General features: G+C 45.2%; 1 protein-coding gene and 1 long non-coding RNA gene across 2 annotated transcripts; one reads left to right on the top strand and one right to left on the bottom strand.

The window, feature by feature from the left end:
• The first annotated feature begins 21,650 nt into the window (after nt 1-21,650).
• Nucleotides 21,651-66,842, top strand: LOC132390306 (NACHT, LRR and PYD domains-containing protein 3-like). Its single transcript, XM_059962923.1, has 12 exons — nt 21,651-21,767; nt 32,872-33,036; nt 34,415-34,511; nt 36,967-37,455; nt 39,100-39,266; nt 43,941-44,112; nt 44,221-44,286; nt 56,816-58,553; nt 61,159-61,245; nt 61,401-61,571; nt 63,512-63,679; nt 63,844-66,842. Exons 3-12 carry the CDS (start codon nt 34,502-34,504, stop codon nt 63,929-63,931), a joined length of 3,156 nt encoding a protein of 1,051 aa, XP_059818906.1. The 5' UTR covers nt 21,651-21,767; nt 32,872-33,036; nt 34,415-34,501; the 3' UTR covers nt 63,932-66,842.
• LOC132390307 (uncharacterized) lies at nt 40,834-54,732 on the bottom strand. Its single transcript, XR_009510859.1, has 3 exons — nt 54,678-54,732; nt 43,526-43,680; nt 40,834-41,315 (listed from the first exon to the last, which is right to left on the bottom strand). It is a non-coding gene; the product is annotated as an uncharacterized LOC132390307 (long non-coding RNA).
• Nucleotides 66,843-72,089: the final 5,247 nt, after the last annotated feature.

Genomic DNA, 72,089 nt, shown 5'->3' with positions numbered 1-72,089 from the left:
AGCCAGATGCACATATAAAAAAAGCTTTGAGGAAAGATAAGCAGAATGAAGGCTGTAAAGGTAGATGGGCGAAAGTGCGTGTAGTTCAATGCAAGAAGCATCAGGAACAAAGGTGATGAACCGCGAGCTTGGACACATACATGGAATTATGATGTAGTGGCCATTACGGAGACATGACTGGCACCAGGGCAGTAATGGATTCTCAATATTCCTGGATTTCAGTGTTTTAAAAGGGATCGAGAGGGCGGAAAAAGGGGACGGGGTAGCATTACTGGTCAGGGATAACATTAGAGCTACAGAAAGTGTGGGTATTGTAGCAGAATCCTATTTTGAGCCAGCACGGATAGATCAGGAACAGGAAGGGAGCAGTCACTCTATTTCGAGTATTCTATAGTCCCCCCCGGTAGCAGTAGAGATACAGAGGAGCAGATTGGGTGGCAGAGTTTGGAAAGTTGCAAAAATGAAAGGGTTGTCATCATGGGTGACTTTAACTTCCCTAATATTGATTGGCACCATATTAGTTCAATGGTTTAATTGGGGCAGAGTTTGTTAAGTGTGCCCAGGACGGATTCCTGTCACGGGATGTTGACAGGCCGACTAGGGAGAATGCCATACTGGATCTAGTATTAGGTACCGAACCGGGTCAATCACAGATCTCTAAGTGGGTGAGCATCTGGGGGACAGTGACCGCCGCTCCCCGCCCTTTAACATTATCATGGAAAAGGATGGAATCAGCGAGGACAGGAAAAATTTTAATTGGGGAGGAGCAAATTATGAGGCTATAAGGCAAGAACTTGCGAGTGTGAATTGGGATGATGGTTTTGCAGGGAAATGTACTATGGACATGTGATCGATGTTTATGGATCTCTTGTGGATGTTAGGGATAAATTTGTCCCAGTGAGGAAGATAAACAATGGTAAGGTGAAGGAACTATGGGTGACAGGTGAGGTGGAAAATCTAGTCAGGTGGAAGAAGGCATCATATATGTTCAGGAAGCAAGGATCAGATGGGTCTATTGAATATAGGGCAGCAAGAAAGGAGCTGAAGAAGCCGCTGAGGAGAGCAAGAAGGGGGTATGAGAAAGTCTTGGCGAGTAGGGTAAAGGAAAACCTCAAGGCATTCTTCAATTATGTGAAGAACAAATGGATGACAGGAGGGAAGGTAGGACCGATTAGAGATAAAGATGGGAAGATGTGCCTGGAGGCTGTGGAAATGAGCGAAGTCCTCAATGAATACTTCTCTTCAGTATTCATCAATGAGAGGGAACTTGAAGACGGTGAGGACAATATGAGTGAGGTTAAAGATCTGGAGCATGTTGATATTAAGAGAGAGGAGGTGTTGGAGTTGTTAGGACGGATAAGTCCCCGGGGCCTGATGGAATCTTCCCCAGGCTGCTCCACGAGGCGAGCGAAGAGATTGCTGAGCCTCTGGCTAGGATCTTTATGTCCTCATTGTCCACGGGAATGGTACCGGTGGATTGGAGGGAGGTGAATGTTGTCCCCTTGTTCAAAAAAGTTAGGACGGATAGTCCGGGTAATTATAGACCAGTGAGCCTTACGTTTGTGGTGGGAAAGCTGTTGGAAAAGATTCTTAGAGATAGGATCTATGGGCATTTAGAGAATCATGGTCTGATTAGGGACAGTCAGCATGGCTTTGTGAAGGGCAGATCGTGTCTAACAAGCCTGATAGAGTTTTCTTTCAGGATATGACCAGGCATATTGATGAGGGGAGTACAGTGGATGCGACCTACGTGGATTTTAGTAAGGCATTTGACAAAGTACCACACGGTAAGCTTATTCAGAAAGTCAGAAGGTATTCGATCCAGGGAAGTTTGGCGGGGTGGATTCAGAATTGGCTTGCCTGCAGAAGGCAAAGGGCCGTTGCAGGGAGTACATTCGGATTGGAGGGTTGTGACTTGTCCCACAAGGATCTGTTCTGGGACCTCTACCTTTCGTGATTTTTATTAACGACCTAGATGTAGGGGTAGAAGGGTGAGTTGGCAAATTTGCAGACGACACAAAAGTTGGTGGTGTTGGGAATAGTGTAGAGGATTGTCGAAGATTGCAGAGAGACATTGATAGGATGCAGAAGTGGGCTGAGAAGTGACAGATGGAGTTCAACCCGGAGAAGTGTGAGGTGGTACACTTTGGAAGGACAAACTCCAAGGCGGAGTACAAAGATGTCATGTCCACAGATCCCTGAAAGATGCCTCACAGATAGAGAGGGTAGTTAAGAAAGCTTATGGAGTGTTAGCTTTCATAAGTGGAGGGACAGAGTTTAAGAGTCGTGAGGTAATGATGCAGCCCGATAAAACTCTGGTTAGGCCACACTTGGAGTACTGTGTCCAGTTCAGGTCGCCTCACCATAGGAAGCATGTAGAAATATTGGAAAGGGTACAGAGGAGATTTTCTAGGATGCTGCCTGATTTAGAGAGTATGCATTATGATCAGAGATTAAGGGAGCTAGGGCTTTAGTCTCTAGAGAGAAGGAGGATGACAGTGGACATGATAGAGTTATACAAGTTATTAAGAGGAATAGATAGAGTGGACAGCTAGCGTCTCTTCCTCAGGCCACCACTGCTCATATAAGAGGACATGACTTTCAGGTAATGGGAGGAAAATTCAAGGGGGATATTAGAGGAAGGTTTTTCACTCAGAGTGGTTGGTGCGTGGAATGCACTGCCTGATTCAGTGGTGGAGGCAGAAACACTAGTGAAATTTACGGGTCGACTTGACAGGTATATGAAGGTATTTACGGTAAAGGGTTATATGGGAGGCAGGGCTTAAGGGTCGGCACAACATTGTGGGCCGAAAAGCCTGTACTGTGCTGTATTGTTCTATGTTCTATTACCGAACCTTTCCCACACAAATGAGAAAATTTAGCTCTCTTCTGGTCGGCTGGCACATCATCTGTAGCTGTGACCATTTTATATGTCTCTGCCAGCATTCACGCAGTTTCAATACTAGCGTCCCAAATGCTTCCAGGGAATATGTTGTCAGGCCCTGGAGATTTAACCATCTATACTCACTTCAAGAGAGCAAGCACATGAGGGCCTTGACGGGCAGGATTAAGGAAAGACCCAGGCATGTGAACGACAAGAGGATAACACTTGAGAGAATAGGATCAATCAAGTGTGACAGTGGAATTGCGTGTATGGAACCGGACGAGATAGCAGAGGTACTTAATGAATGCTTTTCTTCAGTATTCACCGCGTATAAGGATCTTGGCGATTGCAAGGGTGATCGCACTGGTCTGAAAAGCTTGAGAATGTAGATATTAAGAAAGGGGATGTGCTGGAGCTTTACAAAGTATCAAGATGGATAAGTCACCGGGACCGGACTGGATATATCCCAGGCTCCTGTGGGAAGCAGGGGAGGAGATTGCTGAGCCTCTGGCAATGATCCTTGCATCATCAATGAGGACGGGAGAGGTTCCGGAGGATTGTAGGATTGCAGATGTTGTTCCCTTTTCAGGGATAGCTCGGGAAATTATAGGCTAGTGAGTCTGACTTCAGTGGTTGGCATGTTGATGGAGAGGATCCTGAGAGGCAGTATTTATGAACATTTGGAGAGGTAAAGTATGATTAGGAATAGTCAGCATGGCTTTGTCAAAAGCAGGTTGTGCCTTTCGCGCCTGATTGAATTTTTTTGAGGATGTGACTAAACATATTGACTAAAATAGAGCCGCAGATGTAGTATGTATGGATTTTAGCAAAACATTTGATAAGGCAAAAATAAGGCATAAATACTGCCTCTCAGGATCCTCTCCATCAACATGCCAACCACTGAAGTCAGACTCACTAGCCTATAATTTCCCGAGCTATCCCTGAAAAGGGAACAACATCTGCAAGACGTAATAAGAAATTAAGATGGCATGGGATCCAAGGGGACATGGCTTTGTGGATCCAGAAGTGGCTTGCCCACAGGAGGCAAAGAGTGGTTGTAGACGGGTCATATTCTACATGGAGGCCGGTGACAGTGGTGTGCCTCAGGGATCTGTTCTGGGACACCTACTCTTTGTGATTTTTGTAAGTGACCTTGGTAAGGAATTATAGGGATAGATTAGCAAATGTGCTGATGACTCAAAGGTTGGGTGTGTTATGGATAGTGTGGAGGGCTGTCAGAGGTTACAACGGGATTTGGATAGGATGCAAAACTGGACGGAGGTCTGGTAGATGGAGTTCAACCCAGATAAGTGCGAGGTGTTTCATTTTAGTAGGTCAAATATGATGGCAGAATTTAGCATTAATAGTAAGACTCTTGGCAGTGTGCCAGATCAGCGGGATCTTGGGATCCGAGGGCACTCAAAGCTGCTACGCAGGTTGACTTTGTGGTTCAGAAGGCCTGCAGTGTATTGGCCTTCATTAATCGTGGAATTGAATTTAGGAGCCGACAGCTAATGTTGCAGCTATGTAGGACCCTGGTCCGACCCACATGGAGCACTGTGCTCAGTTTTGATCGCGTCACTATGGGAAGTACGTGGAAACCACGGAAAGGGTGTAGAGGAGATTTGCAAGGATGATGCTTGGATTGGGGAGCGTGCCTTACGAGAATAGCTTGAGTGAACTCGCCCTTTTCTCCTTGGAGCGAAGGAGGACGAGAGGTGCCCTGATAGACGTGTACAAGATAAAGAGAGGCCTTGATCGTGTGAATAGTAAGAGGATTTTCCCCAGGGCTGAAACGGCTAGAACGAGAGAACATTGTTTTAAGGTGCTTGGAAGTGGGTATAGAAGAGATGTCAGGGGTAAGTTTTTGCACAGTGGTGAGCGCGTGGAATGAGCTGCCGGCAGCGGTGGTGGACGCGGAAACGATACGGTTATTTAAGAGACTCCTGCAGGGGGACATGGAGCTTAGGAAAATAGAGGACTTTTGCTGAATCCTAGGTCGTTCGAAGGTACATGTTGGGCACAGCTTCGTGGGCCGAAGGGCCGGTATTGTGCTGTAACTTTTCTATCTTTCTATGTTTCTATGTGTTGCCTCATCAGGACCATAAATTCTCAACAGCACATCCTTCCTTTTATATTACAATCCTCTTGAATTGGTTGCAAAGATCGCATTTGCCTTCTTCACCGCCGACTCGGCCTGTAAATTAACCTGCAGGAAAACTACACACGCACCCCCACGTATCTTTGCACCTATTTTTAAAAATTACTTTCGGCCCCTCTTGTCCATTACTATTTCAGAGAAATTGCAGGGCAGGTAGACATGTGGTACAGTAATATTGTGAGGTTAAAGTCCTCCTTATCTTGCTGGCCACCGTTCATTTTGCTTATAACAACAGAACGGAAACCGTCCTTAAGCCTGGTTGCAGTGTTTTCCATTTTTTTTAAACTTCTACCCAAGTGGGATGTCAGACTGTCCCGGGATGTGAGGTTATGCTGGGCCTGCTTTACCAATCACACAGGAATTGCAGGCACAGTCCATGGTGGGCAGATTGGTTTCTATGCTGTCCTCAGCTGTCCACAGCTCTCTGCAGTTCCTTGCACTTACGAGTAAAACAGGAGCCGTATGAACGCGTGAAGAATCCTGTTGGGATGCTCTCTATGGTAGGTTGATGAAATTTACTGAGGGGCAGAGGTCACAATTCAAAGTTCCCGTTGTTTCCTCTCTCTCTCTCTCGTTCCATTCGATTTTAATTTAGTATCTGTGCATTCCTGGAGGACCATCTTTGATTGTCATCGATGCTTTCTCCCACATGGTTCCATCAGCTCACTCCATGCCGATTTTGTTCAAAATCTGTCCAGATTGTATCTCTTCAAGTTAATGATACATATCAACTATCTTGCCCAACCTCTGTCCAATCTATTTCCCTCCACATCAATGAAATATATCAACTATCTTTTTCAAACGCTGTCCAGTCTGTATCCTACCACCTCAATATCAGCTATAGCTCTGTGCATTTTATTTGTCTCTGACAGTGTTCGAGCAGTTTCTGCACTGGCCTCCCACAAGGTCCAAAGGAACAACTTGTCAGGCCCCGGGGATTTGTCCATTCTAATTCAGCAAGCACCTGTTCTGTAATCCGCATACAATCTAGAACAAGACTAGCTTTTCCCGATTTCTATAATCTCTGTAACTGTCTCCCAGGTAAATACAGGCATTCAAAAATCATTGAAGATCTACCCCATCCCTTTCGGTTCCTTGACTAGATAGCGCAATGTTCTTTTTCGACAATTAATTGGGCACTACGAAACAGTACATGAGGCTCAATAAATTATTCCCCCGGCAAACTCTCTGTATCCGAGGGAATGTGCTCATTCCAGTTGTTGTTTACAAAGTTCACAAGAGTGATTCTAGATTGAAAAGGTTTTATGTATGAGGAGCATTTGGTGTTTCTGGGCCTGATCTCAATGGAGGGGTGATGACTCTGGGAACAGGAACCTCCATGAAATCCTGAGGTCCGGATGGAGCGGATAGGAACAAGATGTATTCAACAGAAGGGGAGTCTAGTAACTGAGGTTACAATCTCAATATATTCAGCTGTTTCTGCAGACCTTCCCTTCCGTCATTCTGTCCAGTAGCAGGATCTGAATTGAACATGAAACAATGCCTGGAGTTGATCATAGATATAAGCTATTGGTAGACACAAGAACATGATGGAATTTTAGCCACTTAATTGAACAAAGAAGTACACTTTATGGTTATCACCATGTTATATCTTTTGTAAATATCCGATAGTTGCCATTTGAAGCAGATAGGCCGCATCCAACAACGTGTTTTGATTTTGGAACAGCTTCTGCACTGCTGGAAGTTCTGTAGAGATGGAAATGCCAACAGATTTAATGGATACACCTCGCAGCAGGGTTAAAACAACCACTGGAATTTTAGCTTCCCCATTACAAAATGGCTGAGAGGCCAGTATTCATGTTTGTCATAATGAAACTCAGAGCATGTGAGGTCGAGTTCGTTATTTCCTATTTTCCCTTAGATCTGCTCAGCCACTTCCTCCATCACCAGAGTAACAGCCCACCACAGCTGCAAGGAGTATTGAACATTTTTATGGCTCTCTGGTCACTGCCCTTCAGCGGAGAGACAGTGACTTCAGGAGTCAGTGTGGATCTCCCCCAAAGTTTTTCGCTCCATGCGTACATAAGCACGCTGATCTTCAGAAGTTCGTTTGTCCAGTTATTGTGGCAGTAGGGAAACAGCAGGTTTTCTCAAATAAATATACTGCCACCAAATAGTTTGTTACTCGTGGAAATGTGCTCATTACAATAATTGTTTATAATAATGATTTCTGGATTGAAAAGCTTAATGTATTTGAAGCATTTGCTGTCCCTGGGCCTGTTCTCAAATGGATGATGGAGCACGCTAGCGGAGGGAAACTCATTGAAACGGAGCAAATACTGATGACTCCATAGAGTGGACGGATAAAGATATTTTCATCAGGAGAGGTGTCTTGAAACAGAGAAAAAAACCTCACAAACCACTGAGATGTATCTGCAAGCCTTCTCCTCCACCATTCTATCCAGTAGTTGGGTCAGAATGCTGCCTGTATTGTCAACTGTACTTTTACGTTATTCAAAGCTACAAAAATATGTCAGAATTTTTAATCGCTTAACTAAGCAAAGAAGGAAACTTCATGAATATCACCACAATGTGTTGTGTAATGTATTTTGTAAATAACAGATAACAGACGTTTGAAGCAGACTGGCCGTATTTAATGACCAGCCTCAACACTGCTGCAAGTGTTGTGGAGAAGGAGCTAACAGCAGATTTACTGGATACTGGCATTTTGATTTCAACATTACAACATTGCTGAGTGTTCAATATTCATTGTGGTCATAAGGAAACTCAAAAATGTGAGTCTCAGACTGTTACTTCCTTTTTCATTTACTTCTGGTGGGCCTTTTGCTCGGTTAGTAGGGTTCAAGGAGGGTTGAACATTTTATCGCACTGTAATCACTGTGCAGACACAGTAGCCTCAGAAACAGGTGTGGATTCCAGGATGCTTTGAGCACTTACTGTATGGAATATATGATGCCTGTGTTGGAATGAAGAGATGAGTAATGAATGTTGGGATTGCATTTGTGGAAATCATTTTAGGCTGTCACAAACATCTTGCAATCAGTCAATATTTATGCATCGATAGAAAAGGCAAATATGCTCCCTCCACTCAACAATAAAATAATCGACAAGTGTTTTCAGTTTACCTGCTGAAAGGTATCCGCGTCCGCGCTGTGACCCAAGGCCCGGAATTCAACCCCGATCCCCGTCCAGACAAAGCTTCCACCGGCTACTATTCCGTCATGGGTTGGTTCAGGAGTTTTAGTTTGTGAACTGGGCATAGCTGAGACACCGAATTACGTCAGCGGCAGCAAAGAGTCCTGGGCCAAGGTTATCATCCTGGGATGGGGACTCCAGGAATATAGTATTTGTAGTGTTTGGCGTTCGTCTGAGCTTATTGCTACTACAGATGGCACTGGGCGTTCCTCTTTCCCCAATAAAGCAAACGTTTCGGACAGATGGGCATGGGCTGCGGGGAATTTTACGTGAGACGTGCGACGATCTGCGAATCTCTTGGGTCCAGGTTTTGACCCATATAAAATGGACCTGTCGATCAAGCTGCCCGGGCGGATGAAGTGATCAGTTAGTATTAATGTTCTGTGCTCAGCTGTTTAGTTCTGGAGTTCCTTTGGAAGCAAAGAAGAGAACGAGTTACCTCTCCTTCCCTCGCAGTGAGACGCTGTGAGTTAATGGGCTGCTCCGTGTTTGCAGCAGTAAGCATGGACCGGGGTTTAGTGTTCAATCCGTGTTTGGAAAGTCCCTCTCACTGTCCCCCGTCTCTCAGCTAGTGGGAGTCAAACAGAAACTCCAGAAGGAGAAGCTAAAGGCAGAGGTATCAGTATTACAGAAGTACCAGCATTACAGTGGTGTACAGGGAATTACCGAGGCAGGAGAGGGGAATTGGCCAGAATTGATGGGAAACGGTCACTCGCAGGGATGGTAACAGAGCAGCAATTTGTGGGATGCTGGAGGATTGGCAATGTTGTTAAAACAAACAGAAAACAAAAGGCAACAATAAGTCATTAAGAAGGTAAAGGTGAACCACCAAAGAAAACGAACCTATAATAGTAAAGATGTTACTAAACGTTTCTTCAGATACATAAAGTGTAACAGAGAAGCACGGCTGGATATCAGAACGCTGGAAAACGGCACTGGAGAGGTAGTAAATGGGGACAGGAATGGCGGCCGAACTGAATAAGTATTTTTCACCAGCCTTCATGGAGGAAGACACCAGCAGTATGTTGGAAGCTCCAGGTGTCGGGGGCATTAAATGTGTGAAGTTAACATAACTAGGGAGAGGTTTCTTGGGAAACTCAAAGGTCTGAATTTAGATATGTCACCTGGACTAGGTGGCGTGTACACAAGAATTTTAAAAGTGGTGGCTGAAGAGATCGTGAGACATCAATAAAGTTCTTTCAAGAATCACTAGCTTCTGTAATGGTTCTGAGAGACTGGAAAATTGCAAATGTTACTTCACTCTTCAAGAAAGGAATGGGAACGAAGAGAACCCATCTGTCCGTTTGTCTGACCTCAGTGTTTAGGAAGGTATAGGAGCCGATGATTAAGGATGTCGTCTCAGGGTACTTGGAGACCCGTCATAAAATAGGCCGTAGAGGGCATGATTCCTCAAGGGAAAATCATGCCTGACAAATCTTTGAAGAAATAATAAGCCTGATAGACAAAGGTGAATCGGTTGATGCTGTGTATTTGGATTTTCAGAAAGTCTTTGTTACGCTGCCACACATAAGGTTGCTTAACAAGCTACGAGATCATAGTATTACAAGAACGATTCTGACGTGGATAAAGCAGTGGTTGGTTGGAAAGGGGCAAAGCCTGGGAATAAAATAATCATTTTCTGGATTGCTCCCAGTGACCAGTGATACTCCACAGTGTCTGTTTTGGGACCGATTCTTTTACGTCATATGTTAATGATTTGGACAATGGAATTGATGGCTTTGTTGCAATGTTTGCAGATAGCATGAAGATAGTTCGAGGTGCATGAGGTTTCGAGGAATTAGAAAGGCTACAGAAGGTCATTGACAGATTAGGAAAATGGGCAAAGGAATGGAATACAGTTTGGAGAAGTGTATAGTCGTGCAGTTCGGTAGACGAAATGAAAGTCTTAGTTATTTTCTAAATACAAAAGAAAACTGTGGTGCCAATGGACTTGGGGATCATTGTGCAGGATTCCCTGAAGGTGAATTTGCAGGTTGAGTCTGTGATGAGGAAGGCAAATGCGATGTTCGCATTCATCCCAAGAGGAATAGAATATAAAAGCAAGGATGTCATGTTGAAACTTTATGAAGCACTTGGAGTGTTCTGAGTAGGTTTAGGCCTCTTAACTTCAAAAGGAAAGTGCTGAATCTGTAGAGACTTTGCCGCAGATGTAGTATGTATTGATTTTAACAAAACATTTGATAAGGTACCCATGCAAGGCGTAATGAGAAAGTAAGATGGCATGGGATCCAAGGGGACATGGCTTTGTGGATCCAGAAGTGGCTTGCCCACAGGAGGCAAAGAGTGGTTGTAGACGGGTCATATTCTACATGGAGGCCGGTGACAGTGGTGTGCCTCAGGGATCTGTTCTGGGACACCTACTCTTTGTGATTTTTATAAATGACCTTGGTGAGGAATTAGAGGGATAGATTAGCAAATGTGCTGATGACACAAAGGTTGGGTGTGTTATGGATAGTGTGGAGTGCTGTCAGAGGTTACAACGGGATTTGGATAGGATGCAAAACTGGGCTGAGAAGTGGCAGATGGAGTTCAACCCAGAAAAGTGCGAGGTGTTTCATTTTAGTAGGTCAAATATGATGGCAGAATTTAGCATAAATAGTAAGACTCTTGGCAGTGTGATAGATCAGCGGGATCTTGGGATCCGAGTCAAAGGAATGACTGAGTTCCAAGGACACTCAAAGCTGCTACGCAGGTTGACTTTGTGGTTCAGATGGCCTGCAGTGTATTGGCCTTCATTAATCGTGGAATTGAATTTAGGAGCCGACAGCTAATGTTGCAGCTATATAGGACCCTGGTCCGCCCCACATGGAGCACTGTGCTCAGTTTTGATCGCGTCACTATGGGAAGTACGTGGAAACCACAGAAAGGGTGTAGAGGAGATTTGCAAGGATGATGCTTGGATTGGGGAGCGTGCCTTATGAGAATAGCTTAAGTGAACTCGCCCTTTTCTCCTCGGAGCGAAGGAGGACGAGAGGTGCCCTGATAGACGTGTACAAGATAAAGAGAGGCCTTGATCGTGTGAATAGTAAGAGGCTTTTCCCCGGGACTGAAACGGCTAGAACGAGAGAACATAGTTTTAAGGTGCTTGGAAGTGGGTACAGAAGAGATGTCAGGGGTAAGTTTTTGCACAGTGGTGAGTGCGTGGAATGGGCTGCCCGCAGCGGTGGTGGACGCGGAAACGATACGGTTATTTAAGAGACTCCTGCAGGGGGACATGGAGCTTAGGAAAATAGAGGACTTTTGCTGAATCCTAGGTCGTTCGAACGTACATGTTGGGCACAGCTTCGTGGGCCGAAGGGCCTGTATTGTGCAGTAACTTTTCTATCTTTCTATGTTTCTATGTGTTGCCTCATCAGGACTTCATAAATTCTCAACAGCACATCCTTCCTTTTATATTACAATCCTCTTGAATTGGTTGCAAAGATCGCATTTGCCTTCTTCACCGCCGACTCGGCCTGTAAATTAACCTGCAGGAAAACTACACACGCACTCCCACGTCTCTTTGCACCTATTTTTAAAAATTACTTTCGGCCCTTCTTGTCCATTACTATGTCAGAGAAATTGCAGGGCAGGTAGACATGTGGTACAAGTTATATTGTGAGGTTAAAGTCCTCCTTATCTTGCTGGCCACCGTTCATTTTGCTTATAACAACAGAACGGAAACCGTCCTTAAGCCTGGTTGCAGTGTTTTCCATTTTTTTAAACTTCTACCCAACTGGGATGTCAGACTGTCCCGGGATGTGAGGTTATGCTGGGCCTGCTTTACCAATCACACAGGAATTGTAGGCAGAGTCCATGGTGGGCAGATTGGTTTCTATGATGTCCTCAGCTGTCCACAGCTCTCTGCAGTTCCTTGCACTTACGAGTAAAACAGGAGCCGTATGAACGCGTGAAGAATCCTGTTGGGATGCTCTCTATGGTAGGTTGATGAAATTTACTGAGGGATAGAGGTCACAATTCAAAGTTCCCGTTGTTTCTTCTATCTCTATCGTTCCATTCGATTTTAATTTAGTATCTGTGCATTCCTGGAGGACCATCTGTGATTGTCATTGATCCTTACTCCCACATGGTTCCATCAGCTTACCCCAAGCCGATTTTGTTCAAAATCTGTCCAGCTTATCTCTTCAAGTTAATGATACATATCAACCATCTTGTCCAACCTCTGTCCAATCTATTTCCCTCCTCATCAATGAAATATGTCAACCATCTTTTTCAATCTCTGTCCAGTCTGTATCCCACCACCTCAATATCAACAATAACTCTATGCATTTTATTTGTCTCTGACAGTGTTCGAGCAGTTTCTGCACTGTCCTCCCACAAGGTCCAAGGGAACAACTTGTCAGGCCCGGGGGATTTGTCCATTCTAATTCAGCAAGCACCTGTTCTGTAATCCGCATACAATCTAGAACAAGACTAGAACTTTTCCCGATTTCTATAGTCTCTGTATCTGTCCCCCAGGTAAATATAGGCATTCAAAAATCATTGAAGATCTACCCCATCCCTTTCGGTTCCTTGACCAGATAGCACAATGTTCTTTTTCGACAATTAATTGGGCACTACGAAACAGTACATGAGGCTCAATAAATTATTCCCCCGGCAAACTGTCTGTATCCGAGGGAATGTGCTCATTAGTTGTTGTTTACAAAGTTCACAAGAGTGATTCTAGATTGAAAAGGTTTTATGTATGAGGAGCATCTGGTGTTTCTGGGCCTGATCTCAATGGAGGGGTGATGACTCTGGGAACAGGAACCTCGATGAAATCCTGAGGTCCGGATGGAGCGGATAGGAACATGATGTATTCAACAGTAGGGGAGTCTAGTAACTGAGGTTACAATCTCAATATATTCAGCTGTTTCTGCAGACCTTCCCTTCCATCATTCTGTCCAGTAGCAGGATCTGAATTGAACATGAATCAATGCCTGGAGTTGATCATAGATATAAGCTATTGGCAGTCACATGATGGAATTTTAGCCACTTAATTGAACAAAGAAGTACACTTTATGGTTTTCACCTTGTGATATTTTTTGTGAATATCCCATAGTTGCCAATTGAAGCAGATAGGCCGCATCCAACAACGTGTTTTTATTTTGGAACAGCTTCTGCACTGCTGGAAGTTCTGCAGAGATGGAAATACCAACAGATTTAATGGATACACCTCGCAGCAGGGTTAAAACAACCACTGGAATTTTAGCTTCCCCATTACAATATGACTAAGAGGCCAGTATTTATCTTTGTCATAATGAAACTCAGAGCATGTGAGGTCGAGTTCCTTATTTCCTATTTTCCTTTGGTTCTGCTCAGCCGCTTCCTCCGTCTCCAGAGTAACAGCCCACCACAGCTGCAAGGAGTATTGAACATTTTTATGGCTCTCTGGTCACTGCCCTTCAGCAGAGAGACAGTGACTTCAGGGGGCAGTGTGGATGCGAGGATGCCTTCAGCATTCACTGTATGGAAAATATGATGTTTATATTGGAATAAAGAGATAACGAATGAATGTTGGGATTGCATTGATGCAAATCTTTTCAGGACGCCACAAACATCTTGCAGTCAGCCAGTATGTGTGCTGACATATTGCACATATTGCTGACATAAAGGCAAAATCCTGCACTGAGTTTCCAGTGATTTATTTTCAATTTTATATTAAAAGCATTTTCTTACTGTTTCACTACGGGATATCTTACTATCTTTCCTTTCAGTTAGTCCTGACGAAGTGTCTCGGCCCGAAACGTCGACAGCTCTGCTCCCTATAGATGCTGCCCGGCCTGCTGTGTTCCACCAGCATTTTGTGTGTGTTGTTTGAATTTCCAGCATCTGCAGATTTCCTTGTGTTTGCATTTTAATTCTGAATCCCATTCAGATATCTCGATCAATGGCATCCTCTTGTGCCAAGATGAGACCGTCCTCAGGGTGGAGGAGCAACACCTTATATTCCATCTGGGTACCCTCCAACCTGATTGTATGAATATTGAATTCTCCTTCCACTAAACAAATCCCCCCCACACCAAAAACCTTCTCTATTCCCTACTCTGAACTTTCATTTCTGCTCACCAGCTTGTTATTGCTCCCAGGTCCCCTCCATCCCTTTCTCCTATTGACAACTCTCCGATTCTTTCATCTTCAGCCCTTAACCACCTATCACCTTCTAGCTCGCCTCTTACGCCTCACTTACCTATTCATTCAGATATCTTCCCCCTCCCGCATCAGTAATGAAGAAGGCTCTTTGCCCAAAATGACGAACGGTCTACTCTTTTCCTTAGATACAGCCTGTTGTGCTGAATTCCTTCAGCATTTTGCGTGTATTGCTTTGAATTTCCAGTGTCTGCAAGCTTTCTTGTGTTTAAGTGTAGTAATTACCGTAACAATTATTTGGGTTTTGTTGAGATTGTACCTGGAATATGGTGTAAAATCCCGCTCTCCATACTAACACGGGTTATCCAGACCAGAACAAACTGCCGGAGGAACCATGGACGTCCAGTGTAGTTTCTCCTTTGGCTCCTCCCACTTCCGCCAAACCAACGGTGTCGCCATGGGCACCCGCATGGGTTCCAGTTATGCCTGCCTTTTTGTTGGCTTTGTGGAACAGTCCATGTTCCAAGTCTATACGTGTGTCCATCCCCCTCTTTTCCTTTGCTACATCGACGACTGCATTGGGTCTGCCTCCTGCACGCACGCTGAGCTCGTTGAATTCATTAACTTTGCCTCCAACTTTCACCCTGCCCTCAAATTTACCTGATTCATTTCCGACACCTCCGTCCCCTTTCTTGATCTGCTGATATCTACTATAGGCCTACAGACTGTCAAGGCTACATGGACTATTCCTCTTCCCACCCTGTCTCTTGCAAAAATACTATCTCCTTCTCACAATCCTTCCGTCTCCGCCGCATCTGCTCTCAGGATGAGGCTTTTCATTCCAGGATGAAGGAGAGGTCTTCCTTTTTTACACAAAGGGGCTTCCCTTCTTCCACCATCAACTCTGCTCTCAAACGCATCTCTCCCATTTCCCGCACATCAGCTCTCACCCCATCCACCCGCCACCCCACTCGGGATAGGGCTCTCCTCGTCCTCACCTACCACGCCACCAGCCTCCAGGTCCAACGTATAATTCTTCGTAACTTCTGCCACCTCCAACGGGATCCCAGTACCAAACACATCTTTCCTTCCCCCCCCCCCCACTTTCTACTTTTTGCAGGGATTGCTCCCTACGCGACTCCCTTGTCCATTCGTACCCTCATCCCTTCCCGCCGATCTCCCTCCTGGCATTTATCCTTATAAACGGAACAAGTGCTACACCTGCCCTTACACTTCCTCCCTCACCAACATTCAGGGCCCCAGATAGTCCTTCCAGGTGAGGCGACACTTCACCTGTGAGTCGGCTGGTGTGGTATACTGCGTCCGGTGCTCCCGGTGTGGCCTTTTATATATTGGCGAGACCCGACGCAGACTGGGAGACCGTTTCGCAGAACACTTGCGCTCGGTCTGCCAGTGAAAGCAGGATCTCCCAGTGGCCACACATTTTAATTCCACGTCCTATTCCCATTCTGATATGTCTATCCATGGCCTCCTCTACTGTCAAAATGAATCTAAACTCAGGTTGGAAGAACAACACCTTATATACCGGCTGGGTAGCCTCCAATCTGATGGCATGAGCATTGACTTCTCTAACTTCCGGTAATGCCCCTCCTCCCCTTCTTACCCCATCCCTGACATATTTAGATGTTTGCCTGTTCTCCATCTCCCTCTGGTGTTCCCCCCACTCCTTTCTTTCTCACTAGGCCTCCCGAAAACATGATCCTTTCAGCTCGGTATCACTTTCACCAATCACCTTTCCAGCTCTTAGCTTCATCCCACCCCCTCCGGTCTTCTCCTATCATTTCGTAGTTCCCCATCCTCTCCTTTTAAATCTCTTACTATCTTTCATTTCAGTTAGTCCTGACAAAGGGTCTCCGCCCGAAACTTCGACAGTGCTTCTCCTTATAGATGCTGTCTGGCCTGCTGTGTTCCACCAGCATTTTGTGTGTGCTGTTTGAATTTCCAGCATTTGCAGATTTCCTCGTGTTTCCGCAACATGAAAGCCAGGACATCAACAGGATCCGGGACAGCTTCTTCCACCAGGCTATGAGAATGATTAATTCATGCTGACAAGATCGTATTTTAAGTTCTATTGTTGAACATACTATTTATTATAAAGTACTATAAATTGCACATTGCATATTTAGACGGAAACGTAAAGATTTTTACTCATGTATATGAAGGATGTAAGTGTAACTATCTTGGTCAACCATTGTCCAGCCTGTATCCCACCACCTCAAAGATATATATATACACACCATCTTGGTCAACATCTGTCCAGCCTGTATCCCATCAACAATCTCTCTTCTGACGTTGTCTTCATTATGACGTATTTTTGACTCACTGAGTTGATACTGAAATCGGTGTTTGTACCTGGAACTACTGGAGGGTTTATTGAATACAGCACGTAGTAAGTTAAAGACAGCCATTGCGATTTTCGCTTGAAAGTTAAAATGTCTGCTGAATTAATCGTTGTCGGAAGAAGGGTTGGAAGCAGAGAATACAGATTGATAGTGGGGTGGGATGGATGTTGTGAGCATTGACTGCATTATCCCTGTATTGGATTGAAGAGAAAACTAATGAATATTGGTATTACATTTGTGCTAATTTGTTCTGACCGTCACAAATATCGTGTAATCAGTTAATAGTTGTGCATCATTTAAAGTAAAAAGAGAAAATGGTGGAAATCTTCAGCAGATCGGGCAGCGGCTTGGACAGTCCCGGTTCAGATACTGGGTCTTCCACAGTTTCTCTTTCCACACATCCAATCTGATGTATCGAGTTTCCAACACATGACTTTCAATTTTACATTTAACATGTTTTATTCCTATTAGCCTGCAGGAAGTGTGACGGGCAATTGTTCTGGGAAAGATCTCATTTAACAATAGCATAATGATAAAATGTGCTCAGTTTATCTGGAGGAGACAATGTGTAACATTATACCTGCCTGCTGTTGCCCCGCGCCCAGGTTTTCCAGCCCGATCTCTGGCCCGGTCAGAGGTTCATCAGGTCCCCGTTCTGACACAGGCTGATGTCGGAGTGTTGGTGTTTGAAGTCTGAATGGCCGAGACACTGCAGCATATTACTGGCAACAAGGAGTCCTGGGCGAGTTGCTGCTTGAGCTGTAACCCTGGGAGACATTGGGCCCATGTAGCTGTCAGTATCGGGGATTTGACCCAGGTCAATACTTCCACAGATGGGGGCTGGATGTTCCTCCTTTCACAATGAATCAAAAGCCTCGGGGTGCTGGGCATTGGCTATGGGGAAATTTCTGATTACACCACGCAGTGTGAGATGCGGGGACGATGTGTGAGGATTCGGGGGTCGGTGAGTGGCAGATTCAGCTGTGTGACCCTGTGAGGTTAGGTCCTGGGATATCACCGTTTTAGATCCAAGTACAATGGCCCCGGGGTTCAAGCTGCCCGGGTTTATGAGGTGTTGAGCCAGTATTTCTGTTCTGGGCTCAGATGTTTGTTTCGGGAGTTTCTTTGGAAGAAATGACTGCCATACCGAGGAGATGATGAGTTAGCACCCCGTCCCTCACAGTGAGAGGCTGTGAGTAAACGGGCTGTACCGTGTTTACAACAGTAGAAATAGACCCGTGAGTTTGGTGTTCAAACTGTGTTTGGAAATCGCCCCTCATTGTCTCCTGTCTGCCAATCGTTGGAAATGAAGCAGATGTGTTCAGTACAACTGTGGCTCACGTGGTTCACAGGAGTAATCTCAGGAACGAGAGGGTTCCTGTACGAGGGGTGATTGATAAGTCTGTGGCCTGAGGTGGAAGGAGGAGTTATTAACTTCAAACTTTATGTATGATCACTCAAAGATCTGAATCTGATCTGAATGTGCATGTAACGAGAGCTGTATAACTCGTCTCCTTCTACCTTAGGCCATGAACATATCAATCACTCTTACTGTCGACCAACTCTGGAGGTCCAAGTTGTCGACTTCTGCAAAGAAGGGATCCGTTTGCTCCACGACCGCTGGACTGAGCGTGTAAATGTAGGCGGGGACTATGTCGAAAAATGAACGTGCTGGGTTTTCTAAAATGGACTCCTTCTACCTTGGGCCACGAACGTATCAACCACCGCTCGTATGAAAGACATTTGATGACTCTGAGCCTGTACTCTATTGAGTTCAGAAGTACAGAGGTGGACGGGATCTTATTTAAACCCACAGAATACTGAACAGCCTGGAGACAGTGGACACGTGGAGGATGTTTCCATCAGTCAGGGGTCTGAGAGAACAGCCTCGGAATAATCAAGCTTCCCTTTAAAACTGAGAGAAACTTCTCCAGCCAAAGAGTGCTCGATCTGTGGAGTTTGTTGCAACAGATGGTGATTGGGGCTGTCACTGGATATATTTCCGGCAGAGGTTAATATATTATTGATCGCTAACTATTGTCATTTTTTGTTAGGCAGAACTATCAGAGGATTATTGAATACAGCATGTTAAAAGCAGACTTTACAATTTTACATTCTTCATTTCAAAATGGCTGCAGTGTTAACCTTTTTCAAAATTATACTCGCAGCATACGATGTTGAGTTTGTTATTTCCCTTTTCGGTTATTTTCGGTGAGCCACTTCCTCCGTTTCCAGGGTAACGGCCCACCAGAGCTGCAAGAAGAGTTGCACAATGTTTTTATCGCTCTGTGGTCACCGCCTCTCAGCTTAGAGACAGTGGCCTCGGGAGCAAATGTAACAGAGTGATAGTGGGAGGAAAGGATGCTGTGAGCATTGGCTGTTTGGAATGAACTGAGAACATAGAATCAGAGAAACATAGAGAACCCATAGCATAATACACAGGCCCTTCGTCCAACAGTGCTCTCCCAAACATGAACATACGTTAGAGATCTCCTAGGGTTAACCACCAGCCTCTTCTTTTTATCTCCATGTACCTATCCAAAAGTCTCTTTAAAGGCCCTGATGTATCCGCCTCCACCACCGTCGCCGGCAGCCCATTCCACGCACTCACCACTCTCTGCCTAAAGAACTTACCCCTGACATTGCCTCTGTAACTTCTCCCAAGCATCTTAAAACTGTGCCCTCTCGTGTTAGCCATTTCAGCCCTGAGAAAAAGCCTCTGCCTATCCACACGATCTATGCCTCTCATCATCTTATACACCTCTATTAGGTCACCTCTCATCCTCCATCTGTCCAAGAAGAAAAGGCCAAGTTCACGCATCCTGTTCTCATAAGGCATGCTCCGCAATCCAGAGAAATCCTTGTAAATCTCCTCTGCACCTTTTCTATAGCTTCCACAGCCTTCCTGTAGTGAGGCGAACAGAACTGCACTCCAAGCACAGTACTCCAAGTGGGGTCTAACCAGGGTCTTATATAGCAGTAACATTACCTCTTGGCACTTGAACTGAATCACAAGGTTAATGAAGGCCAATACACCGTATGCCTTCTGAACCACACAGTCAGTCTGCGCAAATGAAATCAGACCCCAAGATTCCTCTGATCCTCCACACTGCCAAGAGTTTTACAATTCATACTATATTCTGCCATCGTATTTACCTTCTAAAGTGAACCACCTCACACTTGTCTGGGTCAGACTCCATCTTCCACTTGTCAGCCCAGTTTCGCTTCCAATCGGGGTCCTGCTATAACCTCGACAGCCCTCCACACTATCCACAATACCTCTGACCTTTGTGTCATCAGTAAATGTACTGACCTATCCCTCCACTTCCTTATCCAGGTCCTTTAAAAACTGACGAAGAAAAGTGGTGCCAGAACATATCCCTGAGGAACAGCACTAGTCAGCGACGTCCAGGCAGAATATGACCCATCTACAAACAATTTTGCGTTCTGTGGGCAAAGCCGTTTCTGAATCCACAAAGCAAAGTCCGCTTGGATCCCATGCCTCCTTACTTTCTTAATAAGCCTTGCATGGGGTACCTTATCAAGTGCCTTGCTGAAATCCATATTCACGACATCAACTGCTCTACCTCCATATATGTGTTTAGTCACATCCTCAGAAAATTCAATCAGGCCGGTAAGGCACGAGCTGCCCTTGACAAAGCCAAGCTGACTATTCCTGATCATGTTATGCCTCTCCAAATGTTCATAAATTCATGAAACAGGGCATGTGAAGTTGAATTCCTTACTTCCTATTTTCAGTTAGCTCTGCTGAGCCCGTTCCTCCATCACCTCCAAAAGCCCAGCAGAGCTCCAGAGTGTTGAACATATTTATCGCTCTCTGGTCACCGCCCCTCAGTGACCTCAGGAGCCGGTGTGGGTGCCCGGATGCCTTGAGCATTCACTGTATGGAATATATAACGTTTCTATCGCAGTAAAGAGATAACTAATGAATGTAGGGATTGCATCCATGCAAATCAGTTTAGGAAGTCACAAAACAGGGTTCAACAGGGATCACTCTCTCCACAATTCCCTTGTTCATTCATCCCTCCTCACTAATCTTCTTCCAGATACTTATCCCTGCATAAGCCTTAAGTGCTACACCTGCCGTACCCCTCCTCCCTCACCTCCATTCAGAGACACAAAGCAGTCCTTCCGGATGAGGCAACGCTTCATCTGCGAATCTATTGCTGGGGTCATCTATTGTGTCCCGTGCTCTCGATGCGGCCTCCTTCACACTGGTGAGACCCGCCATAAACTGGGAGACCGTTATTTTTTTACAATCTCTGTATCATCTGCCACAAGGGGGACTTTGCAGTGGCCAAACGTTTTAATTCTGATTCCCAATCCGACGTTTCGATCAGACCGCCCTCAGGGTGGAGGAGCAACACCTTAGTGATCGTTTTCACAAAAAAAAAGGCCGGCAGATGTGTGGAGACGGAAGGGATGGAGGAAATATGGATCGGACAGCAACATGTGGCTGAGATGGGAGAGCAGCCGCCATCTTGTTGATGGTTAGAGGGGCTGAATGGCCTCCTCCTGCTGTTTTTCACTTGATGTTTCAGTGTTCCTGTCCAGTGAGGCTCCGGAGGAATGTGAATAGAAAAAAAAACTGTTTATAAACATAGAAGTGATTTCAATGAAACCTGCACAATTCCTTTCCGGGTGGGAATTGTATGTCGTACCGGGATGGGAATCGAACCCTTAACTCTGAGAACCGGAAGATGGTGCCATGGGGACGGGAAAGATCCAGAGGAAAACACTAAAAATGTAGCTGGTGTAAATATGGAATAATGTGGGGAATGCGGCAGGTAGGTCGGACAGTGTGTGAGGGGCGAGGAGCAGAGTCACCAGTTTCTCGCTCCCATTTCAAACGCAGATCTGCAGCATCTCAGGTTTTCGCTTCCGAGGCCCCGCCCCCGCTCTCACAGTCTCCGGATGGGCGGGGGTTTTCTTTCCGTTCTCTGTTGAAGCTGATCGTCTGTGGGGAGCCGGTGGACGGATCTCGCTGCTCTCCGGACAAATTGATGAAGTTCTCATCGGTCAGTTTTGAGGCCGGTCACTGGGGTTGAACGCAACCGACAATTTCCCATCGGTGAGTACTGAAGTCGATCCCGGGGGCGGGGAACCTCATGTTGGGCAGAGAGTCCCGTTCACTTCCTCGAACTGGCGGCCTCGTCCCGCTTCCTGGATACAACCTGTCGTGGTCGGTCCGGGTTATGGGACCTTCACACCGAACCGCCTGAGATGAGCCGCCGCTCAGCCCCTGGTGTTCTGGTCCCAGGTCCGGGATGAGGTGGTGATGCCGAGACTGAACCCATCCATTAAGATGTACCTGGTGAACTTTACCTCCATCACCCGGCCCGCTATCGGATCCAAACTTCAACTGGATCGACGCTTGGAGACGATAATTGTTTTACATATTTCCAGCACACTGGAAGCGGCCGTTCGACCCGGTGTGTTCTTGCAGACAGAGGGTTAAATTAAGCCATCGCACCCTCGGGACACTGCTCCACGTGTATGAGAAGTTTCATCTTTCCCCGTTCAGACAGGACAGTAAGATCCAGATATATATCAACCTTCTTGTTCAACCTATGTCCAGCCTGTATCCCACTACCTCAATGATATATATCAACCGTCTTGTTCAACCTCTGTCCAGCCTGTATCCCACGACCTCAATGATATATATCAACCATCTTATTCAACCTCTGTCCAGCCTGTATCCCACGACCTCAATGATATATATCAACCATCTTATTCAACCTCTGTCCAGTCTGTATGCCACCAGCACAATGATATATATCAACCTACTTGTTCAACCTCTATCTAGCATGTATCCCTCCACCTCAATAATATATATCAACCATCTTGTTCAACCTCTGTCCAGTCTGTATCCCACTACCTCAATGATATATATCAACCATCTTGTTCAAAATCTGTCCAGCCTGTATCACACCACCACAATGATATATATCAAGCATCTTGTTCAACCTCTGTCCAGTCTGTATCCCACCACCTCAATGATATATATCAACATCTTGTTCAATCTCTGTCCAGCCTGTATCCCACCACCTCAATAATATATATCAACCATCTTGTTCAACGTCTGTCCAGCCTGTATCCCACTACCTCAATATGTATCAACCATCTTGTTCAACCTCTGTCCAGCCTGTATCCCACTACCTCAATGATATATATCAACCATTTTGTTCAACCTCTGTCCAGTCTGTATCCCACTACCTCAATGATATATATCAACCGCCTTCCTCAATGTTTGTCCAGCCTGTATGCCACCAGCACAATGATATATATCAACCTACTTGTTCAACCTCTGTCTAGCATGTATCCCACCACCTCAATAATATATATCAACCTTCTAGTTCAATCTCTGTCCTGCCTGTATGCCACCAGCTCAATGATATATATCAACCTACTTGTTCAACCTCTGTCTAGCATGTATCCCACCACCTCAATAATATATATCAACCTTCTAGTTCAATCTGTCCTGCCTGTATGCCACCAGCTCAATGATATATATATCAACCTGCTTGCTCAATGTTTGTCCAGCCTGTATCCCAATGCTGCAATGTTATATTTCAGCAATCTCTCTTCTAATCTTTGTCTTCATTGTGAAGTTTAGTATTGCCCCTTTCTAATTATTTAGTTATTTATTTGTGTGCCTGTCTGTTTGTTTATTTATTTATTTATTTAGTTAGTTAGTTATTGTTCGCTCGGAATACCAGAGGTTTAGTTGGACACAACACGTGGCAGGGTAAAAGCAACCATTTCAATTTTAGATTCACCTTTACAAAATGGCTGCAGTGTTAATCTTTGTCATAATGGAACTCATAGCATCTGATGTTGAGTTTGTTATTTCCTTTTTCGGTTATTTTAGTTGAGCCACTTCCTCTGTTTCCATGGTAACAGCCCGTCAGAGCTGCAGCAAGTGTTGCACTTTTTATCGCTCTGTGGTCACCGCCTCTCAGCGTAGAGACAGTGGCCTCGGGAGCAAATGTAACAGAGTGATAGTGGGAGGAAAGGATGCTGTGAGCATTGACTGTGTGGGATGTGTTACACCAGCGTCAGAATGAACTCAGAACTAACAAATTGTTTGGGGTGGGGTGGCATTTACAGTTCAGGGTGGCAATCAGTTACTATCTGTGCATTAAAATGAAGAGGGAGAAAATACTACAGTTGCAGGAAATTTAAAGTAAGGAAGGGAAAATACTGGAGACGCTCAGCAGATCGGCAGCATCTTGGACAGTCTCAGTTCTGGAACTGGGTCTTCCACCATTTGTCCTTTCAGAGACGTAGTCTGATGTACTGAGCTCCCAGCATTTTCTACTTAATAATTTTACATTTTTTTCCTGCTACACTGCAGGAAACATGGCAGCCCGCTCTGCTGGGCAAGATCCCACGCAGCGATGACATAGAGATCAAATGTGCTCTGTTTAGCTGCTGGGGTCAGGCTGAAGTGTATCCGCGTCCTCTATACAGACCGGGGAACCAGCCTGAGCACCGGCCCCGGCAGAGGGTCATTAGGTTCCAATTCCACCTTAGTTTGTGAATCGGAAATGGCAGGAACTCCACGGCAAATTGCCGGCACCAAGGCGTCTTTGTATGGGTGATAATATTGGGCTGATGAATCTGATGATATGAAATTGCCAGAAAACGGGCTACAGTCCAGGCTGGTAATTCTGCAGCTGGGATCGGAATTTTCTCAGTCTGCAGTGAAGCTGAAATCCCGGGCGGTTGGGCATTGGTTATGGGGAAATCACCGTCAACACTGTCCAATAGGATATCATATCTGTCAAGTATTTTGGAGATTATTTAAGAATGAACTAGGGCGTTAGGTGAAGTTGGGCAGTGATGTTGTTCATCTGAACTTTGGTAAAGTCTGTAACAAGATCCTGCATGGCAGCTGATCGGGGAGGTTCGGTCACGTGGGATTCACAGGGGGCTGGCGAGGAGGATTCACACCGGGCAAGAGAACAAGAAGGAGAGGGGGATGAATGTAGATGGTTCTAACGAATGGAGGTCTGTGACGAGTGGGATGGAAGTGTCAGTGCTGAGATCTCCGTAATTTACTATTCATGCCATTGATTTGTATATGAATGTACATGGCCACACAGAGTATTATGTACCGTTGTGTTCACCCTACTGTAGTAAATATATTATCAAGCTGGAGAGGGTGCAGAAGAGATTGCTGAAGATGTTGCCTGGACTACAGGGCCGAGTCATAGGAAGCATTTGGCTGAGCTGGATCTTTAGTTCAGATGAGAATGAGGGTGACATTGTAGGAGTTCATGAAATCAAGATGGAATATAAATAATGAGGTTGGTCGTAGCATTTTCCCCAGGATTCAAGATTCAAAAATGATTGATGTCATTCTAGTAATGAAGGGTAAAAGAGAACAAAATAATTCATACACTGGATCCAAAGCAAGACAGAAAATAAATAATTATAGAGACCACAATAATAAACTAAACACAATACATAAAGTATGATAGTTTAAAACGATTGATTGTCTGTCCATAAAGTGACGTTAATCACAGGAGTGTCTGGACATATGAGGCTGACATTGATACTTCTTCTGCATGTGCCTTACGCGTTACACGCTTGGGCGATCATGGGTCTCCACATCTAATGACTCCTCACAGCGTCAATGATATCTCGCACACTTAGATCTGTTAGTTCTTTCACAGTGTCCATATATTTTCTTCTTTGTCTTCCTCTTCCGCGATTCCCAGGCATAGGGCCTTGCAATGTAAAGCATTCTATTTCGCCCTTTCTGATGACATGGTCCAGGAATGTTCTCATTAAAGATCTTTTTGCATGTGCACGTTGGAGTACCGCCTCATTAGTTACCCTATCTCTGTATGATATTTTCAGCATTCTTCTAAATAAAAACACATTTCTGTTGCTTCTAAGTTTTTTTGGAGTTCAGGTGTTACAGTCCATGTTTCGGAAACATACAGAAAGATTGACCAGATGTAACACTTTAGTAGCCTAAGCCTTGTTTTCATAGAAATGTGTCTGTTGGTAAAAATGGGTTTCATTTTTTTGGAAACACGAGTGAATCTGCAGATGCTGGAAGTAAATAAAAACACAAAATGCTTGCAGAACTCAGCAGACCAGACAGCATCTATGGGAGGAGGTAGAAGGATGAAGGGTTTCGGCCCGAAACGTCATCACTACCTCCACCCATAGATGCTGTCTGGCCTGCTGAGTTCTGCCAGCATTTTGTGTTTTTATTCATTTTTGGACGTTGGTTTTGGCAATGGCAATTCTTCTTTTTATTTCTACTTTACTTCTCGCATCTTGTGATATAAAGCTACCAAGGTAATTAAAGCCGATCTTTTGTTCAATCGCTTGGTTACCGATGGACAATTGGCAGTTGGGAGTATCCTGCCCTTTTTATATTTCCATATATGTGTTTTATTATACCGTTGATGGTTAGACCAAAATCTGCACTTGTTTGTACTAATTTGTCTGGGAGGATTTGTAAGTCTTCTGCTGCACTTGCTATTAGGGGGATATCGTCTGCATATCTTATATTGTTGATGCAAACACCTCCAATTTTTATCCCATCTAGGTCTTCTATTTCTCTGAGAATCTTTTCAGTATAAATATTAAGTAATTCCGGTGGGGCAACGCATCTCTAACTCCCCTTTGAATTTTAGTCTAACTGCTTATATTATCATCAATTTTTACAGCCACTGTTTGATTCCAGTATAAATTTTGAATAAGTTACTGGTCCCTTCCGTCAATGTTTAGTTAAATGAGAATTTGAAAAAGTTTTTCATGTTACACTTTGTCGAATCCTTTAGTGAAATCAATAAAAAATGAAAAGACATCAATTTGACACTCAATTGCCCTTTCTGAAAGCATTCGTAGTATGAAAATTGCGTTCCTTGTTCCTCTATCCTCCATCAGCCCATATTGCAGTTCAGTAGTTTCTGGCCTTAACTTGTTTTTAATTCGACTCAGAACAATTATCAACAAAATCTTTATTATGTGACTCATCAGACTGATTGTTCTATAATTTTCGCAGTCAATAGTTCCAGGAATTTTAGGCAGAGTTATAAATACTGATTTCAAGAGATCGTCGGGCAATACACCAGACTCATATATGCCATTAAACTCTTCAAAATGAATATCCATGCCCAGATCTTCCGGGGCTTGTATCATTTCCACTGAAATTTCATCAGGTCCAGAGACATGGTCAACCATTGCCCCTTTTCCACTGAACTCTCACGTGGTTAGCTTGCTCACCAGTGTGGAATAGGCCTTCACATACTCCTTTCATAGGATTTATCTTATCACCAATGTTTTCCAAACTTAGCCCATTCTCTGAACTTCCACACACTTATTTATTTCTGAGCAAGTCATTAATTCTATCTTCAGGACCTTCATTCTATTAGTTTTCATTTTAACATCTGCAAGTGATCCCCCTTTGTCCAACCAACACTTTTGGTTCAGTCTCTCCAAATCACCTCCTTGAATAACATCAGGCAGTTGTTCACCTTCAAATTCCAAAACAAACTGTAATAGATTCACAGGCACCTTGTTAACAAGCGATTTTTCCTTCAGCCTGGTTACTGCTTCTCAAACCAATCCAGACATTAAATTTTCTTTATTCAATTTAGGAACAACACCTTTCCCTTCTCCTTCAATAATATTCACATCACCAGCTTTCATCTCCTCACTAACTTTTAACACATCTTCTAATACAAACAACAGGGAATTCTCACTTTCCACTGGTACCAAGGTTAACCCTTTCTTCACTAAACCTAGTCCATCTGACCCAAAAGGACTGCATTCCTTTTCAACTGAATCAGATACCTCAGACTTTTTCTGAGCTTCAACACTCGGTTCAGTATCCTGTGACTCCACAGGTACTTCAACAACCTGAATACAAGCAAACGGGACATCTGCCTCTTCTAGGCTTCCAATACCAGTAGCCTTTTCAAATTCTAAGTTCCCCTGATCCTCCCAATTACTTTCTGGGCAATTCCTATCCGGAGTAAACTCAACCCTGCGGGTTAAAACAACTCCATCTGCTAACCCAGCAGACTCCTTCAAGGTAATGGCATCCTTTTCATCTAGGACTGCCCTTATATCATTATCGGGAACACATTTAAATTTTTCAACTTCTTCGAACAGTTCTGTCAAGCCAGACAGATCATCGGTGTCCAACCCTGGACCTTCTAACTGCCTCAACTGTTTCTCATCCTTACTCTGTGCCTCTATAAATTCCCTCTTGGCAAAGGTTAAATCTACCTCCTCTCCTTTACCTTCTTTCACCTCCCTATTCTCCGCTTTACCATCCCCTAACCCCTCTAGATACAGGGTCGGTAAAAACGTCTCAGCCAAATCAACAGTGGACTCATTTAAACTGTCCTCTTTCTCAGCCGCCTTTCTCGACATGCTGGGAGTGATTGCGCATGCGGGGTAGATCTTAGAATCTAGGGCCGGGTCCTCAGCACACACAGGCTTGCTTGTCAGCTTCACTGCTGAACACACGTCACCACCTGTTAAATCATTACAAGAAGGGCGTCCACGCCGTTTCTCGGTAATTCTCAACGCACCCCGACTTCGACTGGTCCAGATACCAGGTCACATTGTAAAATGATCCTGTGCAAAGGTGCAGCTTCTGTCCCTTTTCCTATGCCTCTTAATACCACCTCTCCAGTTTCTGGACCGAAATCCAGCACCTTACTTAGGATCAATGACTGGTCAGCCCCAGTATCCCTCCAGATTCTCATTGGAACTGGGGTTTCAACTTCTTTCACAGACACCGTCCCTTCCGAAATAAATTTCTGACGGCCCTCTCGTACTCAATCTACATTTGCCTTCCTTGTCGACTTGCTGATCGACTCAATGCATCCTGTAGGGATGGCCGTTTACCCTTTTCCCGTCTCCTTCTTCGGAGCAAAGCATTTAGATGCAATATGACCAACGTTTCCACAATTATAACAGATCAAGCCAGGAATCTTCCTGCCAGCTTTCTTGTCCTCCTCTTTATCTTTACCACGAGCTCCCAGCTTATTCTCTACCTTAGCCCGTGGACTTTCTCTACCGTCTCTACTGCCTTTCTGGTAACTCTTATTTGGGGGAAACTTTGTCTTGTGGGTTAGGGCATATTCATCTGCTAACCTGGCAAATTCCGTTATAGACTTATTCGACCTCGTTCAGATACGTCTGGATATTATCCGAAACACAACCTTTAAATTCTTCAATCAGAATTAACTCTCTTAAGCGATAGAAATCCTCCTCCACCCTTTCTGCAGCGCACCAACGATGCAAGATCTCACCCTTCTCATAGGCAAACTCTGTATACGTCTGATTCCACAGTTTCTTTAAATCTCTGAACTTTTGTCTATACGCTTCAGCTACCAACTCATAGGCCCGAAGGATAGCCTGTTTTACTTCCTCAGACTCTTCCATGGACAATGCCACATATGCCTGTTGAGTCTTTCCTTTTAATACACTTTGTAACAACGCCACCCACTGATCTCTGGGCCACTTCTGATTCACGGCCACCTTTACAAAATGCAAGAAGTAACTATCAACGTCCGTCTCTCGAACGGAGGTACTAAACTCCCTACTTACATTAAACTTCTCCGCTCGATCTGCCCCGCTACCCAAATGTTGCCATCTCTCCCTCTCAAACTGCCGTTGTTTCTCTTCCTCCTCCATCCTCCTTTCAGATTCCTCTTTCCACCTTCCAGCTGCCTTATCTGAAGTTCATTCTGCCTCTGCTTCTCTTTCTCAACCAACTCAGCTCTTCCTTTCTCCCTTTTCGCCTCCAACTCCTTTAGCAGGATCTCATACTCCATTTTCCTCTTCTCCATCTCCAACCTTATTTTTTCTATCTCTAACTGAGCCGCCCGATCGACTGGTTTCTTCTTAGGAAACAGGTTCAATGTATCAAGCGCGAACACAGCCTTGGATATATTATGCTGGGCTATGGCTCTCTGTACTCCCACTTTCTCATCGACGATTTCACCGCCGAGAGATTTAATCGTCTCGCAACACTCACCAATTCCACCTTCCTGGCAATCTCCAATGCCCCCAAAGTCGGGTTCTTTATAAATTTGTCTATTCCCATCTCTGCTGGTTCCCATCTGGTTACCCACGCAAACAGATCAGATAACGGACTTATAGCCGATTTCTCTGGCCCCCCAATTTGGGAATCAAATCCCGGACGAGCCCCCCAATTTGGTTATGTACCCCGTAACTGGGTGTCTAACCAGCAGAGAAAGAAGTATCCGTTGGAGTCTGGTGGTACTATTTTCAAACAGTGTTTATTAGTAAAATACACAAATCAATATCAATAATGCAAATATATAGATAATACACGTTAGCAATACTAAACCGAAAAGTGTGGGTATAATAATAAGCAATAATAAACAAGCTCTATCAATGTCTAGTGGATAATGAATTGTCATATGTGAATATAACGTACAGTTCAGTTCACACTTGCTGAGGTAGATGTTGGTCGTTGTGTTGTAAGAGAGAGAGAGAGAGAGAGAGAGAGAGAGAGAGAGAGAGAGTGGGGGAGAGAGAGAGAGAGAGAGAGAGAGAGAGAGAGAGAGAGAGAGAGAGAGAGAGAGAGAGAGAGAGAGAGAGAGAGAGAGAGAGGTAACAGCTACAGGCAGGCAAACCTTCCTTTACGTTCTTGATCCGTCGATGTGTTGTGGCCATTCAGGTATGACCCCTCTGTCCTTCTGTGGTGGACTCGTCACTCTGGCATGAGTGGGCACACAGACAAGCCCCCACCGGCCCTGCTATAACACTGTGAGTTAAACTGACCGATCCTTTGTTCGGTCTCCGGTGCCCCACACCTTCACGTGGGTTCCAACACTCAAGCAGTGCTCAAAAGTGTGTTCCTGGTGTGTCTGAAGGGAGTCTCCCCAGACCTCACTTTTATCCCTTCTCACGGGGTTTCAGTTGTACATCAATTTTGAATGACCGTGTCCATCAAACCAGCCCACTCCGGCTGTCCACTGAGGAATTTTAATGAACAGAATGGTACAAGGTGAACAACCCTCTCAGAAGCCGTAAGTCTTTCAGAAGTCAGAATATGGTGGATCAACAAGTCTCACTCCCCTGCTTTATCTCTCTCTCTTATCTGTAGCAGATGTTCCAATTCCAGCATGTTTTCTCTTACATCTCTCTCTCTCATTAACAGCATAGCAACAGTAACGGTTTGTGATTCTCCAAAAGGCGGGGGGGGGGGGGGAGATGGGCAACTCTGCACCCTTCTGCCCATCAGAGCTGTTCATCCTTCGTAACACTGGCAAGTCCACATCTGACATGTGGAGGGTGTTTAAAGTCCATCTGCACGGAGTATAGGGTATTTTGAAGTACGGGAGGAGACAGTGTTGGGTCTCTATGTTCGGTGCTCAGTGACGCTCTCTTGCACTCCCCTGTTGGAGTGCGTGGTTATTTGAGTTCTTGCAGCTTTCCTGTCGGATTTAATCAGTCTGCCCAATCTCACTGAGTTCTCTCATTAACAGGGCCTTTAGAACCGCTGTTCACTGGATTTTCCTTTGGTTTGATTCCGGACCATTCTCAGTAAACCGAGAGATTCATACTTGAGAATCCAAGCTGCTGATCATTTTCCGTAACCCTCAGACCACCCGGTCTGGCACCAACGATCATTCCACGGTCAACGTCACTTACATCACATTTATTTCCTCTTCAGATGTTTGGCCTGAATAACAACTGAACCCGTTGACCATATCTGCATGTGCTTGTGCTTTGAGTTGCAAGCAGATGATTAACAGATTCGTATTAATGAGCTGGTATAGAGTTGTACCTAACAAAGAGGCCATTTAATACATTTCCCATTTAAGCAAACCCTCACCCATCTCGAATATGCACACGGATGAGATCTGAGCCTGATTGTTGATGATCTGCATGTTTGTAACAACAGGTTGTCGCTGGCAAGGCAGTGGACAAAACACTGTTATAAGGTAGGGATAATCTGGAGAGAGACACCCGTCACTGTTCCCTCTGCACTGCGTGTCTGCATAACCACAATGCTCCCACGAACGGAGCCTTTGTTGCAGCGCAGATGGAATTAAACACTGTCGTATAAACGTTTATGGAACCTGAAAGTTTTTCTTTGTTGTACTACATTTTTATCCTATCCTTTAATTAGTAATTAAAATCAATAGAATGTTTTTTCTCTTGTCTGTCTTAATCCTAAAATATTCATGGATGCATTTTACAAAAGAGGACGCATCTATGGTGTTGTGCTTTTCTCAGTCCGTGTGAAAAGTTCCGTCTCAGAGCAATGGCTGATCCACGCAGCTGCAAAAATAGTCATTAGATGGAACATTGGAGACCGACCAACATTACATTCTATGCATATTAATCACAATTGAATATGGTACATTATCGTGCTTCCTGTTATAGAGGAGATGTTAAAAGTCAATAGAGTGGACAAAACAGTTTCACCGGGAGCCTCTCTGGTATCCAGGAAATAGTAATGAATAACGCAAGAAAAATAAATAATAATTTCGCCTTGTCCGTAGGAGCCTACTTTAAGGCAATGATGCTCAGGTGCTTAACAATATAGAACTAATTCTGAGCAGCGAATAACTAGACGGTCCATTTGCTATAAATTCAAGAGCTTTTCGTTTTCGTTTCTCTAAAGATCACTATTAATGCCCCGATAATCACTTTTACTATTTTTTCAGAACACTGTGTGTAGTACCACCCCCATTGTAGGTATGAGCAAGGATGCGATCTGGGCCAAATTGCGCAATTAAGCTTTCAGCATATCACGCACCATCCTGCATAATCCCAGTTCTGATACTAGGTCTTCCACAGTGTCTTTTTCCACAGATGCAATCTGCTGCACCGAGTTTCCAGCACTATAAGGGGACGCAGGAATATGTCATTGGGGCAAAAAAAAAATCAACCATGATTGAATGATGGAGGAGACTCGATGGAATGAATCACTTCATTCTGCTCTGATATCTTATCATGACTGAATGATGAGTCCTTCGTATCCCGTATCAGGAGTTGTGACGTGTGAGGGAAAATTAATGATTTGTTCAATGAGATCTTTTTATTTGTCTTCAGCGTTTAAATTTCAGTGAGATTCGCTTTTGAAAAAATTGAGCAGAAATATTGTTTCTCCTTTGTATTGTTAATGTGCTTCATTATCTCTCTGGTTAAAGTTAGACCTGCGGTGAGAGATTTATTGGAAGAAAAGCCGACAGCTGGAAAGCCACGAATGAGAACGAGGGAACAGCGACAAGTAAACCAGCCCGAGGACTGAGAGTACCAACTGAAGAGAACCCTCTGACTCAGAGTTTCCATTGATTCAGTCAGGAGAAAGTTTGGTGAGTCTCATTCACTCGAACACTGGACCTGTAAACATTACATATCTTTACAAAGGAAGGTACGAAATAGGTGGAATGTCTCAGTTAGACCAAGTTACAATCACTCCAGGTCTGGTAATGTGCTTTCAGAAGCCCAGCTCTTTAAAGTCACTCACATTCTCTGAGTGTTTGCTCATTTGAAGGTGCTGCATCATCTGAAGAAGCTTTTGGTTAGTTCTGATGTTTCCTTGTTACATTATAATCATCTTAAAATGCGTTGACAATTTCCTCCCTTTATAAGAAGCCCCACGTGTGTCGTGTTGCAGTGATTATAGAAATGTGGAATTACCATGAACTGCAGCAACATGCCCTTGATCCCAATGGCTATTGCAATCTGCAGTGATATACTTACCCTCGAATATATCATCGCTTCGGCCTCTGCTGAGAACACATCATTTATAAAGCAAAATATCCCAACACTGACTTTTATTCAGTCCTAACTAGCACATGGCAACCCATAATTTACCTTGACATACCTTGGCCTCATCAAGTACATTTCTGCTAATTACATTGTCAGAACCTGTGAAGGTGACATTAAGCAGAGGTGGAAATTCAAAGTTATGCTCCCATGGATGTTGCGCATGGGACTTCAGCAAAGCCTTTGACAAGGTGTCAAGATCAGGTCCCATGCTGTCCGGAGAGAGCAAATTGGATGTATTCTAAATTAGCTTCAAGGTAGCAAGCAAAGAGTGGTGGTTGAAGATTTCTCCTCCCAGTGGAGGCGAGTAATTAGCGGTGTGCCGTGGGGCTACAAGTTGAGACCTTTGATATTCGTTATTTTGTAGCAATGATTTGGATGCGGTTGCACAAGGATTACTTGACTGGTAAGTACGCAGAATGCACAACATTAGTAGTTGCTGTTCAGAGAGAAGATTATCGTAGCATCTAGGGGATCTAAATGGACAGGGGCTGGTAAAGAGATTGCAAACCCAAACTGATCAGCAGTGGATTCATGTAGATGTTGGGGATCATGTGGATGAAACAGCCAGAGGAAGTGGATGAGGCAGGTGCAGTTCCATAAATCAAAAAGCAGTTGGGGTGTGTAGTTGGAGTGAAGAGGCCAGAAGGGAGATGGCCCCATCACAGGAAATTGTGACCATCTCAATGGGCACTGTGGTTGTCATTGTGTCGTTGGGCTGAACGCTCTGAATTTGCATTTTATTGCTCTGTGACTCTGTCAGCAGATGCGCCAGGTATCAGTGGACAGATATGGTGTGTAAGTGGTTACTAACAGGGAATGTTTGGTCCCCATGCCAAATGCTACACGGGATGGAAATACTGTCATATTTGCAAAGTAGTCGTACTCTCTGACTCACTGTCTGCTTGTTGTGAAATTTAGAGCCTCACCAGCAGGTGGAGCTGTCCTGCAGCGCGGCAAAAGTGTAAACAAGACGACGACAATCAACAATCGTCAGTCAGGATCAGAATGGACAAAGGTATGATCACAGGGATCTTAGAATTAAACTTTTATCGCGTTTGTACACAATAGTTCAGATGAAAAAAAAACTGACAGAGGTGTTAACAGTGCATAGAAAAGTTTCATCTAGCAGTGTCATTTATCCCACTGGTAAAGCGGCCTTGAGTAATTGATCAACCCAACAGTTCCAGCGCAGGGACCTGACACCAGTAATGGTCGAATCACTCCGCTCATCATACAAAGCTTCAGCTGAGTGAAAGGAGCAGGGGCTCCTGAATCAGGTGGTCGTGTGAAACACAGACAGGAATGTGACTGCGATCTTGTGGTTCATTTAAATGTCCAGGGTCAGTGTCCATTTCACCTCCAGACAGGCCCTGATGTGTAAGACATCCTCAAATTTCACTTATAAAATTCAGAACCAGATGACAGGAGCATTTCCGGGATTTCAGAGATTCTATGATAACACAGTATTTCAGGTTTTGGAAGGAAAGCTACCAACTCCCCCCTGGTTTTCCTTGCCTGCTACGCAAAGGAGGAGGGGTGTCGCCGAAATCTGTTTTCTGTAGCGGAGCGGAGATCATTGCCGGTGCTGGGAATGGCTGAGGAACAGGAGGCAGCTCATTGTAGATACATTTGTGATCTGCTTCGGAGTTTTAACACCCCAGTGAATGCCTGGGCTGTGGAGAAATGGTGAACCTGAGTTTCTAAATATTTCCTTCTTGATATGATCTTCTACCTGAATTTAAATTCCCAGCATCTTGGCTGGGAAACCCGGCATAACCAATGACCAAATATCTCTGTCACCTGTAGACAATGTGATTGTTCTCAAATCTGAGATTCCAGCTGGAATGAAAACGATGCTCCAGCCTGGAAACGGGTCCTTCGGCCCAGGCAATTTATGCTGATCTAAATGTCCCATTTTCCTGCAGTTTTCCCAAATTTCCCAAGTAAACTTCTTCTCCCGTTTTTCCTGCACACATGCTTTGGAGTGGAACTGTGCTTTTATTTTATTTGTGTTTGCGGCCTCCTCTGGATGCATGTAATTTATACCCATCAGCCACCACGTGAAAAATTGCCCCTTTGGTCCCTTTTAAATCTCTGCCCTCGAGTCCCAGACTCCCTTATCCGGGGAAAAAGACTGACCATCTATCCTACCTGCACCCCTGATTACTGTGTGTGTGTGTGTGTGTGTGTGTGTGTGTGTGTGTGTGTGTGTGTGTGTGTGTGTTTGTGTGTGTGTAAGGTTTGCCTTCAAGCTCCTGAGCTCCAGGGCAAGCTGTCCCAGCCCAACCATATAACACAAAACATATAACACAAAAGACAATGTGATTGTGCTCAAATCTGAGATTCCAGGTGGAATAGAAACGATGCTCCAGCCTGGAAACAGGTCCTTCGGACCAGATAATTCAAGCTGATCTAAATGTCCCATTTTCCTGCAGTTTTCCCAAATTTCCCTAGTATCACCCCTTTTTCCTGCCCACATTCTCTCAATTTTGTAATTTTATTTGTGTTTGCGGCCTCTTCCGGATGCATGTAATTTATACCCATTCGCCACCACGTGAAAAAATGCCCCTTTGGTCCCTTTTAAATCTCTGCCCTCCAGTCTCAGACTCCCCTACCCGGGGAAAAAGACTGTGACCATCTATCCTATCTGCACACCTGATTACTGTGTGTGTGTGTGCGTGTGTGTGTGTGTGTGTGTAAGATCACCCTTCAAGCTCCTGAGCTCCAGGGCAAGCTGTCCCAGCCCAACCATATAACACAAAAAACAACACCCTAGTCCAGTACCGTAGTGTTCATTCTTCACTTCACACTTTCCAGCTTCATCACCTCCATCCTACAGATTAGCAACTGCAACTACACACAAAGCTCTAGAACCAAGACTTTGCCAATGACATGCATAGTTGTTACATGATGATCAGCAGGTAGGGGAGAAGATGGGAACCAGGGGAGAGGACAGCATAGATCGCAAGGGAATGGTCAGCCTGCGACCCAGGGGACTGGATGATGTGCGTCTCAAGGGAATGGTCAGTCTGTGACCAAGGGGACTGGACATCGTGTGATAAAGCAACTGGAGAATGTGTGATCCAGCAGACTGGACTATGTGTAATCCCGTTGCTGGTCTTTGTGTGACACAGACTACTGGACAGTTAGTGACCGAGGGAGATTTTATTTTGTGGAAGATAATCACAGTGATATTTCCCAGTATCACCGGACATCGGTGCATTATGATGCCGTGGTCATCCGTGCGTTCAACTGCTGTGATTAATATTACTGTGCCTATCCTGCGATTTTACTGGGAGTAAATGTGTCCAGTCACCGGCTTATCGTAATGATCACCTGGCAGGATGTACGGTTCACATTAACCAGCACAGTTCCACTCCAAATCTGGTCAGCCAGAGTCTCGGCTCCATTGCAATCTGAATCATCTCTAAATCATACTCATATAACCTGCAATTCATCACTTATTTCAGGTGGGATATTGAATCGAGCAGGAAAAGTATTGAAGAGTATTTTACCAGGCGGATCATCGAGGGAAGATGATCGGGACACGGGAATCAAGGCACCAAAGCAGGGTCAGATTGAGAGTGATGTCCCAATGGAATGCGGTCCGGCGGCAAATGTGGAGAAGAAAATTCAGCCCAAAGACAGTGACGTCAGAGACACAGATCAGGACCCTGGAACCGGCACAAGTGAGGCGACTGTCTGTCAGCCCAGAGACACCGATCAGGACCCTGGTACCGGTACAAGGGATGCAACTGCCTGTCAGCCTAGAGACAGTGACGTCAGAGACTCCGATCAGGACCCTGGAACCGGCACAAGTGAGGCGACTGTCTGTCAGCCTAGAGACAGTGACGTCAGAGACACTGATCCGAACCCTGGAACCGTCACAAGTGAGGCGACTGTCTGTCAGCTTGGAAGCCTATTAAACTCAGAACTGTCAAGTCCCCAAGAAGGATCGGGTGAGTGAAATATGAGGGTGATGTGCTCACAGAATGCGGCAGGGTGGAGGGTAAAGGTGAGGCCTTGTTGGAGGGTTGGACAGAGGAGAGGGAAAATGTGTAGGTGTGGTACATGTGGTGCACTGGGCAGTCGTTACCCGACTACAGGAAATGTACTACCTGCTCTTTGGATTTCCAGGATGTGAATTGGAGGAAATGCAGCTGTCCGGATGAGGAGAGTGTTTCCGGGATGTGTATCAGGGGAAATGTATTCGCCAGGATGGAGAGAGTATCTCTGGGAAGCGAATATTACCAACAGTCCCAACATTTATGCCCATCCAAATTGAAATAGGTGAATGGGTCGGATGGGGGATGGACTGGTTTATATTAAATGTGGTCCTTCTATTACGTAATGCCTAGAACATTGTTGGGTAGGCTTTAAGGCAAGTGTTAGATTCAAGTCAAGTCAAGTCACTTTTTTATTGCCATTTCGACCGTAACTGCTGATACCGTACATAGTAAAAATGAGTCGTTTTTCAGGACCATGGTGTTACATGACACGTTACAAAAACTAGACTGAACTACGTAAAAAAAAACAACAACAGAGGAAAAGAAGAAAAACACACAACAACTACACTAAACTACACACCTATCTAGGACTGCATAAAGTGCACAAAACAGTGCAGACATTACAATAAATAATATTCGTGACAATAGGGCAATGAAGCGTCAGGCCAGGCTCTGGGTATTGAGGAGTCTGATAGCTTGGGGGAAGAAACTGTTACATAGTCTGGCCGTGAGAGCCTGAATGCTTCGGTGCATTTTCTTAGATGTCCGGAGGGAGAAGAGATTGTATGAGGGGTGCATGGATCCTTTATAATGCTGCTGGCTTTACGGATGCAGTGTGTGGTGTAAATGTCCATAATGGCGTGAAGAGAGACCCCGATGGTCTTCTCAGCTGACCTCACTATACGCTGCAGAGTCTTGCGATCTGAGATGGTGCAATTTCCGAACCAGGCAGTGGTGCAGTTGCTCAGGATGCTCTCAATACAACCCCTGTAGAATGTGATGAAGATGGGGGGGGGGGTGTAGGAGATGGACTTTCCTCAGCCTTCGTAGAAAGTGGAGACGCTGCTAGGCTTTCTTTGCTATGGAGCTGGTGTTGAGGGACCAGGTGACATTCTCCGCTAGATGAACACCAAAAAATTAGTTGCTCTTAACGATCTCTACCGAGGAGCCGTCGATCTTCAGTGGGGAGTGGTCACTCCGTGCCCTCCTGAAGTCAACAACCATCGCTTTTGTTTTGTTCACATTAAGAGACAGTTGTTGGCTCTGCACCAGTCCGGTAGCCGCTGCTCTCTGTAAGCTGACACGTCGTTATTGCTGATGAGACCCACCAGGGTCGTGTCATCGGCGAACTTGATGATGTGGATCGAGCTGTGTGTTGCAGCAAAGTCATGGGTCAGCAGAATGAACAGCAGTGTTCTGTGCACACAGCCGCAGGGGGACTCCGTGCTCAGTGTGATGGTGTTGGAGATGGAGAATTAATCCAATTTTGTATCTGGAGGCAGGTTCGAGACACGGTTTTTTTGTTGAGTTGGGTGAGAGCGGTGGAGACGAGGGATATCTGAGTTCAAGCCTACATTTTCCTTTTTGCATTCACAGAGCCAGAGTTTACAATCTCTGACCTCCTGGCACAGGGGGAGGAATATCGACTGTACCAACTGACAAAGTTCTACAGGGACAGACTCAAACAAGCAATTGAAGAAAAGGTTGAGAGACTCGGTTGGATGTTGACAAAGAAGGGACATTTCAGTAGAGAAGAAAATGAGGTGAGTGCAGTTCGTGTATTGTCACTGATCTGCTGGTATCAGAGGGAATAGTGATCAACATTAATCTCCTGCATGTTTTAGGAGATCAACTTGGGAATGGAGACTTTGATCTCTGACTTGCCTCTCGCAGATCTGGTTTCAGTTTTTAAGGTGGGGAGCACTGGGCACTGCAGGTTGAGCATCACCTTTTCCTGTATCACCTGCTGTATTTATCAGTGTGAAGTAAGAGCAGTGGCTGCATATCAGGACTTCCAAAAGGCATTCGGTGTGAAACATTTCAAATCTTGGCTGAACCGGCGGGCAGCTTCACCTCATCTCATTAATCCAGGATGAGTATTAAACTGTCAACTGGGCCAACCGGCTTCACTGCGGTACCTGAGGGAGGGAAACCAGCTAACCACAGCTTGTCTTGGCTCCGTGAGATCCCAAACAATGTGTGGCTGACTTGTCATAGTCGCAGCAAAGTACAGTACAGAAACAGGCCTTTTGGCCCATCTATTCCATGCCAGACTACAGAATCTACTTATTCCCATTGACCTGCACCGGGCCATGGCGCTCTATACGCTCTTTACGCAAGCATCTACTCAGAATTCTCTTCACCATTTGCACTACTTGCACTGCTAGCTAGTTTTGCACTCTCACCACCCTCTGAGTAAACAGGTTTCACCTTTGTACCCTTTGAACTTTTCACCTTTCACCCTTTACTGATAACCTCTTGTTGTAGTACCTCTTTAACTCAGTACAAAATGCCTGCATGCATTTATCCTATCTGTATCCCAATGTAATTGGGCACACTTCTGTCAAATCTCCGCTCAGTCTTTCATGCTCCAATGAATAAAGTCTTAATCAGTTCACTCTTTTCTTATAATTTAGGTCTTCCAGTCCAGGTAAGATCCTTGTAATGTTTTTTTTTTTTTCTGTACGCTTTCAAACTTATTTCCATCTGTCCTGCAGGACAGATGCACATAATTGCACATAATATCCAAATTAGACCTCTCCAACGTCTTATACAACATCATATCATACATGATATTTTCATTTACCAAGGTTAATGCGCTAACAAACTTTCTTTCAGAGACTAGCAACATTTTCCGCCACTTTCAATGGCTTATGCACCTGTATTCCCGATCACTTTGCTCTGCCAGTCTCTCTGTAAGATCTACCCTGATTGGTCCATCCAAAGTGCAACATCTTGCACCTGTCTGCATTAAATTATATCGGCCCCTTTTACGTCCATTCTCCAGTTGGTCCAGACCTCACAGAAAGCTCGTGTAATCTTCTTCTTTGTCCACTGCTCCTTCCCAATGTTGGAGTCATCAGCAAATTTGCTGATGCTGTTAACCGCAATTTCATCCAGATCATTGGTATGGATGACAAACAACAACAAGAACAGCACCGATCCCAGTGACACTGCACGAGATACAGGCACCAAACAGAAATGCAACAGTCTATAGTGACACTCCGGATTATTTACATAAAGTTAGTGTCTAATCCAGTTTACTACTTTTTCTTGAATGCTAAGCAACTGAATCTTCTAGACCAAACTCCTATACGGGACCTTGTAAAATACCGCGCTGAAGTCCATGTAGACAATATCCACAACCTTGCCTTCATCCCTTTTCCTGGTAATTTCCTCGAAAAACTCAGAGATTGATTGGATGTGAAAAATCACGCACGAAGCTGATATCTTATGACCACAAACATCAATAGTTTGATCTAAAAGGGCAGAAGAAAGCACAAAACCTAAAATAAATCTGGTGACTTGCTGATATCCCATGATCCCAAAAAATCAACAGGTTGTCCTGAAAGGGAAGAAGATCAATAGGATTTCCTGAAAGGGAAGGGGCAAACAAAAAAAAATCTGCTATCTTGCTGAATATCTGACTAATGAGAGACAGGGACACAGCATTTCAGGTCACTCTCCTTGGAGCTCACAAACAGTGATTGTCTTGTCCTAGATCTGACCTATTCAGCCATGAGTGGTATTAGAAAATCAAGTGTGTTACACCCGTGAGTAACTCTGTTCTCGTTGGGATTCATTGGCGCTGTCTGTAATGAATCACGCAGGCATTATCCAAACACAGGCAAGAGGTAATCTGTAAATATGATGCTGATCTATAAATTCATCATCTGGAGACGTCTGCTTTACTGGTTAAATTTCTTTCACAACTGTAGCTCCTCAGACCTGGTAGCAGTGAAACTGAAGGATTATTTTACAGTGCAGTGGGCCATCGGGGAAGTATGTTGATTTATTTCAGTACAGGCCCTTCGGTCCACAATGTTGTGCTTACCCTTAAACGCTGCCTCTCTTATTTCTCAGAGCAATATTCTAAGGCCATCCATAATCAGTTACCTTAATCCTATCATAGGTGTATGTTGCTTGAAGACTATTCAATGTTTTGTTCATAATTCCTCAGTTAATCAGGAAACCCATGCCTGCATTCAGGAAGTCATTACCATTTTACGGTATGAGTGCCAGGCAGTAACCATCTCCATTATAAGATAGCCGAACTGACATTCTTAATCTTCTTCTGTCTTTATACATCATGAGACCATAAGGTATCAGAGCACAATTGGCCATTAGGCCCATCGATTCTGCTCCGCCATTACATCATGAGTCATTTACTATCCCTCTCAACCCCATTCTCCTGCCTTCCCCCAGTGAACTTTGCTCACCTGACAAGTCAAGAAGATACCAACCTCTGTTTTAAATATACTCAATGACCTGGTCTCCACAGCTGTCAGTTCCAATGGATTCTGCAGATTCACTACACCTAGGCTAAATAATATCCTCATTTCTGTTCCAAATGGACGTCCCTCTACTCTGAGGCTGTTCCGTCTGGTTCTAGATTCCCCCACTTAGAAACGTCCTCTCAATGTCTTTCGATATTCCGCAGGTTACAATTAGATTCCCCCTCATCCTCTCACACTCCGGCTATTACCGGTGCATCCAGGATCCATTCCCATCAAAATCTGGTTTAATATCACTGGTTCTGTTCGTTTAGATTCCTCTCTGGATTTTTCACAATGCCATCACATATTTTCTCTGATCAGGGGATCAAAATATGCGAGTGCGGTCTGGCCAGTGCTTGTTCTTATATTCTGATCCTCTCGAAATGAATGCTAGCATTGTATTTGCCTTTCCTAACACAGACTCAAACTGCACGGAATCCTGCACCAGGTCTCCAGAGACTCTTTACAACTCCGATTTTTGAATTTACTCACAGATTCAAAAATAGTCTACGTCTTCATTATTTCTGCTGAAGTATATGGCCATATACCTCACTATACTACATTTCAATTGCCACTGATGTGTCCATTTATTCATAGGTCCATGTCCTGCCGCGAAATCCCTGCTTTCTCGACACTTCCCCTCCTCCCCATATCTTCGTAATGCCTACAATAATGGCCATAAAGCCTACAAATCATTGACATAACGGAAAAAGAAACTGTCCCAAAACCAACCACTGCAGAACACCACTGGTCACCAACATTCGACCAGAGAAAGCCCTATTTGTTCCCATTCTGTGCTTCCTGGCAGTCAGACAAATCTTGCCCTCACCTTTGCTTTTGTGCTGCTTTGACTACCTCGTCAGCCACGGTTGATCATCCTCCCTTTAGAATAATTCTTCATCTTTGTGATCATTTGTCCTCCGAGAAACTTCAGCCATTCCTGCTCTGCCATTGTCCCTGTTAGTGTCACTTCCGAATTTATTATTGCCCAGCTCCTCTCTCATGCCGAGGTAATTCCTTTATTCTCGTGTCGCAGTGATACCTCTAACTTTACTTTCTCCCTTTCAACCTGCTGGCTGAGTTTTGCTATTTTATGATCAGTGCCTCTTAAGGGTTTATTCAGCTGAAGCTCCTTAATCAAATCTGGTTCAATTCACAACAGAGAATCCAGATCCGCCTTTCCTGTGGTGGGCTCAATCATAGGCTTCTCTCAAAAGCCATCTCATAGGCATTCTATAAATTCCCTCACTTGGGATTCAGCACCGACCTGATTTTTCAAAGCTACCTGCGTATTGAAACTCCCCGTGACAACTTTAGCATTGACCTTTTTCAATGCCTCTTCTCTCCCCCGTTGTAATTTGTAGCCAACATCCTGGCTACTGTTAACACGCCTGTGTATAATTTCCATCAGGGTCATTTTACCTACGCATTTTCTTAACATCCTCATTATCTTATCCGATATCACCTCTTTCTCAGGACTTTTCATTTTTTAATGACAGCAGCCTCGACCCAACACTTTCACCTACCTGCGTATCCTTTCGATTCAATATTTATCCTTGGATTTAAGCAGCCAACTATAAACTTTTGTCAGCCACGATTCAGTGATGCCCGCCATCCATTTGCTTTTGCTCTCTCTCTCCCCTCTCTCCCGTTCTTGTTGTCACATCTTGTTGATGTAATGCTGCACATTGACAGATCAAGGAAATTAATCACATTGCATCTACTGCAGGGTGTCAGTAAATCCTTATTCTTACACACTATTGATTTAGAATTTCCTTCAGTTACTGTTTCTCTGTTAATGACTGAACCCAGAGAGGATGAGGCAGCAGCCCAGTGACTGCATCTGTTCTGAAGCTACTGGTGCCATGAACAGATACTTTCCTGCACATTCTCCATGTCTGTCTGTCTGCTCCACAATAAGCCCATTGTTTCCTTTTGTAGAAAGTCACTGAACTGACAGAGAAGGGAAACCGGGCAGAGAGTTCCAGACTCTTCCTCAGTCTGGTGAATGGCAAAGGCTCCCGGGCCCGGAGGGCGATGTGGAAATCCTTTCTGATGCGGAGGACTGAGTTACCGAAGTTGGACAGAATACTGAGGGAAATACAGGAACTCGGTATGTTAAAACCACGCACTGAACACAAAGGCACATTGAGATAAACATTTTAGTTATTTTAATTATTTTAGCTCTGCTTCCATGGATTTTTTTTTCATATTTAAACAGGTCCTGATCCACAGGAATACTTCAACATCGGCCAGGGTTTATCTGAATTACCCACACAGCTGATAGGTGAGTGATCAAATGCACAGTTCAAACCACCTCTCAAGTGTTAGTCTGTGACTTGGCAAAACCTGGGAATCAAAATTCGCCATTAATCATTCGCTGATCTCTGGATTCAAGTAACAATTCAACGAATCTTTCTTTGCAGCCTGAATATTCTATAATATATTTTCTATTAATCCAGCTGTTGGTTCTGCTGAAGCCTTCACTCCAGGTCCTAACGCTCTGGGAATCCCAACACACCCTAGGCAGGCTCCTGATACACTGTAGGACCCAGTCCAGGTGACTTTTCTATCTTCTGAACGTTCATCTTTCAAGCCCCTTTTGCTTTGTAATAGCACTACACACAATTCTGTTCGCTGATATTCTTTGCCTTTTGGAATTCTGCCAGTGACTTGGACAGAGTTTGTCTGGCATTTCCTTTTCACCCGTCACTGCAACTACAACAGCAGTTTCTAGTTGTCCGATATCGACTCTCTCCCTTTTTTCACTCTTTATATAACCGGGAAAGAAAAAAATATACTTTGGTATCCTTTCTTATATTATTGACCATTGGTGCCTGGGGAACAGGCTCCAGCAATCCACCCTATCTCTGCCTCTCATAATTCTTTAGAATTCTATCAAGTGCCCTCTCATCCTTCTACGCTCCAAAGAGAAAAGTCCCAGCTCTGCTAACCTTGCTTCACATGACTTGTTCTCCAAACCAGGCAACATCCTGGTAAATCTCCTCTGCACCCTCTCCATAGCTTCCACATCCTTCCTATAATGAGGTGACCGGAATTGAACACAATACTCTAAGTGCGGTCTCACCAGAGATTTGTAGATTTGCAACTTGGCCTCTCTACTCTTGAACTCAATCCCCCTATTAATGAAGCCTAACATCCCATAGGAGTTCTTAACTATCCTGTCAACCCGTGCAGCGACCTTAAGGGATGTATGGTTTTGAACCCCTAGGTCCCTCTGTTCATCCACACTCTTAAGTAACCAAAGATTAAACTTGTAGTCAGCATTCTGGTATGTACTTCCAAAATGCATCACCTCACACTTATCCGGATTGAACCCCATCTGCCACTTTTCTGCCCAAATCTGCACCCTGTCTATATCTTCTTGTAACCTTCGACAAGATGACAAGGTATGTACCATGTCATCCACAAATTCCACTCACCCATTCTTCCACCTCTACATCCAGGTCATTTGTAAAAATCACAAATAGCAGGGGTCCCAGGACAGATCACTGCGGCACTCCACTAGTCACCGACTTCCAGGCAGAATACTTTCCTTCCACTACGACTCTCTGCTTTCATCCTGGAAGCCAATTATTTATCCAAACAGCCAAGGTTCCACCTATCCCGTGCCTCATGAATTTCTGGATGAGTCTGTCATGAGGGACCTTGTCAAATGCCTTCCTAAAATCCATGTAGACCACATCTACTACCGTACCTTCATCAATTGCTTTTTGTTACCTCTTCAAAAAACTCAATTAGCCTCGTGAGGCACGACCTTCCCTTCACAAAGCCATGTTGACCCAGACAGTAAATTCCAGGCACCCAGAACTCTTTTAAAAAACTAACCACAATTGCTGTAAATTTACACCATCTCACCTTAACCAAATACCCTCTCGTATTAGACACCAGTCATATGTAAAAAATAACAAACAAAATACAGGCTGTCGACCCAAACTCTTATCTCTCAAACTTGTACACCTCAGTCTGATCTCTATTCTCACTCCAGAATAAACAAACCAAGTTTCTCAAACCTCTACTTGTAGCACATGTCACCGAACCCAGGCAACATCCTGATGAACCTGTTCTGCACCCTCTCCAATCCTTCCAAGAGCTGGACAATCAGAAGTGAACGCAATACTCCAGATGCTCCCTAAAACCATAAGACCTAGTAGCAGAATTAAGCCATTCGGCTCAGTGAATTTGCTCTTCAATTCCTCTCTACCCCATTATCCCAGTAAACGTTGACGCTCTTCCTAATCAGGAACATACCGACCTGCATTTTAAATATATCCAATGAAGAGTCTTCCTCAGCCGTCTATGACAATAATTTCACAGATTCACCACCCGCCAGCCAAGACATTTCTCCCAGTTTGTCCCCGGCAGACAGGACAATTCCCCACAGTTCTCAAGCATGTTAATATTCTGTATGAGCCTCCCATGTGGGACTTTGTCAGACACTCTACCAATATACAAGTAGACAATTTCCATGTGTAACTGCATCCATCACCTTTGTCACCTCCTGGAGGAACTCAATCAAGCTGGCAAGACACAAACCCGAACCAAAGCCTTGCTGCTGAACCCCAAACCACTTCATACATCCTCTCTGTCATACTCCCATGAGGCAGGACATATAAAAGGCTGAAAGTATGTACCACCAGCCTCAACGACAGCTTTATTCTGCATTTATAAGACTACTAAATGGTCACCTACTATGTTATTATTGGCTCTTAATAATAATAAGACAATTTTATATCTAAAATTATAGCATCGTACATCTCGTAACTAATAACAACTCAGATAACAACTTAGATAACCACAATATACTCACAGAAGAGCAGACAGAATACCGGTCCGGTTTGAACAACAGAGTATAGATTATGTAATTCTATTTCAAACCCTGTGGAAAGCAGAAAACTTTCAGTGTTATATTGCCAATCAAAAAAAAACACATCTGTTTCCGTTCCTTGTGTGTTTAAGAGGTTCCAAATATATATAAAATTCATACAATACTTGTGAAATTTCTACAACTGATGAAGCATTCGCGTAAAATAATCGTCCCAGTAACAACCATAGGGGAACAATGACCACTATCAAAATAAATGGAGGTATTTTCCAGAACGACTCACTAAGCCCACTGCGGTTTTGTCTAGCTATAAGCCCACTCATAATTTACTGAAACAGACAAAAATCAGGTATCTAATCAGAAAAAAATATGAATTATACCTTGACACAGCTATACATTGATGATTTGAAATTATTTGCTCTTGCATCAATAAAGCTGAAACAAACAATTCAAATACTGGAACAAATTTCCAAATATATTAGCATGAACTTTAGACTAGGAAAGTACAGAACATGATTAAACATAAAGAAAGGTGCAATAGAGCCGGTAGAATATCAAACAGAGTATCGGGATGCAATGCAACAGAATATGAAACGGATATTTAGGATATCAATAAGCAAAGAAAATAGATCATCGTGTGATAAAGGAAAACCTTCCAACAAAATTTACTTCAAGGCTGACGAAAATCTGAATTCACTGCAAGGCTGAACAAACTTTGAATTTGCATCAAGGATCAAGAAAATCTGCCAAACAGAGGTGAACAGTAAAAATATAACGAAGGTAGTAAACACTCACTGTGCCCATATTGATGTATAATTTTGGTAAAATATGCTACTCTGAAACAGATCTGGAAAATATGCAATAAGTTAAATAACAATTTCTGGAAAACACCATGTGCACTGGAGCGCAATCAGATTGATATGAAGGAGGACAGTATGAGGATGATGAATAACAGATCTAAAAAAATGAGACAACCAGCCAGATAAAAATTTTCAGGATCAGGGTTAATATCATGGACACATGTCGTGAAAATTGTTTTTCAGCGCCAGCAGCACGATTACGGTAAAGTGTGTGCAGTGAGTCTGTATTTATGTATACAATTGTGGAAATAGAATTGTATCAGCGTGAATTAATCAGTCTGATGGTCTGGTGGAAGAAGCTGTCACGGAGACTGTTGGTCCTGGCTTTTACGCTGCGGTACCAATTCCCGGATGGTAGCAGCTGGAACAGTTTGTGCTTGGTGAGACTTGGGTTCAGAATGATCCTTCGGGCACTTTTCACCCCCTATCTCTGAAATGACCTTAGCAGTAGCAGGTTCACACCTACAGATGCACTGGGCTGTCCGCAGCACAGTCCTACGATTGACAGAAGTACAGTTCCCATACCAGGCAGTGATGCAGCCAGTCAGGATGCACAAAATTGTGCCCCGATAGGAAATCGTTAGCATTTCGGAGCCCATCCCAAACATCCTCAACCATCTCAACCATCTGTTTTTCTGTTTTCCTTTTTTTTGTTCAGACAAGAGAATATGCCAGGCAAGATGTTGGAATACTCCTCTTGCAGGATGTGGGAAGTCAGGGAGACCTCCAGTGTCCCTGACAACGATCCCTGCAAGAAGCGCATCCAGCTGCAGCTCCTAACAGACCGCGTTAGGGAACTGGAGCAGGAGCAGGATGACCTCCGGATCATTCGAAAGACTGAGTAGTTTATAAATAGTAGCTTCCGGGAGGTAGTTACACCTAAGAAACAGGGCACAGGTAATTGGGTTACCGTCAGGCGAGTGATGGGGAAAGGGCAGTTAATGCAGGGTTCTTACGTGGCCATTCCCCTCCAGAATAGTTATACCAATTTGGATACTGTTGGGGGGGAGGCTGACCTGGGACAAGCTGCGGCAGCCAGATCTCTGGCTCTGAGTCTGTTTCTGCAGTGCAGAATGGAGGGAGGAGGAAGAGGAGAGTGGTAGTGATAGGGTACTCCATAGTCAGGGGTACAGACTGGAGATACTGTGGTTGTGACAGAGACTCCCGGATGGTTTGTTGCCGGAGACAGAAATCTGTGATTGTAGAGGATTTTCATTTTCCACACATTGATTGGGACTCCCATACTGTTAAACGTCTAGATGGGTTAGAGTTTGTAAAATGTGTTCAGGAAAGTTTTCTAAATCAATATATAGATGTACCAACTAGGGAGGATGCAATATTAGATCTCCTATCAGGAAATGAGTTAGGGCAGGTGACGGAAGTGTCTGTAGGGGAACACTTCCGTTCCAGTGATCATAACAACATTAGTTTCACCTTGATCAGGGATAAAGATAGATCTGGTCCTCAGGTTGACGTTCTAAACCTGAAAAGGGCCAAATTTGAAGAAATGAGAAGGGATCTAAAAGTCGTAGATTGGGACAGGTTGTTCTCAGGCAAGGATGTGATTGATTCTCCTTCAAAGGAGAAATTTTGAGAGTGCAGAGTTTGTATGTTCCTGTCAGGGTTAAAGGCAAAATGAATAAGAATAAGGAGCCTTGGCTATCGAGGGATATTGGAACTCTGATAAAGAAGAAGAGAGATGTATAACAGGTATAGCAACAGGGAGGAAGTAAGATGCTTGAGGAGTATAAAAAGAGTAAGAAAATACTTAAGAAAGAAATCAGGATGGCTAAAAGAAGACATGAGTTTGCTTTGGCAGTCAGGGTGAACGATAATTTTAGGAGCTTCTACAGGTATGATAAGAGCAAAAGGATAGTAAGGGATAAAATTGGTCCTCTTGAAGATCAGAATGGTCGGCTCTGTATGGAACCAAAATAAATGTGAGAGATATTAAATGGGTATTTTGAATCTGTATTTCCTAAGGAAACAGGATTGGAGTCTATAGAAACAAGGCAAACAAGTAGGGAGGTCATGGAACTTATACAGATTAAAGAGGAGGAGGTGCTTGCGATTTGAGGCAAATCAGAGTAGATAAATCCCCGGGACCTGACAGGGTATTCCCTCGGACCTTGAAGGAGACTAATTTTGAAATTGCAGTGGCCCTGGCTTGAATATTATGTCGATATCCGTTAATCGGGTGCCAGAGGATTGGAGAATAGCTCATGTAGGTTACGTTTAACCAATATATTAGTGTTTATCGAGGAGGTTACCCGGAAAGTGGATGAAAGGAAAGCAGTGGATGTTGTCTACATGGACTTCAGTAAGGCCTTTGAGAAGGTCCCGCATGGGAGGGCAGTTAGGAAGATTCAGTCGCTAGGTATACATGGAAAGATAGTAATTTGGATTAGATATTGGCTCAATGGAAGAAGCCAGAGAGTGGTAGTGGAGGATTGCTACTCTGAGTGGAGGCCTGTGACTAGTGATGTGTCACGGGGATCAGTGCTGGGTCTATTGTTATTTGTCATCTATCTCAATGATCTGGATGAGAATCTGGCAAATTGGATCAGCAAATTCACTGATGATACAAAGATTGGAGGTGTAGTGGACAGTGAGGAAAATTTTCAAAGCTTGCAGAGGGATTTGGACCAGTTGGAGGAATGGGCTGAAAAACGGCAGATGGAGTTTAATGCGGACACGTGTGAGGTATTGCACTTTGGAAGGTCAAACCAAGTTAGAACATACAAGGTAAATGTTAGGACACTGGGGAGGGCAGCAGAACAGAGGGATCTGGGAGTATAGATACATAATTCCCTAAAGGTGGCGTCACTAGTAGATAGGGCTGTAAAGAGATCTTTTGGTAAATTGGCCTTTATAAATCAAAATACTGAGTACAAGAGTTGGAATGTAATGGTGAGGTTGTAAAAGACATTGCTGAGACCAAATTTGGAGTATTGTATGCAGTTTTGGTCACCTAATTACAGGAAGGATATTAATAAGGTTGAAAGAGTGCAGAGAAGGTTTACGAAGGTTTACTTGAGAAACTGAGTTACAGGGAAAGTTTGAATAGGTTAGGACTTTATTCCCTGGCATGTAGGAGAATGAGAGGTGATTTGATAGAGGTGTATAAAATTATGATGGGTATAGATAGAGGGAATACAAGCTGACTTTTTCCACTGAGGCGAGGGGAGAAAAACACCCCAGAGGTCATGGGTTAAGGGTGAAGGTGGAAAAGTTTAAAGGGAACATTAAGGGGAGCTTCTTCACGCAGAGAGTGGTGGGAGTGTGGAATGAGCTGCAAGATGAAGTGGTGAATGCGGTCTCACTTTTGACATTTAAGAAAAACTTGGACAGGTATATGGATGAGAGGTGTACGGAGGCATATGGGCCAGGTGCAGGTCAGTGGGACTAAGCAGAAAAATGGTTCGGCACAGCCAAGAAGGGCCAAAAGGCCTGTTTCTGTGCTGTAATGTTCTATGGTTCTCTGGTTCTATCTGAGATGAAAGAGGTGCTGTTGTACCTTTTTATCACAACACAATTGATGTGGACAGTCTACGTGAGATCCTCAGTGATGTGAACGCCGAGGAACTTGAAGCTGTTCACTCTCTCAAACCCAGATCCATTGATGTCAATAGGGGTTAGCCTATCTCCATTCCTCTTGTCTTTGCAACATTGCATCCAGCTCCTTTGTTTTTGCGACATTGAGGGAGAAGTTGTTTTCTTGTCAACACTGTGTCAGGGTGGTGAATTGTTCTGTGTAGGCTGCCTCGTTATTATTTGAGATTTGGCCAATAAATATAGTATCCTCAGCAAATTTAACTAGCAGATTGGAGCTGTGGGTAGCGACACAGTCATGCGCATACAGAGAGTAAAGGAGGGAGCTTAGGACACAGCCCTGAGGGGCTCCTGTGTTGAGGGTCAGAGGGGCAGAGGTGAGGGAGCCCACTCTTACCACTTGCTGGTGATCTGACAGGAAGTCCAGGACCCAGCTGCACAAGGCAGGGTGAAGGCCGAGGTCTCTGAGCTTCTTGTCAAGCCTGGAGGGAATGATGGTATTGAATGCTGAACTGTAGTCTAATAACATCATTCTCACACAAGCATCCCTCTTCTCCAGATGTTTAAGGAGGTGTGCAGAGCAGTGGCTGTTGTGTCATCTGTTGATCGGTTGTGTCGGTAAGTGAATTGTAGGGGGTCCAGTGTGGGGGGTAACAAGCTGCAGATGCAGTCCTTGACCAGTCTCTCAAAGCATTTGCTTATTATTGAGGTGAGTGCGACAGGACGCCAGACGTTCAGACATGTTGCCTTAGTCGTTTTAGGTACAGGAACAATGGTGGATGATTTGAAGCAGGAGGGAACTCTACACTAGGAGAGGGTGAGATTAAAAATATCCGTAGATACACCTGCCAGTTGTGCCGCGCGCATCCTGAGTACCCGCCCTGGGACGCCGTCCGGTCCCGCAGGCTTGCGACTGTCCACTCGTTGGAAACACCTGCGAACTTCAGCCTCAGTGATGACCAATGTGCAGGTCGCTTTGTCGGCTCTCCCCGGGGTCTCAGTGTTGGCGATATCGAACCGAGCGTAAAGAGACTTAGATCCTCTGGGAGACAGGCAGCGATGTTGGCAGCACCACTGCACTTAGCTCTGAAGTCTGCATTGGGGTGCAGAGCTTGCCATAAGCTGTGTGTGTTGTTGGTGGAGAGCTGTGCCTGAATACGATCTCTGTATTGTCGTTTCGCTGCCTGGATGACTTTGCACAGATCGGAGCTGAATTTCTTGAGCTCCTGCTGATCACCGGCAATGTAAGCAGTCGGTCACACGGCAAGTGCTGTTCACACAGGACTGTTGATACAAATTTTGTGGTTTGGGAAGCCCTGACCGATTTCTGAAGGAAATCATCTCCCCTCTGTGACAATAACACACAAATGGGGGATGTTGTTATTACACAGCTGTGATAATAACAGCCGGGAACTCCCTTGGCAGCCGGAAAGGTTTACACAGCAGCACCAGGTACTCCAGATCCGGGGAACAAAAGGGTTTGAGGGCATGGACATTCCGGGGTTCCACCAAGCATTAATGATCATGAAGCATACCCTAAATCCTGTTCTCTTCCCAAATAGGTGTGTGTGTGTGTGTGTGTGTGTGTGTGTGTGTGTGTGTGTGTGTGTGTGTGTGTGTGTCTGTCTGTGAGGGGTGGGGTGGTAGTGGATGACGACACGATTGTTGGTGACGGTAGGGGCCAATTCTGAATCTGTGGACTCGGGAGCAGTTGGGCCAGAGGGACAGCTGGGATGCAGGCGCTTGGTTAGTTGGAATCTTCTTGTATCCCCTCTTCTTTTCAGCAGTCGCTCTTCTGGGTTCCTCAAAATTCTTGGCTTTTCCGTGGATCAGCGGCTGCCACTCGTTGACCTCCATATTTGCCTGAGAGAGCCTCTGCTTAATTTGGCCCTTGTACCTCCTGCGCAGGGCACCACGATCTCTCTTGCCCTGAGAGAGTTCTCCGTAGTGTACTGCTTTCGGTAACCTGGAGTTGTCCATGCGAGACATGTGGCCTGTCAGACGGTGGATCTGGCTGAGCAGCGAAGTGGCTTCAGGGCCTGGAAGTTGAACATATATAGCTGTGCATGTCTGTGTGTTTATGTGAAATATTAAACTAAATAAGTAGTGCAGAAATAGAAATTTAAAAAGAGATTAGTGAGGCAGTATCGATGGGTTCAATGTCCATTCGGAAGCTGCATGGTAGAGGAGAAGTTGCTCCTGAATCGTTGAGTGTGCACCTTACTCCGTTCCACGTGAACCAGACGGTGATGCAGACAGTTACAATGCTCTGCAAGTTACACCTGTAGAAATATTCAAGTGATGTTGAAAACTCCTGTTGAAATATTGCCACTCTTGTGCCTTCTCTGTAGCTGCATCGATATATTGGGTCCAGATTAGATACTCGGAGATATTGACAGCCAGGAATTTGGAGTTGCTCACTCTTTCCACATCAAATCCCTCTGTGAGGACTGGTGTGTCGTGTTCCCTCATCTTGCCTTTTCTGAAATCCACAATTAGCTCTATTGACATAGATGTCGACAAGGAAGTGTCGAGCTCCTGTCTCAGAGTTGGAGACTTCTTCCCAGCAACAGAAGGGATCATTGTAGCAATACAGGACAAGGTTGTTGACACATGTAGTTATCAATAATACAGAATAAACGACCAATAGGTCCATGACGATATATGCTGAAAATTATAAGAGAAACTACAAACAATCCTACTTTAAAAGATCCTGCAGTAGTTCAACTGAATCTCATTACTTGCACAAGCAAAATAAAATGGCGAACAACATTCACAAAAACATTGCTTAAACTACAACTGATGAAAAACCCCATAATTTACTAAATATACAAGCCTCTTCCACTTTTGGAGTTAGAGTCCTTCATATCATACTGCGTCCGATCATTATTTCAGATAGGATAATATATGATCTGTGTTCGGATGTAATTTTACAGGATAAACAAGCAAAAGCAACCTTTTAAATATATATAGCCATTCCAAACACACATAACTTACAGAAATGAATTAGTAAAAAAAAATACCAGAAATATATTGAATTGAAAGGGCAAAATGAAAGACTATGGAACACGAACAGTGTATTATTTATCCCAATCGTAATATCGATAACTGGTATCATCCTAAAGGCTTTACAGAATAGTATTAATAAATTAGGCCCACACGGCGATACTCGTGTAAATCTTCAAAAACCCATTGCACTATACACCACGAGAATAGTCTGAAATCTCCTGTCAATTGAGTCATGTGTGTGCTTGGCTATGCCTGTACCTCAGGTTTTACCAGTTTAGGCTAAGATAATAATAATAATAATAATAATAATAATAATAATAATAATAATAATAATAATAATAATAATAATAATAATAATAATAATAATAATAATAATAATAATAATATAATAATGACTTATTTATAAAGCACCTTTCATCCAGACGATGCCGTTCAAACCGCATCACAACGGGATAAAGTGCAAACTAGAAAACAAAAGACAGAATGTGTCAGTCCTAATATACACCTCAGACTTCTGCACAGTACTGTAGTTTAAGGTGTTGAATTCTACAGTTTAGGAGCAAAGTCCCATAAAAACTCAACGCTTATCTCCCAATCATCCTTTGGCCTTCTACCTTATTGTCTGCCTGCACTGCATTTTATCGGCAACTGAAACACTGTTTCCCTGAACTATTCTGTTCCATTTTTCCTTGTACAACCTCATTGCACCGATGTGATGTAATGATCTATTTGGATCGCATGCAGAAAAGTTTTCCATTTCACAGTGGTGCATGTCACAATAATAAACCAATTTACCGATTCATTGTCAATAATACATCGCCCCTCGGTTGCTTAAGATTGTTATAACCGGGGGGGGAGGGGGGTGACAGTACGGATGAGCTGCCACGACCTATTAAATGCTCCCAGTGGCGAGTAGCCTCTGTCCAGCTCCTGGCCTTCACGTGAGATTTAGCCACTAATCCCGGTGGAAGCGTTTCTTCTGACAGGAGAAGGGGCAGAGGTGAGTTACTGGTGACTTACAACCAGTCACTTTGGGCAGATGGGGCTTGTTGGCTGTGATTGGCAGCTCACCCAGGAACAAGAAAACTCTGATCTCAAAACTCCACTGCCTTGTAACTGTAACCCCTCATGGGGAAGAGTTTGGGAGTAAACCCAGTGGGAAAGCCTGGAGCTGGAGTCCCTGAGTTAGTGTTAAATGGTGTTCAACGCAGACTGGCATCTCCTGCGACACCTCTGGTGCCAAGCTGTGTCAGTCTATGTCGTTCCTTTGTGTACATCAGATGCATGGAGAGAGGGAGCTTGCTACTTCGGCAGAAGCTTCCTCTCCATATCGGAGTGTCCCGGCTTGCAGGGGCAGGACATCCATGGTCGACTCTGACAGACGGAGGCCTCCTAAGACAGCACCCCACATCCCCACAGCAAGATTGATGAGTAGCAGTTGCAAAGACTTCACCACCCTCTCCCACAGACACAATGTACATCACTGAGACAGACCCTTGTGGCTTCTTCCATTAACAGAGATTCCATCTTTCCACCAATCCTCCATCACTGCGATTGAAAACTACCCACTTTCTTTCCTGTCATTCCGATGGGTTATCGATCCGCAACTTCACTGTGATTCCCCCCCAGACGCTGCCCGACTTGAGTATTTCCCGCGTATACTGCTCCTGTTCTGTTGCAAGAGCAGTGGACACCTGTGACTCCCCAGTGTGCAGATTGGCCAAAATGCAGTGTCCTGCTCTCCATAGTTCCACACCAGATCAACATTAACATCGTCTGTTAATGAGTCAAACAATGCCTTAAATATAGTGAAATGTTGTTGTAAATGGAGGTGCAGTCAGGATTGCAATAGGATATTCAAGATTCAAAAACTTTATTGTCATTCCAACCGTACATCAGCTCTGCAGGGCAGAATGAGACAGCGTTTCCCAGGAGCAGTGCAATCATAACATAACAAACGCAACACTAAATAATAAACACAACAATAAGTAATAAAACACAACAGCCACATATCGCTTTAAATCAAGTTGTAGATGTTCGGTCCAAGTTAAAAGTGTCCAAAGCAGAGCAGCTATTTAGCAGTCTGACTGCCTGTGGGAGGAAGCTGTTTAGTAGCCTTGTGGTTTTAGTTTTGATGCTCCTGGAACGTTTACCTGATGGCAGATGAACAAACAGTTCATGGAGAGGGTGTGAGGGTTTTTTTTAATGATGTACCGTGTCTTCTGGAGGCATCGACGTTGAAAGAGGTCTTGGAAGAAGGTAGGGAGACCCCAATAACCTCTGCTCCCCTAACCACCCCCTGCAAGGCTTTTTTGTCGGCAGCACTGCAGCTGGAGTACCAGGTTGTGATGCAAAAGGTCAGCACACTCTCAACCACGCCTCTGTAGAATGTAGTTAAGATGTTAGTGGGGAGTGATGCTTGTTTAAGCATCCTCAGAAAGTGCAATCAGGGGAATGTTCACCTTCACAAATAACTAGAACCAGAACCAGAAGTTCTTTGTCAGATGAGCCGTTTAACGTTTTGAATATGTTCTCTGTTCCCATGGAAGATGTTCAACAGAAACACAAGGAGACTCTGCGGACACGAACTGAAACACTGAGAGTGAACACGATCCTGATGACGGAGAAGGTGAAGGTTTTCCAGCTGGCTGATCGATACGTTGAGTTCACGGTCATTTCTACTGTTCGAGATCGGACACTGGTGGAACATGAGCTGCTGGCAAGAGGCAGAGACCATGAGGATTATAGAGAGAAACAACTCCGCAGACAGCTGGAAAAAATCCGTACTGATCAGTTATTCCAGAGCAGCTTTTCCCGGAGTAAATCCAAATCTGGGAGTTCAGCAGCAGTGGCCGGAGTCCCGGGGATCGGGAAAACAACGATGGTACAAAAGATTGTTAATGACTGGGCCATGGGAAAAATATATCAACAGTTCCAGTTTGTCTTCAGTTTCAAATTCAGAGATTTAAACATTATTAACTGTCGAATAAACCTGAAGGAACTGATTCTGGATCAGTATCCTTACTTTGGGAATATCCTGAGAGAAGTCTTGAAGAACCCAAAGGGATTACTGTTTATATTCGATGGTTTAGATGAATTCAAACACAAAATCGATTTTGCGAACAGTCGGAGAGATAGAGAACCCAAGCACCAGTGCCCAGATCCCGAGTGGAGGTGTGAAGTGTCGGACATTGTGTACAGTTTAATCCAGGGCAAGCTGCTCCCAGGGTGTTCAGTGCTGGTGACCACTCGCCCCACTGCGTTACATTTATTGGAAAAGGCGAATATCAGTGTCCGGGCTGAAATCCTGGGATTTGTTGATGAGGAACGGAAAGAATATTTCATCAGACATTTTGAAGATCAGACGGTGGCCGAAGCTGTTTTCAATTATGTGAAGGAGAACGAGATCCTCTACACCATGAGCTACAACCCCTCCTACTGCTGGATCCTCGCTCTGGCACTGGGCCCCTTCTTCACACAAAGAGTCAGGGACCCACAGCGAGTTCCCAAGACCATCACCCAACTGTACTCCTACTATATTTACAACATCCTGAAAAACCACGGCCGTGAGATTGAGAACCCCCGTGATGTGTTACTTAGGGTTGGTCAGATGGCCTTCAGAGGAGTGTCCGAGAAGAAGATTGTGTTTACAGATGGAGATTTGATCAACTACAATCTTCAGCCTTCCCAGTTCCTGTCCGTGTTCCTGATGGAGCTTTTGGAGAGAGAGGATTCTGCCTGGAGCGTGGTGTACACATTCCCACACCTCACCATCCAAGAGTTTGTAGCTGCAGTCGCACAATTCCTGACTATACATCCCGGGGAAATCCTGAAATTCCTCACTGATGCCCACAACACGACAGATGGGCGATTTGAGGTATTTCTCCGTTTTATTGCTGGTCTTTCCAACCCAATGACAGCTCGGGGCCTGGAGGAGTTTCTGGGTCGATTTCCTCATCAAACAACCTGCCAGGTGATTGACTGGGTGAGGGAGGAGGTTAAACGCCAGAGTGGAAACACGAGCAGTGAAGCTGGTAAAAGGAGGCTCCTGAACACATTGCACTACCTGTTTGAGTCTCAGAATCGTGGGCTGACTCAGGCCGCACTGGGATCTGTGAAAACACTTTCATTCCATGGAATGACGTTGAACCCGATTGACTGCGCGGTCCTGTCTCATGCCATCGGACTCTGTGATACAATAAAACACCTCGACCTGGGGAACTGCCACATTGAGTGTGAAGGAATCCAGCGGATGGGACCCGGGCTGCACAAGTGCCAGGAGTTGAGGTAACTTGATTTATCTCTCACTCTGAACTCTATTGTGTCATTTCAATGTAAAGTGATTTGGGCTAAACTGTGATAAATCAGATTGTGAAGAATTGTGACAAATTCCCAGGGGATCGGTCAATAATTCCCCAAGGACGGGAGGGTTCTGTGGTTCCTTGTGAAGGGATGTTGGAGACTTCATCAGATCAGTGAACAACGACCATTGGTTTAATGGTAGTAAATCACAGGAATCGCCGTGTTTCTCGCTGCCTGTGACACGTCCATTGACAATGTTCCTTCTCGCTGTTATTGACACCCAGACCGACACTGACTGCAGGAAGTGGGTTAGAGATTCACACCCCCTTCCCGGTGAGGGACAAGAGACCGTCAGCAAACTGCCCCAGTGAGAAGGAAAGAAATACCATTGTGAGATTGTCCTCCCACTGCCATACCACGTGTGTGACTTCGCTGACTACCAGATACACAGAGAACGAGGCCGCATCCCCTCTGGGTCTCTGTGCAGACCCAACACACACGAACAAAAAGTTTCTGCATCCTCCCGTCTTGTAGGATTATTGTTTACCCTTGGAATCCTCCTGCGGGATTTTTCATCCCAATCCCCCTTCGATTCTTCGGGATCTCGTCCCCTTCCGCATTCCTCCTGTGGGATCTCAATCCCCCATCCCCCTTCCTCCTATAAGATCTATCCACAATCCCCCTTCCTCTGGTGGGATCTCTCTCCCCCGTCCCCCTTCCTCCTGTGAGATCTCTCTCGCCAATCCCCCTTCCTCCTGTGGGATCTCTCTGCCCCGTCCCCCTTCCTCCTGTGGGATCTCTCTCCCCCATCCCCCTTCCTCCTGTGGGATCTCTCTCGCCAATCCCCCTTCCTCCTGTGGGATCTCTCTGCCCCATCCCCCTTTCTCCTGTGCGATCTTTCCTCCCCATCCCCCTTCCTCATTTGGGCTCACCATTCCCACTCCCCCTTCCTCCTATGGGCTCACCCTTCCCAAACCCCTTCCATCTGCGGGATCTCTCTCCTTCATAACCCTTCCTCCTGTGGGATCTCAATACCCCATCCCCCTTCCTCCTGTGGGACCTCTATACATCCATTCCTCCTGTGGGATTTCTCTTCCCCATCCCCCTTTCTACGGACAGATCTGTCTGCCACATCCCCCTCCCTCCGGTGGGATATCTCTACCCCATCCCCCTTTCTCCTGTGCGATCTTTCCTCCCCATCCCCCTTCCTCATTTGGGCTCACCATTCCCACTCCCCCTTCCTCCTATGGGCTCATCCTTCCCAATCCCCTTCCATCTGCGGGATCTCTCTCCTTCATAACCCTTCCTCCTGTGGGATCTCAATACCCCATCCCCCTTCCTCCTGTGGGACCTCTATACTCCATCCATTCCTCCTGTGGGATTTCTCTTCCCCATCCCCCTTTCTACGGACAGATCTGTCTGCCACATCCCCCTCCCTCCTGTGGGATATCTCTACCCCAACCCCCTTCCTCCTGTGGGATCTCTCTCTCCCCCATCCCCCTTCCACTTGTTTGATTTCTCTCCCCCAATACATCTCCTCCGGTGGGATCTGCTTTCCCCATCCCGCGTCCTCGTGTTGGATCTCTATTCCCCATCCCCCTTCCTCCTCAGGGATTTCTGTGCCCCATCCCACTTCTTCCTGTGGGATCTCTCTGCTCCATCCCACTTCCTCCTGTGGCACCTCTATTCTCCATCCCTTCCTCCTGTGGGATCTCTGTTCCCCATCCGACTTACTCTTGTCAATACACTCTTCCCAATCCCTTTCGTCCTGTGGAATATCTCTGCCCCATCCGCCGTCCTCTTGTGGGATCTCTCCGCATCCCCCTTCCTCCTGTGGGATCTCTCCGCATCCCCCATCCTGCTGTGTGATCTCTCTCCCCCATTCCCCTTCCTCTTGTGGGATCTCTCTCCCCCATTTCCCTTCCTCCTGTGTGATCTCTGTTCCCAATCCCCCTTCCTCCTGTGGGATCTCTCTTCCCAATCCCCTTCGCCCTATGGGATCACTCTGCCCCATCCCCATTCGCCCTGTGGGATCTCTCTGACCAATCCCCCTTCCTCCTGTGGGATCTCTCCCCCATCCATCTTACTCCTCTGGGATCTCTCTCCCACATCTTGTGAGATCTCGCTCTACCACCCCATTCCTCCTGTGGGATCTCTCTCCCCATCCCCCTTCCTCCTGTGTGATATCTCCTCCACATCCGCTTCCTTCGGTGTCTTTCCATCCTTTACCTTAGGTGATGTCTCTTCCTGCATCTCCCATCGACATTTCCCGATTCTCAAATCTTCCTCACTGTTTGACTTCTCCCCTTCACACCTGCCCTTTCCGACTGTCCCACGTCAGGAACACTTTTCTAACCATTAGGGAATGAGAGAGAATATGTGGAGTTTACAGGGTCACACCGACAGACGAAATTACTGACATTCAGTGAATTCATTGGAGCTGGGCAGTGAGGGACATTGACAGTGATGGGATCTACGATCAGTGAATTACTGAAGGGTTTAATGTTTCCTGAAATATCCGAGTGAGAGAAATGCCCTCAGACCCACGGTTTTAATCACTATGTTTATTAATTTGTCTGTTTGTGTTTAGACTGAACGATAATAAACTGGGGGATTCAGGAGTGAAACTGGTGTCTGCGGCTCTGGGGAACACGGAGTGTAAAATACAGAAACTGCGGTAAGTACCAGACTATGGGAGATTGTGTTTGCAGTCACTGGGTGTCTGACACTGAACATTAATGTGATCAGTAATTGTGTTACTGATAAACACTGGGGATCTGTACCGTTTCCTGTCTCTCTGTTTCCTTCACCCTCACTCTCTCTCATCTCCAGGCTGGGGTATGTCGGTCTCACAGATTCTGGTTCCGAGGATCTCGCCTCCGCTCTCAGTACAAACCCGTCACTGACGGAGCTGAACCTGAGTGGTAATAAACTGGGAGATTCAGGAGTGAAACTGGTGTCTGCGGCTCTGAGGAACTCGGAGTGTAAAATACAGAAACTGCGGTAAGTCCCAGACTGTGGGAGATTGTGTTTACAGTCACTGGGTGTCTGACACTGAACATTAATGTGATCAGTAATTGTTATACTGATAAACACTGGGAATTTGTACCGTCTCCTGTCTCTCTGTGTCCTTCACCCTCACTCTGTCTGATCTCCAGGCTGAACATTAATGTGATCAGTAATTGTTATACTGATAAACACTGGGAATTTGTACCGTTTCCTGTCTCTCTGTGTCCTTCACCCTCACTCTGTCTGATCTCCAGGCTGAACATTAATGTGATCAGTAATTGTTATACTGATAAACACTGGGAATTTGTACCGTCTCCTGTCTCTCTGTGTCCTTCACCCTCACTCTGTCTGATCTCCAGGCTGAACATTAATGTGATCAGTAATTGTGTTACTGATAAACACTGGGAATTTGTACCGTCTCCTGTCTCTCTGTGTCCTTCACCCTCACTCTGTCTGATCTCCAGGCTGAACATTAATGTGATCAGTAATTGTTATACTGATAAACACTGGGAATTTGTACCGTCTCCTGTCTCTCTGTGTCCTTCACCCTCACTCTGTCTGATCTCCAGGCTGAACATTAATGTGATCAGTAATAGTGTTACTGATAAACACTGGGAATTTGTACCGTCTCCTGTCTCTCTGTGTCCTTCACCCTCACTCTGTCTGATCTCCAGGCTGAACATTAATGTGATCAGTAATTGTTATACTGATAAACACTGGGAATTTGTACCGTCTCCTGTCTCTCTGTGTCCTTCACCCTCACTCTGTCTGATCTCCAGGCTGAACATTAATGTGATCAGTAATTGTGTTACTGATAAACACTGGGAATTTGTACCGTCTCCTGTCTCTCTGTGTCCTTCACCCTCACTCTGTCTGATCTCCAGGCTGAACATTAATGTGATCAGTAATTGTTATACTGATAAACACTGGGAATTTGTACCGTCTCCTGTCTCTCTGTGTCCTTCACCCTCACTCTGTCTGATCTCCAGGCTGAACATTAATGTGATCAGTAATTGTGTTACTGATAAACACTGGGAATTTGTACCGTCTCCTGTCTCTCTGTGTCCTTCACCCTCACTCTGTCTGATCTCCAGGCTGAACATTAATGTGATCAGTAATTGTTATACTGATAAACACTGGGAATTTGTACCGTCTCCTGTCTCTCTGTGTCCTTCACCCTCACTCTGTCTGATCTCCAGGCTGAACATTAATGTGATCAGTAATAGTGTTACTGATAAACACTGGGAATTTGTACCGTCTCCTGTCTCTCTGTGTCCTTCACCCTCACTCTGTCTGATCTCCAGGCTGAACATTAATGTGATCAGTAATTGTTATACTGATAAACACTGGGAATTTGTACCGTCTCCTGTCTCTCTGTGTCCTTCACCCTCACTCTGTCTGATCTCCAGGCTGAACATTAATGTGATCAGTAATTGTGTTACTGATAAACACTGGGAATTTGTACCGTCTCCTGTCTCTCTGTGTCCTTCACCCTCACTCTGTCTGATCTCCAGGCTGAACATTAATGTGATCAGTAATTGTTATACTGATAAACACTGGGAATTTGTACCGTCTCCTGTCTCTCTGTGTCCTTCACCCTCACTCTGTCTGATCTCCAGGCTGAACATTAATGTGATCAGTAATAGTGTTACTGATAAACACTGGGAATTTGTACCGTCTCCTGTCTCTCTGTGTCCTTCACCCTCACTCTGTCTGATCTCCAGGCTGAACATTAATGTGATCAGTAATTGTTATACTGATAAACACTGGGAATTTGTACCGTCTCCTGTCTCTCTGTGTCCTTCACCCTCACTCTGTCTGATCTCCAGGCTGAACATTAATGTGATCAGTAATTGTGTTACTGATAAACACTGGGAATTTGTACCGTCTCCTGTCTCTCTGTGTCCTTCACCCTCACTCTCTCTCATCTCCAGGCTGGACAAAGTCGGTCTCACAGATTCTGGGGCCGAGGATCTCGTCTCCGCTCTCAGTACAAACACTTCACTGACGGAGCTGAGCCTGGGATCAAACTCTCTGACAGACCGATCTGTCCTCGCTCTCCGCCAGCTCATACTGACCCACCGGAGTCTGGGGCGGATCGGGTGAGTGTTTGTGTTAATGTTCAATGTGCTATAATATCAGCGGATCCGCGGGTTTTCTGGTGATAATTGTCTGTGAGTGTTGTTGAAACATTAACCCCGGCCCCCTGTTACTGACACTGTTGTGTGATCTCATTATTTCATCTTTATTCTCCCATCTGTTTCAGGCTGGGGGGGAATCGGTTCAGTCGGACCGGGGGGAAGAAACTGAGATCTCTAGCGGGAGCCAGACCCCGACTGAGAGTGTGGATCTGAACATCTGAATGTGTGAACATCCCCGCCAGCGGGATGGGGAGATTTGGCCGACTCCCCGCCCTCGTCTTTAACGGCCGCGCGCCGGGGCTGATTCCCAACGGTTTTAACGGAACCGGCTCGGACCTCGCGCTGTGTACATCGCTCGGAGCGGTCCCGCAGTGACGTGTTTCCGCCTGCTGTCCGGCAGGCAGCTTCCTTCGAGACTCCCACGTGACACCCCGGGGAATTACCCAGACAGGAAGAGCCCGGGGGCCCGGGACTCAGTCTGGGGCACCGGTATCGCGGGGTGGGGGGGGATGATCCCCTGAGAGAATCCTTTTGCTCCCTTTGCTGAGGACGGTGCATTCGGCAGCCTGGCCGATATAATGATGTTAAATGGACAAATCCCTCAGCAGTGACCCTGGATCTGCAGCGATCCCGGACACGGCCCTGAAGTGTGATTTTAAAATCATCTGTTCCCCGATGCAGGGTGACGGTGAGAAACGGGACTGATTATTCAAACTGTCAGTTCTTGTCGCCAGTCAGTTATATCGTTTTGAAGGTTTCTTATTGCTGTGTTCACACATATGGATAGTAAAATTTGCCGTAAATTACCAAAAAATTGTGATAAAGAAAGGATTATTTCTCTTATAATAATTACAGCACGGAAACAGGCCATCTCGGCCTTCTAGTCCTTGCCGAACGCTTACTCTCACCTAGTCCCACCGACCTGCACTCAGCCCATAACCCTCCATTCCTTTCCTGTCCACATATCTATCCAATTTTACTTTAAATGACAATTTCGAACTTGCCTAAACCACTTCTACTGGAAGCTCATTCCACACAGCTGCCATTCTCTGAGTAAAGAAATTCCCCCACGAGATACCCTTAAACTTTTGCCCTGCTAAGTCCCAATTCATGTCCTCTTGTTTGAATCTCCCCTACTCTCAATGAAAGAAGCCTGTCCACGTGAACTCTATCTTTCCCCCTCGTAATTTTAAATGCCTCTACCAAGTCCCCCTCAACCTTCTACGCTCCAAAGAATAAAGACCTAATTTGTTCAACCTTTCTCTGTAACTTAGGTGCTGAAACCCAGGTGACATTCTAGTAAATCTCCTCGGTACTCTATTTTGTTGACATCTTTCCTATAACTCGGTGACCAGAACTGTACACAATTCTCCAAATTCGGCCTCACCAATGCCTTGTACAATTTTACCATTACATCCCAACTCCTATACTCAATGCTCTGATTTATAAAGGCCAGCAGACCAAAAGCTTTCTTCACCACCCTATCCACATGAGATTCCACCTTCAGGGAACTATGCACCATTATTCCTAGATCTCTCTGTTCCTCTGCATTCCTCAATGCACTTACACTGTTTGTCCTATTTTGATTAGTCCTACGAAAATGTAGCATCTCACAATTATGAGCATTAAACTCCATCTGCCCTCTTTCAGTCCATTCTTCTAACTGGCCTAAATCTCTCTGCAAGCTTTGAAAACCTACTTCATTATCCACAACGCCACCTACCTTAGTATCATCTGCATAAGGATTACTATGAGATTTGGTATTATTAGTAAACCCTAATGAAATGTTTTCAAAACAAAAAGTAAAATCTATATTAATGTATTGATCTATAAATTGACAAACATCAACCCAAAATGTTTTAGCACGTTCACAGTCCCAAAACAGATGAAATAAACCACAACCAGAAGTCAATAGACAATAGGTGCAGGAGTCGGCCATTCGGCGCTTCGAGTCAGCACCGCCATTCACTGTGATCATGGCTGTCCATCCCCAATGAGTACCACGTTCCTGCCTTCTCCCCATATGCCTGGGCTCCGCTATCTCTATCTAACTCTCTCTTGAAAGCATCCAGAGACTTGGCCTCCACTACCTTCTGGGGCAGAGCATTCCACAAATCCACAACTCCCTGGGTGAAAAAGTTTTTCCTCAACTCCGTTCTAAATGCCCCTCCCCTTATTCTTAAACTGTGGCCTCCGGTTCTGGACTCCCCCAACATCGGGAACATGTTTCCTGCCTCTAGCGTGTCCAAACCCTTAATAATCTTATATGTTTCAATCAGATCCCCTCTCATCCTTCTAAATTCCAGTGTATACAAGCCCAGTCGCTCCAATCTTTCAACATATGACAGTCCCGCCATTCCGGGAATTAACCTCGTGAACCCACGCTGCAATCCCTCAATAGCAAAAATGTCCTTCCTTAAATATGGCGACCAAAACTGCACACAATACTCTAGGTGGGGTCTCACCAGCTGAAAAAGAACCTCTTTGCTCCTGTACTCAACTCCTCTTGTTATGAAGGCCAGCATGCCATTAGCTTTCTTCACTGCCTGCTGTACCTGCATGCTTACTGTCCGTGACTGATGTACAAGGACACCTAGATCTCTTTGTACTTCCCCTTTTCCTAACGACACCATTCAGATAGTAATCTGCCTTCCTGTTCTTGCCACCAAAGTGGATAACCTCACATTTATCCACATTAAACTGCATCTGCCATATATTTGCCCACTCACCCAACCTGTCCAAGTCACTCTGCATTCTCCTAACATCCTCCTGACATTTCACACTGCCACCCAGCTTTGTGACATCTGCAAATTTGCTAATGTTACGATTAACCCCTTCATCTAAATCATTAATGTATATCGTAAATAGCTGCAGTCCCAGCACCGAACCTTGCGGTACCCCACTAGTCATTTCAAAGGGAATAGAATATAAAAGCGGACAGATAACACTGAGCCTTTATAAGACACAAGTCAGCCGCACTTGCAGTATTGCCAACAGTTCTGGGCCCTGCATCTCAGAAAGGATGTGTTTTCTTTGGAGAGAGTCCAGAGGAGGTTTGCGAGGATGATTCCGGGAAGGAAGGGGTTAACATATCAGGAGCGTTTGGCAGCTTTAAGCCTGGACTCACTGGAATTTAGAAGAATGCGGGGGGTGGGGGCAGGAGATCTCATTGAAACTACCGAACGTTGAAAGGAGTGGATAAGGTGGGCATTGGAGAGGATGTTCCTTATGGTGGGGGGGGGGGGGTATCCAGAACTAGATCTCGTTGTACTTCCCCTTTTCAGCAAGAACGACGAGTCAGCTGACATAGAGGAGGTGCCGCGGCTAACAGACTGGTGCAGAGCCAACAACCTGTCTCTGAATGTGAACAAAACAAAGGAGGTGTTTGTTGACAAACAAAGAAGGGCGCGGAGTGACCACTCCCCGCTTGAAGGTAAGGGGAGGGAAGTTCAAGGGGGATATTAGAGGAAGGTTTTTCACTCAGAGAGTGGTTGGTGCGTGGGATGCACTGCCTGAGTCAGTGGTGGAGGCAGATACCCTGGTGAAATTTCAGAGACTACTGGATAGGTATATGGAGGAACGTAAGGTGGGGGTTATATGGGAGGCAGGGTGTGAGGGTTAGCACAACATTGTGGGCCGAAGGGCCTGTAATGTGCTGTAGAGTTCTGTGGGTTTCTGGAGCAGCCCCTGTAGAGCTATTCTGGATTGGGAGTTGCTCAGTGAACCGGAATTGATCAGAGGGCTCAGTAGTTGGAGGCGGTGGTGTGGCTCTGCCGGTGAAGACTGGCATTATATCAGTAGAAAGATGTGACATCGGATCGGAAGATGTTGAGTGCTTGTGGGTTGAGTTAGGACACTGCACGGGTCAAAGGACGTTGATGGCGGTTATACACAGGCCTCCCAACAGTAGCTGGGATGTGGACCAAAGATTACAATGGGAATGGACCCTGGTCAGACCCCACCTGGAGTACTGTGCTCAGTTCTGGTCTCCTCACCACAGGAAGGATGTGGAAACCATAGAAAGGGTGCAAAGGAGATTGACAAGGATGTTGTCTGGATTGGGGAGCACGACTTATGAGAATAGGTTGAGTGAACTCGTCCTTTTCTCCTTGGAGCGACGGAGGATGAGAGGTGACCTGATAGAGGTGTACAAGATGATTTGAGGCATTGATCGTTTGGCTAGTCAGAGGCTCTTCCCCAGGGCTGAAATGGCTAGCACAAGAGGACACAGGTTTCAGGTGCTGGAGAGCAGGTACAGAGGAGATGTTGGGGTAAGTTTTTTACGCAGAGTGGTGAGTGCGTGGAATGGGCTGCCGGCAACGGTGGTGGAGGCGGATACGATAGGATCTTTTAAAAGACTTTTGGATAGGTACATGGAGCTTTGAAAAACAGAGGGCTATAGGTAAGCCTAGTAATTTCTAGGGTAGGGAAATGCACGGCACAACCTTGTGGGCCGAAGGGCCTGTATTGTGCTGTGGGTTTTCTATGTTTCTATGAAATAGAAAAGCTGATTAAAAGGGTAATGTTGTGATAGTCATGGGAGATTTTAACATGCAGGTCGATTGGAAAAATCAGGTTGGTAATAGATCTCAAGGGAGAGAGTTTGTTGAATGCCTAAGAGATGGCGTTTTACAGTAATTTGTCACTGAGCCTAGACACTAGATTGGGTGTCATGTAATGAACCGAGGGTGATTAGTCAGCTTGAGGTAAAAGAACCCTTTGGAGCCAGTGACCCCTGAGGAGCCTTGTCCACGTGACCTTTGATGCTGTGTCCAATCAAAGGCCCATCAGCCTCTGTCTTAGATACACCCAACGGCCCGGACTCCACTGGGCCAGCGGTAATTCATTCCATACGATCACCACCCTCCGGCTAAAGAAATTTCTCCGCATCTCTGTTTGGACGCCCCTCTACTCTGAGTCTGTGCCCTGTTGTCCTAGACTCCCCCACCATGGGGAGCATCCTCTTCACATCGACTCTGTCCCGGCCTCACAGCAACATTACTCCTCTGATAACCCTTTCATTCCCAGAATCATCCTCGCGGACCTCCTGTGAAATCCTTCTGAAGCCAGCACGACTTTTCGTAGGCGAGGGGCCCAAAGCTGTTCACAGTGCTCGAGGCGAGGCCTCGCCGGTGCCTTATAAAGCCTCGGCATCACGTCTCTGCTCCAAGAGTCTGGACCTCTTCAGATGAACACGGACATGGCGTTTGCCACCCTCACCACTGCCTGCAAGGTGAGCTTTCTGCGCATGGACTCCCGCCTCCCTTCGCATGTCAGACTTTCCGATTTTCGCCCCAGTTAGAAAAGAGTCTGCTCAGTTACTTCAACTACCAACGTGCATCACCCCGTGCATTTTCCAACATTGTGTTTCCTCTGCCACTCTCTCGCCCGTTCTCCTCATCTAAGCCTCTGCATCCTACCTGTTTCCTCAACACTACCTGCCCCTCCACCGACCTTCGCATCGCCTGCAAACTTGGTAACAAAGCCGTCCATTCCGTCGTCTGAATCATTGATATACGGCACAAAAAGCAGAGGCCCCAACATCGACCCCTGCAGAACACCACCAGTCACCGGCGTCCGACCAGAAAAGGATCCTTTCATTCCCACTCGCTGCCTCCTACCAATCAGCCGATTCCCTAACCGTGTTAGTAACTTCCCTGTAATGCCACGGGCTCTTAACTTGGTGAGCACCTTGTTAAAGGCCTTCTGAAAGTCCAAATATACAGCATCCGCTGCATCCCCTTTATCTGTCCTACCTGTAATCTCCACAAGGCATTCCGACAGACTCATCAGACAAGATTTTCCCTGAAGGAAACCCTGCTGACTTTGTCCTATCTTGTCCAGTGTCACCAAGTACTCCATCACCTCATCCCCAACAATTGACTCCAATGTCTTCCCAACCGCTGGGGCCAGGCGAACTGGTCTGTAATTTCCTTTCTGCTGCCTTCCTCCTTTCTTAAAGAGCAGAGAGACGTTTGCAGCTTTCCAGCCCTCCGGCACCATGACAGAGTCCAATGATCTTTGAAAGATCGTTTCTAATGCCACCACAATCTCCACCGCTAATTGTTTGCAGTTGTGGTCCCCGAATCTGAGGAAAGACATTCTTGCCATAGAGGGAGTACAGAGAAGGTTCACCAGATTGATTCCTGGGATGGCAGGACTTTCATATGAAGAAAGACTGGATCGACTAGTCTTATACTCACTGGAATTTAGAAGATTGAGGGGGGATCTTATTGAAACGTATAAAACTCTAAAAGGATCGGACAGCTAGATGCAGGAAGATTGTTCCCGATGTCGGGGGAGTCCAGAACGAGGAGTCACAGTTTAAGGATAAAGGGGAAGCCTTTTAGGACCGAAATGAGGAAAAACTTCTTCACACAGAGAGTGGTGAATCTGTGGAATTCTCTGCCACAGGGAACAGTTGAGGCCGGTTCCTTGGCTATACTTAAGAGGGAGTTAGATATGGACCATGTGGCTAAAGGGATCGGGGGTATGGAGAGAAAGCAGGTACAGGGTTCTGAGTTGGATGATCAGCCATGATCATACTGAATGACGGTGCAGGCTCGAGGGGCCGAATGGCCTACTCCTGCACCTATTTTCTATGTTTCGATACCTCTTTCAGAACACCAGGGTGCAGTTCCTCTGGTCCGGGTGACATATGTACCTTCAGGTCTTTCAGTATTTTGAACAACTTCTCTCTTGTAACAGTAACTGCACCCACCGCTCTTCCTTCACTCAGTACAACATCAGGCTCACTGCTAGTGTCTTCCACAGTGAAGACCGATACAAAATACTCATTCAGTTCCTCTGCCATCTCCTTGGCCCCCAATGTTATTTCCTGGCCCACAGTCATCTCTCTTTTGACTTTTTCATACTTGAACAATCTTTTACTGTCAAATCTGACTATTGTTTGTGAGCTTGTTTCCATGTTTCACCTTTTCCCTTCTGATGATTCTTCAGTTGCTCTCTGTCGGGTTTTGAAAACTTCCCAACTCTCTGTCTTCTCGCCATTTTTTGCTTTATCGAATGCCCGCTCTCTTGTTGCTTGAACATTAGCTTTGACTTCCCTCGTCAGGCCCGGTTGTACTATTTTGCCATTTGAGCATTTACCTTCTTTGTTTCTGGAATACATCTTTCTGGCACCTTCCTCATTTCCCCCCAGAAACTCACCCGTTGCTGCTCTGCTGTCATCCCTGCCAGCATCTCAACCCTATAACCACATAACAATTACAGCACGGAAACAGGCCATCTCGGCCCTTCTAGTCCGTGCCGAACGCTGACTCTCACCTAGTCCCACTGACCCATATAACCATATCACAATTACACACGGAAACAGGCCATCTCGGCCCTTCTAGTCCATGCCGAACGCCTACTCTCACCTAGTCCCACTGGTCCATATAACCATATCACAATTACAGCACGGAAACAGGCCATCTCGGCCCTTCTAGTCCGTGCCGAACGCTGACTCTCACCTAGTCCCACTGGCCCATATGACCATATAACAATTACAGCACGGAAACAGGCCATCTCGGCCCTTCTAGTCCGTGCCGAACGCTTACTCTCACATAAACACACCGACCTGCACTCAGCCCATAACCCTTCATTCCTTTCCTGTCCTTATACCTATCCAATTTTACTTTAGTTGACAATACCGAACCTGCCTCTACCACTGCAACTGGAAGCTCGTTCCACACAGCTACCACTCTCTGAGTAAAGAAGTTCCACCTCGTGTTACCCCTAAACTTTGGCCCCCAACTTTCAACTCATGTCCTCTTGTTTGAAGCTCCCCTACTCTCAGTGGAAAAAGCCTATCCACGTCAACTCTATCTATCCCCCTCATAATTTTAAACACCTCTATCAAGTCCCCCCTCAACCTTCTACGCTCCAAAGAATAAAGACCTAACTTGTTCAACCTTTCTCTGTAACTTAGGTGCTGAAACCCAGGTAACATTCTGGTAAATCTCCTCTGTACTCTCTCTATTTTGTTGACATCTTTCCTATAATTCGGTGACCAGAGCACCTTAAAACTCTGCCTCCCCGTGCTAGCCACTTCAGCCCCGGTGAAAAAGCCTCTGACTATCTGCACGATCGATGCCTCTCATCGTCCTGGACCCTGTTCCAGGCCTATTTCATTTTCCAGTTTTGATTTCATATATGTCAAGAGGATCGGAGTTGACGACACTGATGATTTTGTATTTTTGTGGGATAATATAAACCGCCCTTTTTTCTCTCTTATTAACTTTTTTTTCTCTTATTTGTTTTTTTTCTTCTAGTAGTTATTAGATTTTTAGATTAGTTTTTTGCATAATGATTTTTTTTCCTTTTTCTTTTTTCTTTTTATTCTATTTTATGATACACCAGGGTTTGCCTT

Source organism: Hypanus sabinus, unplaced genomic scaffold, assembly GCF_030144855.1.
Source record: "Hypanus sabinus isolate sHypSab1 unplaced genomic scaffold, sHypSab1.hap1 scaffold_852, whole genome shotgun sequence".
Classification (NCBI taxonomy): Eukaryota; Metazoa; Chordata; class Chondrichthyes; order Myliobatiformes; family Dasyatidae; genus Hypanus; species Hypanus sabinus.
This window is presented reverse-complemented; position numbering and strand designations above follow the sequence as displayed.

Excerpts from the sequence above, each read along its gene's own strand:
- LOC132390306 (XM_059962923.1), top strand. Across the intron at positions 37,456-39,099 it reads AAGTCCCCAAGAAGGATCGG|AGCCAGAGTTTACAATCTCT; the intron begins GTGAGTGAAATA and ends TTGCATTCACAG. Across the intron at positions 58,554-61,158 it reads CACAAGTGCCAGGAGTTGAG|ACTGAACGATAATAAACTGG; the intron begins GTAACTTGATTT and ends GTTTGTGTTTAG.